We start from the raw sequence: 72,089 nt of genomic DNA, 5'->3' as shown, positions 1-72,089 counted from the left end.
CATGGGGGCCCAAATGCATGCCGCATGTCATGGGGCCCCATGTGCATGCTGCATGTCATGGGGGCCCCAAATGCATGCCACATGTCAAGGGGCCACAAATGCATGCTGCATGTCATGGGGTCCCCACGTGCTTTCCGCATGTCATGGGCCACCACGTGCATTCTGCATGTCATGGGGCCCCAAATGCATGCTGCATGTCATGGGGGCCCAAATGCATGCCGCATGTCATAGGGGCACCATGTGCATTCCGCATGTCATGAGGCCACAATGTGCATTCTGCATGTCATGGGGCCCCAAATGCATGCCGCATGTCATGGGGCCCCAAATGCATGCCGCATGTCATTGGGGCAGAAATATATGCCTCATGTCATGAGGGCCCCAAATGGATGCCGCATGTTACGGGGGCCCCATGTGCATTCCGCATGTCATGGGTCCCCCACGTGCATTCCGCTTGTCATGGGGCCCCAAATGCATGCAGCAAGTCATGAGGGCCATAAATACGTGTCGCATGTCATGTGGGCCTCACGTGCATGAAGCATGTCATGGGGTCCCCACATGCATGTCGGGTGTCATACGGGTCCCAAATGCATGCCGAATGTCATGGGGCCCCACGTGCATGCCGCATATCATGGGGGGACCAAATGCATGCCACATGTCATGGGGGCCCCAAATGCCTGCCGCATGTCATGGGGGCCCTACGTGCATTCTGCATGTCATGGGGCACCCACGTGCATTCTGCATGTCATGGGGCCCCAAATGCATGCCACATGTCATGGGGGCCAGAAATGCATGCCGCATGTCATGAGGGCCATAAATACTTGCCGCATGTCATGACATGGGCCCCCACATGCATGGCGCATGTCATGGGGCTCCACATGCATGCCACATGTCATGGGGGCCAGAAATGCATGCCCCATGTCATGAGGGCCATAAATACTTGCCGCATGTCATGACATGGGCCCCCACATGCATGACGCATGTCATGGGGGCCCCAAATGTATGTCGCTTGTCATAGGGGCCCCAAATGCATGCCGCATGTCATGGGGGCCCCACATGCATGCCGCATGTCATGGGGGCCCCAAATGCATGCTACATGTCATAGGGGGCCCCAAATGCATGCCGCATGTCATGGGGGCCCCACGTGCTTTCCGCATGTCATGGGCCACCACGTGCATTCCGCATGTCATGGGGCCCCCACGTGCATTCCGCATGTCATGGGGCCCCAAATGCATACCGCATGTCATGGGGGCCCCAAATACATGCCACATGTCATGGGGGCCCCACGTGCATGCCGCATGTCTTTGGGGCCCCAAACACGTGACGCATGACATGGGGCCCCACATGCATGGCGCATGTCATGTGGCTCCACATGCATGCTGCATTTCATGGGGGCCCCATATGCATGCCGCATGTCATGGGGGCCCAAAATGCATGACGCATATCATGGGGGCCCCAAATGTATGCCGCTTGTCATGTGGGCCCCAAATGCAAACCGCATGTAATGGGATCCCCAAATATGTGCCGCATGTCAAGGGGGCCCACATACATGCCATATGTCATGGGGCCCCGAATGCATGCCACATGTTATGCTGGCCCCAAATATGTGCCGCTTATCATGGGGGCCCCAAATACATGCCGCATGTCATAGGGGTTCCACATGCATGCCGCATGTCATGGGGGCCCCAAATGCATGCCTTATGTCACGGGGGCCCCAAATGTACGCCTCGTGTCTTGGGGCCCAAAATGCATGCTGCATGTCATGGGGGCCCCAAATACGTGCCGCATGTCATCGGGGCACCACATGCATGGCGCATATCATGGCGGCCCCAAATGTATGCTGCTTGTCATGGGGACCCCAAATGCATACCGCATGTAATGGGATCCCCAAATATGTGCCGCATGTCAAGTGGGCCAACGTACATGCCACATGTCATGGGGGCCCCAAATACGTGCGGCTTATCATGGGGGCCCCAAATGCATGCCGCATGTCATAGGGGTTCCACATGCATGCCGCATGTCATGGGGGGCCCAAATGCATGCCGTATGTCATTGGGCCCCACGTGCATGCTGCATGTCATGGGGGCCCCAAATGCATGCCACATGTCAAGGGGCCACAAATGCATGCCGCATGTCGTGGTTGCCCCACTTGCTTTCCGCATGTCATGGGCCACCACGTGCATTCTGCATGTCATGGGGCCCCAAATGCATGCTGCATGTCATGGGGGCCCAAATGCATGCCGCATGTCATAGGGGCACCATGTGCATTCCGCATGTCATGAGGCCACCATGTGCATTCTGCATGTCATGGGACCTCAAATGCATGCCGCATGTCATGGGGCCCCAAATGCATGCCGCATGTCATGGGGGCCCAAATATATGCCTCATGTCATGAGGGCCCCAAATGCATGCCGCATGTCATGGGGGCCCCATGTGCATTCCGCATGTCATGGGGCCCCCACGTGCATTCCGCATGTCATGGGGCCCCCACGTGCATTCCGCATGTCATGGGGCCCCAAATGCATGCAGCATGTCATGAGGGCCACACATATGTGTCGCATGTCATGGGGGCCCCACGTGCATGAAGCATGTCATGGGGTCCCCACATGCATGCCGGGTGTCATACGGGCCCCAAATGCATGACGAATGTCATGGGGGCCCAACGTGTATGCCGCATATTATGGGGGGACCAAATGCATGCCACATGTCATGGGGGCCCCAAATGCCTGCCGCATGTCATGGGGGCCCTACGTGCATTCCGCATGTCATGGGGCCCCCACGTGCATTCCGCATGTCATGGGGCCCCAAATGCATGCCACATGTCATGGGGGCCCGAAATGCATGCCGCATGTCATGAGGGCCATAAATACTTGCCGCATGTCATGGGGCTCAACATGCATGCCGCATGTCATGGGGACCACATATGCATGCCACATGTCATGGGGGCCCCAAATGCATGCCGCATTTCATGGGGGCCCCAAATATATGCCTCATGTCATGAGGGCCCCAAATGCATGCCGCATGTCATGGGGGCCCCGTGTGCATTCCGCATGTCATGGGGGCCCCAAATGCATGCTACATGTCATAGGGGGCCCCTCGTGCTTTCCGCATGTCATGGGCCACCACGTGCATTCTGCATGTCATGGGGCCCCCACGTGCATTCCGCATGTCATGGGGCCCCAAATGCATGCCGCATGTCATGGGGTCCCCACATGCATGCCGGGTGTCATACGGTCCCCAAATGCATGCCGAATGTCATGGGGGCACCACGTGCATGCCGCATATCATGGGGGGACCAAATGCATGCCACATGTCATGGGGGCCCCAAATGCATGCCGCATGTCATGGGGGCACCATGTGCATTCCGCATGTCATGGGGCCACCACATGCATTCTGCATGTCATGGGACCCCAAATGCATGCCACATGTCATGTGGTCCCCAAATGTATGCCGCATGTCATGAGGACCATAAATACGTGCCGCATGTCATGAGGGCCCCACGTGCATGCCGCATGTCATGGGGGCCCCAAATGCTTGTCGCATGTCATGGGGCCCCAAATGCATGCCGCATGTCATGCGGGCCCCAAATGCATGCCGCATGTCATGGGGGCCCCAAATGCATGCCGCATGTCAATGGGGCCCCACATGCATGCCGGATGTCATGGGGGCCACAAATGCATGCCGCATGTCATGGGTGCCCCACGTGCTTTCCTCATGTCATGGGCCACCACGTGCATTCTGCATGTCATGGGGCCCCAAATGTATGCCTCATGTCATGGGGGCCCCAAATGCATGCAGCTTGTCAAGGGGGCCCCACATGCATGCCGCATGTCATGGGGGCCCCAAATGCATGCCGAATGTCATGGGGGACCCATGTGCATTCCGCATGTCATGGGGCCCCCACGTGCATTCCGCATGTCATGGGGCCCCAAATGCATGTCGCATGTCATGAGGTCCCCACATGCATGCCGGGTGTCATACGTGCCCCAAATGCATGCCGAATGTTTTAGGGGCCCCACATGCATGCCGCATATCATGGGGGGGCCAAATGCATGCCGCATGTCATGGGGCAACATGTGCATTCCGCATGTCATGGGGCCACCACATGCATTCTGCATGTCATGGGGCCCCAAATGCATGCCACATGTCATGTGGTACCCAAATGTATGCCGCATGTCATGAGGGCCATAAATACGTGCCGCGTGTCATGAGGGCCCCACGTGCATGCCGCATGTCATGGGGGCCATAAATACTTGCCGCATGTCATCGGGCTCCACATGCATGCCGCATGTCATGGGGACCACATATGCATGCCACATGTCATGGGGGCCCCAAATGCATGCCGCATTTCATGGGGGCCCCAAATATATGCCTCATGTCAAGAGGGCCCCAAATGCATGCCGCATGTCATGGGGGCCCCATGTGCATTCCGCATGTCATGGGGGCCCCAAATGCATGCTACATGTCATAGGGGGCCCCTCGTGCATTCCGCATGTCATGGGGCCCCCACGTGCATACCGCATGTCATGGGGGCCCTAAATGCATGTCGCATGTCATGGGGCCCCAAATGCATGCTGCATGTCATGCGGGCCCCAAATGCATGACCCATGTCATGGGGGCCCCAAATGCATGCCACATGTCAATGGGGCCCCACATGCATGCCGGATGTCATGGGGGCCACAAATGCATGCCGCATGTCATGGGGGCCCCACGTGCTTTCCGCATGTCATGGGCCACCACGTGCATTCTGCATGTCATGGGGCCCCCACGTGCATTCCGCATGACATGGGGCCCCAAATGCATGCCGCATGTCATGGGGTCCCCACATGCATGCCGGGTGTCATACGGTCCACAAATGCATGCCGAATGTCATGGGGGCCCCACGTGCATGCCGCATATCATGGGGGGACCAAATGCATGCCACATGTCATGGGGGCCCCAAATGCATGCCGCATGTCATGGGGGCACCATGTGCATTCCGCATGTCATCGGGCCACCACATGCATTCTGCATGTCATGGGGCCCCAAATGCATGCCACATGTCATGTGGTCCCCAAATGTATGCCGCATGTCATGAGGACCATAAATACGTGCCGCATGTCATGAGGGCCCCACGTGCATGCCGCATGTCATGGGGGCCCCAAATGCTTGTCGCATGTCATGGGGCCCCAAATGCATGCCACATGTCATGCGGGCCCCAAATGCATGCCGCATGTCATGGTGGCCCCAAATGCATGCCGCATGTCAATGGGGCCCCACATGCATGCCGGATGTCATGGGGGCCACAAATGCATGCCGCATGTCATGGGTGCCCCACGTGCTTTCCTCATGTCATGGGCCACCACGTGCATTCTGCATGTCATGGGGCCCCAAATGCATGTCGCATGTCATGGAGCCCCAAATGCATGCCGCATGTCATGGGGGCCCCAAATGTATGCCTCATGTCATGGGGCCCCAAATGCATGCAGCTTGTCAAGGGGGCCCCACATGCATGCCGCATGTCATGGGGGCCCCAAATGCATGCCGAATGTCATGGGGGACCCATGTGCATTCCGCATGTCATGGGGCCCCCACGTGCATTCCGCATGTCATGGGGCCCCAAATGCATGTCGCATGTCATGAGGTCCCCACATGCATGCCGGGTGTCATATGTGCCCCAAATGCATGCCGAATGTTATAGGGGCCCCACATGCATGCCGCATATCATGGGGGGACCAAATGCATGCCGCATGTCATGGGGCAACATGTGCATTCCGCATGTCATGGGGCCACCACATGCATTCTGCATGTCATGGGGCCCCAAATGCATGCCACATGTCATGTGGTACCCAAATGTATGCCGCATGTCATGAGGGCCATAAATACGTGCCGCGTGTCATAAGGGCCCCACGTGCATGCCGCATGTCATGGGTCCCCACATGCATGCCGGGTGTCATACGGGCCCCAAATGCAGGCCGCATGTCATGGGGGCCCCACGTGCATGCCGCATATCATGGGGGGACCAAATGCATGCCGCATGTCATCGGGGCTCCACATGCATGCCGCGTGTCATCGGGGCTCCACATGCATGCCGCGTGTCATGGGGCTCCACATGCATGCCACATGTCATGGAGGCCCCAAATGCGTGCCGCATGTCTTTCGGTCCCCAAACACGTGCCGCATGACATGGTGCATGTAATGGGGCTCCACATGCATGCCGCATGTCATGGGGGCCCCAATTGCATGCCGCATGTCATGGGGGCCCCAAATGTATGCCGCTTGTCATGGGGGCCCCACGTGCATGCCGCATGTCAGTGGGGGCCCAAATCAATGCCGCATGTCATGGGGGCCCCCAATACGTGCCGCATGTCATCGGGGCTCCACATGCATGCCGCGTGTCATGGGGCCCCAAAAGCATGCTGCATGTCATGGGGGCCCCACGTGCATACCGCATGTCATGGGGACCCCAAATGCATACCGCATGTCATGGGGGCCCCAAATACGTGTTGCATATCATTGAGGCCCCATATGCATGGTGCAAGTCATGGGGGCACCAAATGCATGCCGCATGTCATGGGGCCCCAAATACATGGCGCATGTCATGGGGACCCCACATGCATGGCGCATGTCATGGGGGCCCCACATGCATGCCACATTTCGTCTGGGCCCTAAATACATGCCGCATGTCAATGGGGCCCCATATGCATGCCGCAAGTCATGGGGGGAACCAAATGCATGCCGCGTGTCATGGGTGCCCCAAATGCTTGCCGCATGTAATGGGGACCCCAAATGCATACCGCATGTAATGGGATCCCCAAATAAGTGCAGCATGTCATGGGGGCCCACGTACATGCCACATGTCATGGGGGCCCCAAATGCATGCCGCATGTCATGGGGCACCAAATACGTGCCGCTTATCATGGGGGACCCAAATGCATGCCGCATGTCATAGGGGCCCCACATGCATGCCGCATGTCATGGGGGCCCCAATCGTATGCCGCATGTCATGAGGGCCATAAATACGTGCTGCCTGTCATGGGTGCCCCACGTGCATGCCGCATGTCATGGGGTCCCCACATGCATGCTGGGTGTCATGCGGGCCCCAAAGGCATGACGCATTTCATGGCTGCCCCACGTGCATGCCGCATGTCATGGGGCGACAAAATGCATGCCGCATGTCATGGGGGCCCAAATACATGCCGCATGTCATGGGAGCCACATGTGCATGCCGCATGTCATTGGGGGCCCAAATGCATGCCACATGTCATGGGGGCCCAAAATAATTGCCGCATGTAATGCGGGCCCCACATGCATGGCGCATGTCATGGGGGCCCAAATGCATGCCTTATGTCATGAGGGCCCCAAATACTTGCCGCATGTCATGGGGGCCCCACATGCATGCCGCATACCAGGGGGGCCCACATGCATGCCGCATGTCACCGGGGCTTTTCATGCATGCCGCGTGTCATGGGGCCCCCAAAAGCATGCCGCATGTCATGGGGGGCCCATGTGCATGTCGCATGTTATTGGGACCCCAAATATGCGCCGCATGTCATGGGGGCCCCACTTGCATGCCGCATGTCATGGGAGCCCCAAATGCATGCCGCATGTCATGGGGGCCCCACGTGCATGCCGAATGTCATGGGGGGCGCAAACGCATGCCGCATTACATTGGGGCCCCACGTGTATGCCGCATGTCAAGAAGGCCACAACTGCATGCCGCATGTCATAGAGGGCCCAAATACGTGCCGCATGTCATGGCAGCCCCACATGCATGGTGCATGTCATGGGGACCCAAATGCATGCCTTATGTCATGGGGGCCCCAAACACGTGATGCATTTCATGGGGGCCACACGTGCATGCCGCATGTCAGGGGGGCCCCACATGCATGCCACATGTCAACGGGGCTCCACATGCATGACGAGTGTCATGGGGGTCACAAACGCATGCCGCATGTCATGGGGACCCCACGTGCATACCGCATGCCATTGGGTCCCCAAATGCATGCCGCATGTCAAGGGGGCCCCAAATACATGCCGCATGTCATTGTGGCCCCACAAGCATGGCGCATGCCATGGGGGCCCCAAATGCATGCCGCATGTCATGGGGGCCCCAAATACGTGCTGCATGTCATGGTGGCCCCAAATACGTGCTGCATGTCATGGTGGCCCCATATGCATGGCACATGTCATGGGGGCCCCAAATGCATGCCACATGTCATGGGGGCTCCAAATACGTGCCGCATGTCATGGGGTCCCACATGCATGGCACATGTCATGGGGGACGCATGTGCACGCCACATGTCATGGGGGCCCCAAATACATGACGCATGTCATGAGGGCCCCACGTGCATGCCGCATGTATTGAGGGCCCCAAATACGTGCTGAAAGACATGGGGCCCCACATGCATGGCGCATGTCATGGGGGCCCAAATGCATGCCTTATGTCATGAGGTTCCCAAATACTTGCCGCATGTCATGGGAGCCCCACGTGCATGCCGCATATCAGGGGGGCCCACATGCATGCCGCATGTCATCGGGGCTTAACATGCCTGCCGCGTGTCATGGGGCCCCCAAACGCATGCTGCATGTCATATGTCATGGGGACCCCAAATACCCGCCACATGTCATGGGGGCCCCACTTGCATGCCGCATGTCATGGGGGCCCCAATTGCATGCCGCATGTCATTGGGGACCCAAGTGCATGCCGAATGTCATGGGGGCGCAAACAAATGCCGCATTACATTGGGGCCCCACGTGCATGCCGCATGTCATGAAGGCCCCAAATGCATGCCGCATGTCATGGAGGGCCCAAATATGTGCCGCATGTCATGGCAGCCCCACATGCATGGTGCTTGTCATGGGGACCCAAATGCATGCCTTATGTCATGGGGGCCCCAAACACGTGACGCATTTCATGGAGGCCACACATGCATGCCGCATGTCATTGGGGCTCCACATGCATGACGAATGTCATGGGGGTCACAAACGCATGCTTCACGTCATGGGGGCCCCACGTGCATACCGCATGCCATTGGGTCCCCAAATGCATGACGCATGTCAAGGGGGCCCCAAATACGTGCCGCATGTCATTGTGGCCCCACATGCATGATGAGTTTCATGGGGGCCGCAAATACGTGCCTCATGTCATGGGGGCCCCACATGCATGGCACATGTCATGGGGGCCGCAAATGCACGCCACATGTCATGGGGGCCCCAAATACATGACGTATGTCATGAGGGCCCCACGTGCATGCCGCATGTATTGAGGGCCCCAAATACGTGCTGAAAGACATGGGGCCCCACATGCATGGCTCATGTCATGGGGGCCCAACATGCATGCCACATGTCATGGGGGCGCCACCTGCATGCCGCATGTCATGGGGGCCCCAAATTCATGCAGCACATCATGGGGCCCCAAATGCATGCCGCATGTCATGGGGTCCCCAAGTGCATTCTGCATGTCATGGGGCTCCACATGCATGCCGCATGTCATGGGGGCCCCATATGCATGCCGCATGTCATGGGGGCCCCAAATGCATGCAGCATGTCATAGGGGCCCCAAATATATGCCGCATGTCATGGGGGCCCCAAATGTATGCCGCATGTTATGGTGGCCCCAAATGTATGCTGCTTGCCATGCGTGACCCAAATACGTGCCGTATGTCATAGGGGCCCCACGTGCATGCCGCATGACATGGGTGCCCCACATGCATGCCACATGTCATGGAGGCCCCACATGCATGCAGCATGTCATGGGGGCCCCAAATTCATGCAGGACGTCATGGGGGCCCCAAATGCATGCCGCATGTCATGAGGTCCCCAAGTGCATTCAGCATTTCATGGGGCTCCACATGCATGCCGCATGTCATGGGGGCCCCATATGCATGACGCATGTCATGGGGGCCACAAATGCATGCCGCATGTCATGGGGGACCCAAATGCATGACGCATGTCATGGGTACCCCAAATGCATCCCGCATGTCATGGGGTCCCCAAATACGTGCCGAAAGTCATGTCATGGGGGCCCACATTCATGCAACATGTCATGGGTGCCCCAAATGCATGCCGCATGTCATGGAGGCCCCAGATGGATGCCGCTTGTCATGGGGGCCCCACATGCATACCGAATGTCATGGGGGCCCCACGTGCATAACGCATGTCATGGGGGACCCAAATGCATGACGCATGTCATAGGGTCCCCAAATACATGCCGAAAGTCATGTCATGGGGGCCCCAAATGCATGCCGCATGTCATGGGGCCCCAAATGCATGCCGCATGTCATGGGGTCCCCACATGCATGCCGAGTGTCATACGGGCCCCAAATGCATGCCGATTGGCATGGGGGCCACACGGGCATGCCGCATATCATGGGGGGACCAAATGCATGCCACATGTCATGGGGCCCCCAAATGCATGCCGCATGTCAAGGGGGCCACAAATGCATGCTGCATGTCATGGGGGCCCCACGTGCTTTCTGCATGTCATGGGCCCCCACATGCATTCTGCATGTCATGGGGCCCCAAATGCATGCTGCATGTCATGGGGCCCCAAATGCATGCTGCATGTCATGGGGCCCCAAATGCATGCTGCATGTCATGGGGCCCCAAATACATGCCGCATGTCATGGGGGCCCCAAATGCATGCCGCATGTTAAGGGGGCCCCACATGCATGCCGCATGTCATGGGGGCCCCACGTGCATGCCGCATGTCATAGGGGCCCCAAATAAGTGCCGCATGTCATAGGGGCTCCATATGCATTCCACGTGTCATGGGGCCCCAAACGCATGCTGCTTGTCATGGGGGCCCCAAATACGTGCTGCATGTCATCGGGGCTCCACATGCATGCCGCATGTCATGGGGGCCCCATATGCATGACGCATGTCATGGGGGCCACAAATGCATGCCGCATGTCATGGGGGACCCAAATGCATGACGCATGTCATGGGTACCCCAAATACATCCCGCATGTCATGGGGTCCCCAAATACGTGCCGAAAGTCATGTCATGGGGGCCCACATTCATGCAACATGTCATGGGTGCCCCAAATGCATGCCGCATGTCATGGAGGCCCCAGATGGATGCCGCTTGTCATGGGGGCCCCACATGCATACCGAATGTCATGGGGGCCCCACGTGCATAACGCATGTCATGGGGGACCCAAATGCATGACGCATGTCATCGGTACCCCAAATGCATCCCGCATGTCATGAGGTCCCCAAATACATGCCGAAAGTCATGTCATGGGGGCCCCAAATGCATGCCGCATGTCATGAGGGCCCCACGTGCATTCCGCATGTCATGGGGCCCCAAATGCATGCCGCATGTCATGGGGTCCCCACATGCATGCCGAGTGTCATACGGGCCCCAAATGCATGCCGATTGGCATGGGGGCCACACGGGCATGCCGCATATCATGGGGGGACCAAATGCATGCCACATGTCATGGGGCCCCCAAATGCATGCCGCATGTCAAGGGGGCCACAAATGCATGCCGCATGTCATGGGGGCCCCACGTGCTTTCTGCATGTCATGGGCCCCCACATGCATTCTGCATGTCATGGGGCCCCAAATGCATGCTGCATGTCATGGGGCCCCAAATGCATGCTGCATGTCATGGGGCCCCAAATGCATGCTGCATGTCATGGGGCCCCAAATACATGCCGCATGTCATGGGGGCCCCAAATGCATGCCGTATGTTAAGGGGGCCCCACATGCATGCCGCATGTCATGGGGGCCCCACGTGCATGCCGCATGTCATAGGGGCCCCAAATAAGTGCCGCATGTCATCGGGGCTCCATATGCATTCCACGTGTCATGGGGCCCCAAACGCATGCTGCTTGTCATGGGGGCCCCAAATACGTGCTGCATGTCATCGGGGCTCCACATGCATACCGCATGTCATGGGGACCCCAAATGCATGGCGCATGTCATGGCGGCCCCAAATGCATGCCGCATGTCATCGGGGCTCCATATGCATGCCGCGTGTCATGGGGACCCCAAATGCATGGCGCATGTCATGGCGGCCACAAATGCATGGCGCATGTCATGGGGCTCCACCTGCATGCCGCATGTCATGGGGGCCCCATATGCATGCCGCATGTCATGGGGGCCCCAAATGCATGACGCATATCATGGGGGCCCCAAATGTATGCCGCTTGTAATGGGGGTCCCAAATGCATACCGCATGTAATGGGATCCCCAAATACGTGCCACATGTCATGGGGGCCCACGTACATGCCATATGTCATGGGGGTCCCCGAATGCATGCCACATGTCATGGGGGGTCCAAATACGTGCCGTTTATCATGGGGGCCCCAAATGCATGCCACATGTCATAGGGGTTCCACATGCATGCCGCATGTCATGGGGGCCCCAAATGCATGGCGCATGTCATGGTGGCCCCAAGTACGTGTCGCATATCATGGGGGGCCCAAATGCATGCTGCATGTCATGGGGGCCCCAAATGTATGCCTCGTGTCATGGGGGCCCCACTTGCATACAGCATGTCATGGGGGAACCAAATGCATGCCGCATGTCATTGGGCCCCCAAATGCATGCCGCATGTCATGGGGGCCCCACGTGCATTCCGCTTGTCATGGGGCCCCAAATGCATGCCGCATGTCATGGGGTCCCCACATTCATGCCGGGTGTCATACGGGCCCCAAATGCATGTCGAATGTCATGGGGGCCCCACGTGCATGCCGCATATCATGGGGGGACCAAATGCATGCCACATGTCATGGGGGCCCCAAATGCATGCCGCATGTCATGGGGGCACCATGTGGATTCCGCATGTCATGGGGCCACCACAGGCATTCTGCATGTCATGGGGCCCCAAATGCATGCCGCATGTCATGGGGCCCCAAATGCATGCTTCATGTCATAGGGGGCCCCTCGTGCATTCCGCATGTCATGGGGGCCCCAAATGCATGCTACATGTCATAGGGGGCCCCTCGTACATTCCACATGTCATGGGGCCCCCACGTGCATACCGCATGTCATGGGGGCCCAAAATGCATGTCGCATGTCATGGGGCCCCAAATGCATGCCGCATGTCAATGGGGCCCCACAAGCATGCCGGATGTCATGGGGGCCACAAATGCATGCCGCATGTCATCGGGCCCCCACGTGCATTCCGCATGTCATGGGGCCCCAAATGCATGCCGCATGTCATGGGGTCCCCACATGCATGCCGGGTGTCATACGGTCCCCAAATGCATGCCGAATGTCATGGGGGCCTCACGTGCATGCCGCATATCATGGGGGGACCAAATGCATTCCGCATGTCATGGGGGCACCATGTGCATTCCGCATGTCATGGGGCCACCACATGCATTCTGCATGTCATGGGGCCCCAAATGCATGCCACATGTCATGTGGTCCCCAAATGTATGCCGCATGTCATGAGGACCATAAATACGTGCCGCATGTCATGAGGGCCCCACGTGCATGCCGCATGTCAGGGGGCCCCAAATGCATGTCGCATGTCATGGGGCCCCAAATGCATGCCGAATGTCATGGGGGGGCGCAAACGCATGCCGCATGTCATGGGGGCCCCACGTGCATGCCACATGTCATGAAGGCCCCAACTGCATGCCGGATGTCATGGGGGCCACAAATGCATGCCTCATGTCATGGGTGCCCCACGTGCTTTCCTCATGTCATGGGCCATCACGTGCATTCTGCATGTCATGGGGCCCCAAATGCATGTCGCATGTCATGGGGCCCCAAATGCATGCCGCATGTCATGGGGGACCCAAATGTATGCCTCATGTCATGAGGGCCCCAAATGCATGCAGCTGGTCAAGGGGGCCCCACATGCATGCCGCATGTCATGGGGGCCCCAAATGCATGCCGCATGTCATCGGGGCTCCATATGCATGCCGCGTGTCATGGGGACCCCAAATGCATGGCGCATGTCATGGCGGCCACAAATGCATGGCGCATGTCATGGGGCTCCACATGCATGCCGCATGTCATGGGGGCCCCATATGCATGCCGCATGTCATGGGGGCCCCAAATGCATGACGCATATCATGGGGGCCCCAAATGTATGCCGCTTGTAATGGGGGTCCCAAATGCATACCGCATGTAATGGGATCCCCAAATACGTGCCACATGTCATGGGGGACCACGTACATGCCATCTGTCATGGGGGTCCCCGAATGCATGCCACATGTCATGGGGGGCCCAAATACGTGCCGTTTATCATGGGGGCCCCAAATGCATGCCACATGTCATAGGGGTTCCACGTGCATGCCGCATGTCATGGGGGCCCCAAATGCATGGCGCATGTCATGGTGGCCCCAAGTACGTGTCGCATATCATGGGGGCCCAAATGCATGCTGCATGTCATGGGGGCCCCAAATGTATGCCTCGTGTCATGGGGGCCCCAAATGCATGCCGCATGTCATGGGGGAACCAAATGCATGCCGCATGTCATTGGGCCCCCAAATGCATGCCGCATGTCATGGACGCCCTACGTGCATTCCGCTTGTCATGGGGTCCCAAATGCATGCAGCATGTCATGGGGTCCCCACATTCATGCCGGGTGTCATACGGGCCCCAAATGCATGTCGAATGTCATGGGGGCCCCACGTGCATGCCGCATATCATGGGGGGACCAAATGCATGCCACATGTCATGGGGGCCCCAAATGCATGCCGCATGTCATGGGGGCACCATGTGGATTCCGCATGTCATGGGGCCACCACAGGCATTCTGCATGTCATGGGGCCCCAAATGCATGCCGCATGTCATGGGGCCCCAAATGCATGCTTCATGTCATAGGGGGCCCCTCGTGCATACCGCATGTCATGGGGGCCCAAAATGCATGTCGCATGTCATGGGGCCCCAAATGCATGCCGCATGTCAATGGGGCCCCACATGCATGCCGGATGTCATGGGGGCCACAAATGCATGCCGCATGTCATCGGGCCCCCACGTGCATTCCGCATGTCATGGGGCCCCAAATGCATGCCGCATGTCATGGGGTCCCCACATGCATGCCGGGTGTCATACGGTCCCCAAATGCATGCCGAATGTCATGGGGGCCTCACGTGCATGCCGCATATCATGGGGGGACCAAATGCATTCCGCATGTCATGGGGGCACCATGTGCATTCCGCATGTCATGGGGCCACCACATGCATTCTGCATGTCATGGGGCCCCAAATGCATGCCACATGTCATGTGGTCCCCAAATGTATGCCGCATGTCATGAGGACCATAAATACGTGCTGCATGTCATGAGGGCCCCACGTGCATGCCGCATGTCAGGGGGCCCCAAATGCATGCCGCATGTCATGGGTGCCTCACGTGCTTTCCTCATGTCATGGGCCACCACGTGCATTCTGCATGTCATGGGGCCCCAAATGCATGTCGCATGTCATGGGGCCCCAAATGCATGCCGCATATCATGGGGGCCCCAAATGTATGCCTCATGTCATGAGGGCCCCAAATGCATGCAGCTGGTCAAGGGGGCCCCACATGCATGCCGCATGTCATGGGGGCCCCAAATGCATGCCGCATGTCATGGGGGACCCATGTGCATTCCGCATGTCATGGGGCCCCCATGTGCATTCCGCATGTCATGGGGCCCCAAATGCATGCCGCATGTCATGAGGTCCCCACATGCATGCCGGGTGTCATACGTGCCCCAAATGCATACCGAATGTCATGGAGGCCCCAAATGCGTGCCGCATGTCTTTCGGTCCCCAAATTTGTGCCGCATGACATGGTGTCCCACATGCATGGTGCATGTCATGGGGCTCCACATGCATGAAACATGTCATGGGGCTCCACATGCATGCCACATGTCATGGAGGCCCCAAATGCATGCCGCATGTCTTTCAGTCCCCAAACACGTGCCGCATGACATGGTGCCCCACATGCATGGTGCATGTCATGGGGCTCCACATGCATGCCGCATGTCATGGGGGCCCCAATTGCATGCCGCATGTCATGGGGGCCCCAAATGTATGCCGCTTGTCATGGGGGCCCCATGTGCATGCCTCATGTCAGTGGGGGCCCAAATGCATGCCGCATGTCATGGGGGCCCCCAATACGTGCCGCATGTCATCGGGGCTCCACATGCATGTCGTGTGTCATGGAGGCCCCAAAAGCATGCTGCATATCATGGGGGCCCCACGTGCATAGCGCATGTCATGGGGACCCCAAATGCATACCGCATGTCATGGGGGCCCCAAATACGTGTTGCATATCATTGAGGCCCCATATGCATGGTGCAAGTCATGGGGGCACCAAATGCATGCCGCATGTCATGGGGCCCCAAATACATGGCACATGTCATGGGGGCCCCACATGCATGGCGCATGTCATGGGGGCCCCACATGCATGCCACATTTCGTCTGGGCCCTAAACACATGCCGCATGTCAAGGGGGCCCCATATGCATGCCGCATGTCATGGGGGCCCCAAATGCATGCCACATGTCATGGGGGCCCCACATGCATGCCGCATGTCATGGGTGCCCCAAATGCTTGCCGCATGTAATGGGGACCCCAAATGCATACCGCATGTCATGAGGGCCCCAAATGCATAGCGCATGTCATGGTGGCCCCAAGTACGTGTCGCATATCATGTGGGGCCCAAATGCATGCCGCATGTCAAGGGGGCCCCACATGCATGCCGCATGACATGGGGGCCACAAATGCATGCCGCATGTCATTGGGGCCCCACGTGCTTTCCGCATGTCATGGGCCACCACGTGCATTCTGCATGTCATGGGGCTCCAAATGCATGCCGCATGTCATGGGGCCCCAAATGCATGCCGCATGTCATGGGGGCCCCACATACAAGCCGCATGTCATGGGCCCCAAATGCATGCCGCATGTCATGGGGGCCCCATGTGCATTCCGCATGTCATGGGGCCCCCACGTGCATTCCGCATGTCATGGGGCCCCCACGTGCATTCCGCATGTCATGGGGCCCAAAATGCATGCCGCATGTCATGGGGGCCCCAAATATATGCCGCATGTCATGAGGGCCATAAATACTTGCCGCATATCATGGGGGCCCCACGTGCATGCCGCATGTCATGGGGTCCCCACATGCATGCCGGGTGTCATACGGGCCCCAAATGCTTTCCGCATGTCATGGGCCACCACGTGCATTCTGCATATCATGGGGCTCCAAATGCATGCCGCATGTCATGGGGCCCCAAATGCATGCCACATGTCATGTGGTCCCCAAATGTATGCCGCATGTCATGAGGACCATAAATACGTGCCGCATGTCATGAGGGCCCCACGTGCATGCCACATGTCATGGGGGCCCCAAATGCATGTCGCATGTCATGGGGCCCCAAATGCATGCCGAATGTCATGGGGGGTGCAAACGCATGCCGCATGTCATGGGGGCCCCACGTGCATGCCGCATGTCATGAAGGCCCCAACTGCATGCCGGATGTCATGGGGGCCACAAATGCATGCCGCATGTCATGGGTGCCCCACGTGCTTTCCTCATGTCATGGGCCACCACGTGCATTCTGCATGTCATGGGGCCCCAAATGCATGTCGCATGTCATGGAGCCCCAAATGCATGCCGCATGTCATGGGGGCCCCAAATGTATGCCTCATGTCATGAGGGCCCCAAATGCATGCAGCTTGTCAAGGGGGCCCCACATGCATGCCGCATGTCATGGGGGCCCCAAATGCATGCCGCATGTCATGGGGCCCCCATGTGCATTCCGCATGTCATGGGGCCCCAAATGCATGCCACATGTCATGAGGTCCCCACATGCATGCCGGGTGTCATACGTGCCCCAATTGCATGCCGAATGTCATGGGGCCCCACATGCATGCCGCATATCATGGGGGGACCAAATGCAAATGCATGTCACATGTCATGTGGTCCCCAAATGTATGCCGCATGTCATGAGGGCCATAAATACATGCCGCGTGTCATGAGGGCCCCACGTGCATGCCGCATGTCATGGGTCCCCACATGCATGCCGGGTGTTATACGGGCCCCAAATGCATGCCGCATGTCATGGGGTCCCCAAGTGCATGCCGCATATCATGGGGGGACCAAATGCATGACGCATGTTATGGGGGCCCCAAATGCATGCCGCAAGTCATCGGGGCTCCACATGCATGCCGCGTGTCATGGGGGCCCCAAACGCATGCTGCATGTCATGGGGGCCCCACCTGCATGCCACATGTCTTGGATGCCCCAAATGCGTGCCGCATGTCTTTCGGTCCCCAAACATGTGCCGCATGACATGGTGTCCCACATGCATGGTGCATGTCATGGGGCTCCACATGCATGCCACATGTCATGGGGCTCCACATGCATGCCACATGTCATGGAGGCCCCAAATGCGTGCCGCATGTCTTTCGGTCCCCAAACACGTGCCGCATGACATGGTGCCCCACATGCATGGTGCATGTCATGGGGGCCCCAATTGCATGCCGCATGTCATGGGGGCCCCAAATGTATGCCGCTTGTCATGGGGGGCCCACGTGCATGCCGCATGTCAGTGGGGGCCCAATTGCATGCCGCATGTCATGGGGGCCCCCAATACGTGCCGCATGTCATCGGGGCTCCACATGCATGCCGCGTGTCATGGGGGCCCCAAAAGCATGCTGCATGTCAAGGGGGCCCCACGTGCATAGGGCATGTCATGGGGACCCCAAATGCATACCGCATGTCATGGGGGCCACAAATACGTGTTGCATATCATTGAGGCCCCATATGCATGGTGCAAGTCATGGGGGCACCAAATGCATGCCGCATGTCATGGGGCCCCAAATACATGGCGCATGTCATGGGGGCCCCACATGCATGGCGCATGTCATGGGGGCCCCACATGCATGCCACATTTCATCTGGGCCCTAAACACATGCCGCATGTCAAGGGGGCCCCATATGCATGCCGCATGTCATGGGGGCCCCAAATGCATGCCACATGTCATGGGGGCCCCACATGCATGCCGCATGTCATGGGTGCCCCAAATGCTTGCCGCATGTAATGGGGACCCCAAATGCATACCGCATGTCATGAGGGCCCCAAATGCATGGCGCATGTCATGGTGGCCCCAAGTACGTGTCGCATATCATGTGGGGCCCAAATGCATGCCGCATGTCAAGGGGGCCCCACATGCATGCCGCATGACATGGGGGCCACAAATGCATGCCGCATGTCATTGGGGCCCCACGTGCTTTCCGCATGTCATAGGCCACCACGTGCATTCTGCATGTCATGGGGCTCCAAATGCATGTCGCATGTCATGAGGCCCCAAATGCATGCCGCATGTCATGGGGGCCCCACATGCAAGCCGCATGTCATGGGCCCCAAATGCATGCCGCATGTCATGGGGGCCCCATGTGCATTCCGCATGTCATGGGGCCCCCACGTGCATTCCGCATGTCATGGGGCCCAAAATGCATGCCGCATGTCATGGGGGCCCCAAATATATGCCGCATGTCATGAGGGCCATAAATACTTGCCGCATATCATGGGGGCCCCACGTGCATGCCGCATGTCATGGGGTCCCCACATGCATGCCGGGTGTCATACGGGCCCCAAATGCTTTCCGCATGTCATGGGCCACCACGTGCATTCTGCATATCATGGGGCTCCAAATGCATGCCGCATGTCATGGGGCTCCAAATGCATGCCGCATGTCATGGGACCCCAAATGCATGCCGCATGTCATGGGGGCCCCAAATGTATGCCTCATGTCATGGGGGCCCCAAATGCATGCCGCATGTCAAGGGGGCACCACATGCAAGCCGCATGTCATGGGGGCCCCAAATGCATGCCGCATGTCATGGGGGCCCCATATGCAAGCCGCATGTCATGGGGGCCCCAAATGCATACCGCATGTCATGGGGGCCCCATGTGCATTCCGCATGTCATGGGACCCCCACGTGCATTCTGCTTGTCATGGGGCCCCAAATGCATGCCGCATGTCATGGGGGCCCCAAATATATGCCGCATGTCATGAAGGCCATAAATACTTGCCGCATGTCATGGGGGCTCCACGTGCATGACGCATGTCATGGGGTCCCCACATGCATGCCGGGTGTCATACGGGCCCCAAATACATGCCGCATGTCATGGGGGCCCCACAACAATGCCGCATTTCATTGGGGGCCCAAAATGCATGCCGCATGACATGGGGGCCCCACATGCATGGCGCATGTCATGGGGGCCTCAAATTCATGCTGCATGTCATGGGGGCCCCACATGCATGAAGCATGTCATGGGGGGACCAAATGCATGCCGCATGTCATGGGGGTCCCATGTGCATGCCGCATGTCATGAGGGCCCCAAATGCATGCCTCATGTCATGGGGGCCCCAAATGCATGCCGCATGTCATGGGGGCCCCACATGCATGCCGCATGTCAATGGGGCCCCACATGCATGCCGCATGTAATCAGGGCTCCACATGCATGCCGCGAGTCATGGGGGCCCCAAACGCATGCCGCATGTCATGGGGGCCCCACGTGCATACCGCATTTCAAAGGGGCCCCACATGAATGCCGCATGTCATGGGGGGCCCAAATGCATGCCACATGTCACAGGGGCCCCATGTGCATTCCGCATGTCATGGGGCCCCCACGTGCATTCCACGTGTCATGGGGCCCCAAATGCATGCCGCATGTCATGGGGGTCCCAAATGTATTCTGCATGTCATGAGGGCCATAAATACGTGCCGCATGTCATGGGGCCCCACGTGCATGCCGCATGTCATGGGGTCCCCACATGCATGCCGTGTGTCATACGGGCCCCAAATGCATGCCGAATGTCATGGGGGTCCCACGTGCATACCGCATATCATGCGGGGACCAAATGCATACCGCATGTCATGGGGGCCCCAAATGCATGCCGCATGTCATGGTGGCCCCACGTGCATTCCGCATGTCATGGGGCCCCCACATGCATGCCGTAAGTCATTGGGTCCCCACATGCATGCCGCGTGTCATACGGGCCCCAAATGCATGCCGCATATCATGGGAGGACCGAATGCATGCCGCATGTCATGGGGGCCCCAAAAGCATGCCGCATGTCATGGGGGCCCCATGTGCATGCCGCATGTCAGTGGGGGCCCAAATGCATGCCGCATGTCATGGGGGCCCCCAATACGTGCCGCATGTCATCGGGGCTCCACATGCATGTCGCGTGTCATGGGGGCCCCACGTGCTTTCCTCATGTCATGGGCCACCACGTGCATTCTGCATGTCATGGGGCCCCAAATGCATGTCGCATGTCATGGGGCCCCAAATGCATGCCGCATGTCATGGGGGCCCCAAATGTATGCCTCATGTCATGAGGGCCCCAAATGCATGCAGCTGGTCAAGGGGGCCCCACATGCATGCCGCATGTCATGGGGGCCCCAAATGCATGCCGCATGTCATTGGGGACCCATGTGCATTCCGCATGTCATGGGGCCCCCATGTGCATTCCGCATGTCATGGGGCCCCAAATGCATGCCGCATGTCATGAGGTCCCCAAATGTATGCCTCGTGTCATGGGGGCCCCAAATGCATGCCGCATGTCATGGGGGAACCAAATGCATGCCGCATGTCATTGGGCCCCCAAATGCATGCCGCATGTCATGGACGCCCTACGTGCATTCCGCTTGTCATGGGGTCCCAAATGCATGCTGCATGTCATGGGGGCCCCAAATGTATGCCTCGTGTCATGGGGGCCCCAAATGCATGCCGCATGTCATGGGGGAACCAAATGCATGCCGCATGTCATTGGGCCCCCAAATGCATGCCGCATGTCATGGACGCCCTACGTGCATTCCGCTTGTCATGGGGTCCCAAATGCATGCAGCATGTCATGGGGTCCCCACATTCATGCCGGGTGTCATACGGGCCCCAAATGCATGTCGAATGTCATGGGGGCCCCACGTGCATGCCGCATATCATGGGGGGACCAAATGCATGCCACATGTCATGGGGGCCCCAAATGCATGCCGCATGTCATGGGGGCACCATGTGGATTCCGCATGTCATGGGGCCACCACAGGCATTCTGCATGTCATGGGGCCCCAAATGCATGCCGCATGTCATGGGGCCCCAAATGCATGCTTCATGTCATAGGGGGCCCCTCGTGCATACCGCATGTCATGGGGGCCCAAAATGCATGTCGCATGTCATGGGGCCCCAAATGCATGCCGCATGTCAATGGGGCCCCACATGCATGCCGGATGTCATGGGGGCCACAAATGCATGCCGCATGTCATCGGGCCCCCACGTGCATTCCGCATGTCATGGGGCCCCAAATGCATGCCGCATGTCATGGGGTCCCCACATGCATGCCGGGTGTCATACGGTCCCCAAATGCATGCCGAATGTCATGGGGGCCTCACGTGCATGCCGCATATCATGGGGGGACCAAATGCATTCCGCATGTCATGGGGGCACCATGTGCATTCCGCATGTCATGGGGCCACCACATGCATTCTGCATGTCATGGGGCCCCAAATGCATGCCACATGTCATGTGGTCCCCAAATGTATGCCGCATGTCATGAGGACCATAAATACGTGCTGCATGTCATGAGGGCCCCACGTGCATGCCGCATGTCAGGGGGCCCCAAATGCATGCCGCATGTCATGGGTGCCCCACGTGCTTTCCTCATGTCATGGGCCACCACGTGCATTCTGCATGTCATGGGGCCCCAAATGCATGTCGCATGTCATGGGGCCCCAAATGCATGCCGCATATCATGGGGGCCCCAAATGTATGCCTCATGTCATGAGGGCCCCAAATGCATGCAGCTGGTCAAGGGGGCCCCACATGCATGCCGCATGTCATGGGGGCCCCAAATGCATGCCGCATGTCATGGGGGACCCATGTGCATTCCGCATGTCATGGGGCCCCCATGTGCATTCCGCATGTCATGGGGCCCCAAATGCATGCCGCATGTCATGAGGTCCCCACATGCATGCCGGGTGTCATACGTGCCCCAAATGCATACCGAATGTCATGGAGGCCCCAAATGCGTGCCGCATGTCTTTCGGTCCCCAAATATGTGCCGCATGACATGGTGTCCCACATGCATGGTGCATGTCATGGGGCTCCACATGCATGAAACATGTCATGGGGCTCCACATGCATGCCACATGTCATGGAGGCCCCAAATGCATGCCGCATGTCTTTCAGTCCCCAAACACGTGCCGCATGACATGGTGCCCCACATGCATGGTGCATGTCATGGGGCTCCACATGCATGCCGCATGTCATGGGGGCCCCAATTGCATGCCGCATGTCATGGGGGCCCCAAATGTATGCCGCTTGTCATGGGGGCCCCATGTGCATGCCTCATGTCAGTGGGGGCCCAAATGCATGCCGCATGTCATGGGGGCCCCCAATACGTGCCGCATGTCATCGGGGCTCCACATGCATGTCGTGTGTCATGGGGGCCCCAAAAGCATGCTGCATATCATGGGGGCCTCACGTGCATAGCGCATGTCATGGGGACCCCAAATGCATACCGCATGTCATGGGGGCCCCAAATACGTGTTGCATATCATTGAGGCCCCATATGCATGGTGCAAGTCATGGGGGCACCAAATGCATGCCGCATGTCATGGGGCCCCAAATACATGGCACATGTCATGGGGGCCCCACATGCATGGCGCATGTCATGGGGGCCCCACATGCATGCCACATTTCGTCTGGGCCCTAAACACATGCCGCATGTCAAGGGGGCCCCATATGCATGCCGCATGTCATGGGGGCCCCAAATGCATGCCACATGTCATGGGGGCCCCACATGCATGCCGCATGTCATGGGTGCCCCAAATGCTTGCCGCATGTAATGGGGACCCCAAATGCATACCGCATGTCATGAGGGCCCCAAATGCATAGCGCATGTCATGGTGGCCCCAAGTACGTGTCGCATATCATGTGGGGCCCAAATGCATGCCGCATGTCAAGGGGGCCCCACATGCATGCCGCATGACATGGGGGCCACAAATGCATGCCGCATGTCATTGGGGCCCCACGTGCTTTCCGCATGTCATGGGCCACCACGTGCATTCTGCATGTCATGGGGCTCCAAATGCATGCCGCATGTCATGGGGCCCCAAATGCATGCCGCATGTCATGGGGGCCCCACATACAAGCCGCATGTCATGGGCCCCAAATGCATGCCGCATGTCATGGGGGCCCCATGTGCATTCCGCATGTCATGGGGCCCCCACGTGCATTCCGCATGTCATGGGGCCCCCACGTGCATTCCGCATGTCATGGGGCCCAAAATGCATGCCGCATGTCATGGGGGCCCCAAATATATGCCGCATGTCATGAGGGCCATAAATACTTGCCGCATATCATGGGGGCCCCACGTGCATGCCGCATGTCATGGGGTCCCCACATGCATGCCGGGTGTCATACGGGCCCCAAATGCTTTCCGCATGTCATGGGCCACCACGTGCATTCTGCATATCATGGGGCTCCAAATGCATGCCGCATGTCATGGGGCCCCAAATGCATGCCACATGTCATGTGGTCCCCAAATGTATGCCGCATGTCATGAGGACCATAAATACGTGCCGCATGTCATGAGGGCCCCACGTGCATGCCGCATGTCATGGGGGCCCCAAATGCATGTCGCATGTCATGGGGCCCCAAATGCATGCCGAATGTCATGGGGGGTGCAAACGCATGCCGCATGTCATGGGGGCCCCACGTGCATGCCGCATGTCATGAAGGCCCCAACTGCATGCCGGATGTCATGGGGGCCACAAATGCATGCCGCATGTCATGGGTGCCCCACGTGCTTTCCTCATGTCATGGGCCACCACGTGCATTCTGCATGTCATGGGGCCCCAAATGCATGTCGCATGTCATGGAGCCCCAAATGCATGCCGCATGTCATGGGGGCCCCAAATGTATGCCTCATGTCATGAGGGCCCCAAATGCATGCAGCTTGTCAAGGGGGCCCCACATGCATGCCGCATGTCATGGGGGCCCCAAATGCATGCCGCATGTCATGGGGCCCCCATGTGCATTCCGCATGTCATGGGGCCCCAAATGCATGCCACATGTCATGAGGTCCCCACATGCATGCCGGGTGTCATACGTGCCCCAATTGCATGCCGAATGTCATGGGGCCCCACATGCATGCCGCATATCATGGGGGGACCAAATGCAAATGCATGTCACATGTCATGTGGTCCCCAAATGTATGCCGCATGTCATGAGGGCCATAAATACATGCCGCGTGTCATGAGGGCCCCACGTGCATGCCGCATGTCATGGGTCCCCACATGCATGCCGGGTGTTATACGGGCCCCAAATGCATGCCGCATGTCATGGGGTCCCCAAGTGCATGCCGCATATCATGGGGGGACCAAATGCATGACGCATGTTATGGGGGCCCCAAATGCATGCCGCAAGTCATCGGGGCTCCACATGCATGCCGCGTGTCATGGGGGCCCCAAACGCATGCTGCATGTCATGGGGGCCCCACCTGCATGCCACATGTCTTGGAGGCCCCAAATGCGTGCCGCATGTCTTTCGGTCCCCAAACATGTGCCGCATGACATGGTGTCCCACATGCATGGTGCATGTCATGGGGCTCCACATGCATGCCACATGTCATGGGGCTCCACATGCATGCCACATGTCATGGAGGCCCCAAATGCGTGCCGCATGTCTTTCGGTCCCCAAACACGTGCCGCATGACATGGTGCCCCACATGCATGGTGCATGTCATGGGGGCCCCAATTGCATGCCGCATGTCATGGGGGCCCCAAATGTATGCCGCTTGTCATGGGGGGCCCACGTGCATGCCGCATGTCAGTGGGGGCCCAATTGCATGCCGCATGTCATGGGGGCCCCCAATACGTGCCGCATGTCATCGGGGCTCCACATGCATGCCGCGTGTCATGGGGGCCCCAAAAGCATGCTGCATGTCAAGGGGGCCCCACGTGCATAGGGCATGTCATGGGGACCCCAAATGCATACCGCATGTCATGGGGGCCACAAATACGTGTTGCATATCATTGAGGCCCCATATGCATGGTGCAAGTCATGGGGGCACCAAATGCATGCCGCATGTCATGGGGCCCCAAATACATGGCGCATGTCATGGGGGCCCCACATGCATGGCGCATGTCATGGGGGCCCCACATGCATGCCACATTTCATCTGGGCCCTAAACACATGCCGCATGTCAAGGGGGCCCCATATGCATGCCGCATGTCATGGGGGCCCCAAATGCATGCCACATGTCATGGGGGCCCCACATGCATGCCGCATGTCATGGGTGCCCCAAATGCTTGCCGCATGTAATGGGGACCCCAAATGCATACCGCATGTCATGAGGGCCCCAAATGCATGGCGCATGTCATGGTGGCCCCAAGTACGTGTCGCATATCATGTGGGGCCCAAATGCATGCCGCATGTCAAGGGGGCCCCACATGCATGCCGCATGACATGGGGGCCACAAATGCATGCCGCATGTCATTGGGGCCCCACGTGCTTTCCGCATGTCATAGGCCACCACGTGCATTCTGCATGTCATGGGGCTCCAAATGCATGTCGCATGTCATGAGGCCCCAAATGCATGCCGCATGTCATGGGGGCCCCACATGCAAGCCGCATGTCATGGGCCCCAAATGCATGCCGCATGTCATGGGGGCCCCATGTGCATTCCGCATGTCATGGGGCCCCCACGTGCATTCCGCATGTCATGGGGCCCAAAATGCATGCCGCATGTCATGGGGGCCCCAAATATATGCCGCATGTCATGAGGGCCATAAATACTTGCCGCATATCATGGGGGCCCCACGTGCATGCCGCATGTCATGGGGTCCCCACATGCATGCCGGGTGTCATACGGGCCCCAAATGCTTTCCGCATGTCATGGGCCACCACGTGCATTCTGCATATCATGGGGCTCCAAATGCATGCCGCATGTCATGGGGCTCCAAATGCATGCCGCATGTCATGGGACCCCAAATGCATGCCGCATGTCATGGGGGCCCCAAATGTATGCCTCATGTCATGGGGGCCCCAAATGCATGCCACATGTCAAGGGGGCACCACATGCAAGCCGCATGTCATGGGGGCCCCAAATGCATGCCGCATGTCATGGGGGCCCCATATGCAAGCCGCATGTCATGGGGGCCCCAAATGCATACCGCATGTCATGGGGGCCCCATGTGCATTCCGCATGTCATGGGACCCCCACGTGCATTCTGCTTGTCATGGGGCCCCAAATGCATGCCGCATGTCATGGGGGCCCCAAATATATGCCGCATGTCATGAAGGCCATAAATACTTGCCGCATGTCATGGGGGCTCCACGTGCATGACGCATGTCATGGGGTCCCCACATGCATGCCGGGTGTCATACGGGCCCCAAATACATGCCGCATGTCATGGGGGCCCCACAACAATGCCGCATTTCATTGGGGGCCCAAAATGCATGCCGCATGACATGGGGGCCCCACATGCATGGCGCATGTCATGGGGGCCTCAAATTCATGCTGCATGTCATGGGGGCCCCACATGCATGAAGCATGTCATGGGGGGACCAAATGCATGCCGCATGTCATGGGGGTCCCATGTGCATGCCGCATGTCATGAGGGCCCCAAATGCATGCCTCATGTCATGGGGGCCCCAAATGCATGCCGCATGTCATGGGGGCCCCACGTGCATGCCGCATGTCAATGGGGCCCCACATGCATGCCGCATGTAATCAGGGCTCCACATGCATGCCGCGAGTCATGGGGGCCCCAAACGCATGCCGCATGTCATGGGGGCCCCACGTGCATACCGCATTTCAAAGGGGCCCCACATGAATGCCGCATGTCATGGGGGGCCCAAATGCATGCCACATGTCACAGGGGCCCCATGTGCATTCCGCATGTCATGGGGCCCCCACGTGCATTCCACGTGTCATGGGGCCCCAAATGCATGCCGCATGTCATGGGGGTCCCAAATGTATTCTGCATGTCATGAGGGCCATAAATACGTGCCGCATGTCATGGGGCCCCACGTGCATGCCGCATGTCATGGGGTCCCCACATGCATGCCGTGTGTCATACGGGCCCCAAATGCATGCCGAATGTCATGGGGGTCCCACGTGCATACCGCATATCATGCGGGGACCAAATGCATACCGCATGTCATGGGGGCCCCAAATGCATGCCGCATGTCATGGTGGCCCCACGTGCATTCCGCATGTCATGGGGCCCCCACATGCATGCCGTAAGTCATTGGGTCCCCACATGCATGCCGCGTGTCATACGGGCCCCAAATGCATGCCGCATATCATGGGAGGACCGAATGCATGCCGCATGTCATGGGGGCCCCAAAAGCATGCCGCATGTCATGGGGGCCCCATGTGCATGCCGCATGTCAGTGGGGGCCCAAATGCATGCCGCATGTCATGGGGGCCCCCAATACGTGCCGCATGTCATCGGGGCTCCACATGCATGTCGCGTGTCATGGGGGCCCCACGTGCTTTCCTCATGTCATGGGCCACCACGTGCATTCTGCATGTCATGGGGCCCCAAATGCATGTCGCATGTCATGGGGCCCCAAATGCATGCCGCATGTCATGGGGGCCCCAAATGTATGCCTCATGTCATGAGGGCCCCAAATGCATGCAGCTGGTCAAGGGGGCCCCACATGCATGCCGCATGTCATGGGGGCCCCAAATGCATGCCGCATGTCATGGGGGACCCATGTGCATTCCGCATGTCATGGGGCCCCCATGTGCATTCCGCATGTCATGGGGCCCCAAATGCATGCCGCATGTCATGAGGTCCCCACATGCATGCCGGGTGTCATACGTGCCCCAAATGCATGCCGAATGTCATGGGGCCCCACATGCATGCCGCATATCATGGGGGGACCAAATGCAAATGCATGTCACATGTCATGTGGTCCCCAAATGTATGCCGCATGTCATGAGGGCCATAAATACATGCCGCGTGTCATGAGGGCCCCACGTGCATGCCGCATGTCATGGGTCCCCACATGCATGCCGGGTGTTATACGGGCCCCAAATGCATGCCGCATGTCATGGGGGCCCCAAGTGCATGCCGCATATCATGGGGGGACCAAATGCATGACGCATGTTATGGGGGCCCCAAATGCATGCCGCAAGTCATCGGGGCTCCACATGCATGCCGCGTGTCATGGGGGCCCCAAACGCATGCTGCATGTCATGGAGGCCCCAAATGCGTGCCGCATGTCTTTCGGTCCCCAAACATGTGCCGCATTACATGGTGTCCCACATGCATGGTGCATGTCATGGGGCTCCACATGCATGCCACATGTCATGGGGCTCCACATGCATGCCACATGTCATGGAGGCCCCAAATGCGTGCCTGTCTTTCGGTCCCCAAAAACGTGCCGCATGACATGGTGCCCCACATGCATGGTGCATGTCATGGGGCTCCACATGCATGACGCATGTCATGGGGGCCCCAATTGCATGCCGCATGTCATGGGGGCCCCAAATGTATGCCGCTTGTCATGGGGGCCCCATGTGCATGCCGCATGTCAGTGGGGGCCCAAATGCATGCCGCATGTCATGGGGGCCCCCAATACGTGCCGCATGTCATCGGGGCTCCACATGCATGTCGCGTGTCATGGGGGCCCCAAAAGCATGCTGCATGTCATGGGGGCCCCACGTGCATAGCGCATGTCATGGGGACCCCAAATGCATTCCGCATGTCATGGGGGCCCCAAATACGTGTTGCATATCATTGAGGCCCCATATGCATGGTGCAAGTCATGGGGGCACCAAATGCATGCCGCATGTCATGGGGCCCCAAATACATGGCACATGTCATGGGGGCCCCACATGCATGGCGCATGTCATGGGGGCCCCACATGCATGCCACATTTCGTCTGGGCCCTAAACACATGCCGCATGTCAAGGGGGCCCCACATGCATGCCGCATGACATGGGGGCCACAAATGCATGCCGCATGTCATTGGGGCCCCACGTGCTTTCCGCATGTCATGGGCCACCACGTGCATTCTGCATGTCATGGGGCTCCAAATGCATGCCGCATGTCATGGGGCCCCAAATGCATGCCGCATGTCATGGGGGCCCCACATGCAAGCCGCATGTCATGGGCCCCAAATGCATGCCGCATGTCATGGGGGCCCCATGTGCATTCCGCATGTCATGGGGCCCCCACGTGCATTCCGCATGTCATGGGGCCCAAAATGCATGCCGCATGTCATGGGGGCCCCAAATATATGCCGCATGTCATGAGGGCCATAAATACTTGCCGCATATCATGGGGGCCCCACGTGCATGCCGCATGTCATGGGGTCCCCACATGCATGCCGGGTGTCATACGGGCCCCAAATGCTTTCCGCATGTCATGGGCCACCACGTGCATTCTGCATATCATGGGGCTCCAAATGCATGCCGCATGTCATGGGGCCCCAAATGCATGCCACATGTCATGTGGTCCCCAAATGTATGCCGCATGTCATGAGGATCATAAATACGTGTCGCATGTCATGAGGGCCCCATGTGCATGCCGCATGTCATGGGGGCCCCAAATGCATGTCGCATGTCATGGGGCCCCAAATGCATGCCGAATGTCATGGGGGGCGCAAACGCATGCCGCATGTCATGGGGGCCCCACGTGCATGCCGCATGTCATGAAGGCCCCAACTGCATGCCGGATGTCATGGGGGCCACAAATGCATGCCGCATGTCATGGGTGCCCCACGTGCTTTCCTCATGTCATGGGCCACCACGTGCATTCTGCATGTCATGGGGCCCCAAATGCATGTCGCATGTCATGGAGCCCCAAATGCATGCCGCATGTCATGGGGGCCCCAAATGTATGCCTCGTGTCATGAGGGCCCCAAATGCATGCAGCTTGTCAAGGGGGCCCCACATGCATGCCGCATGTCATGGGGGCCCCAAATGCATGCCGCATGTCATGGGGGACCCATGTGCATTCCGCATGTCATGGGGCCCCCATGTGCATTCCGCATGTCATGGGGCCCCAAATGCATGCCACATGTCATGAGGTCCCCACATGCATGCCGGGTGTCATACGTGCCCCAAATGCATGCCGAATGTCATGGGGCCCCACATGCATGCCGCATATCATGGGGGGACCAAATGCAAATGCATGTCACATGTCATGTGGTCCCCAAATGTATGCCGCATGTCATGAGGGCCATAAATACATGCCGCGTGTCATGAGGGCCCCACGTGCATGCCGCATGTCATGGGTCCCCACATGCATGCCGGGTGTTATACGGGCCCCAAATGCATGCCGCATGTCATGGGGGCCCCAAGTGCATGCCGCATATCATGGGGGGACCAAATTGCATGACGCATGTTATGGGGGCCCCAAATGCATGCCGCAAGTCATCGGGGCTCCACATGCATGCCGCGTGTCATGGGGGCCCCAAACGCATGCTGCATGTCATGGGGGCCCCACCTGCATGCCACATGTCATGGAGGCCCCAAATGCGTGCCGCATGTCTTTCGGTCCCCAAACATGTGCCGCATGACATGGTGTCCCACATGCATGGTGCATGTCATGGGGCTCCACATGCATGCCACATGTCATGGGGCTCCACATGCATGCCACATGTCATGGAGGCCCCAAATGCGTGCCGCATGTCTTTCGGTCCCCAAACACGTGCCGCATGACATGGTGCCCCACATGCATGGTGCATGTCATGGGGGCCCCAATTGCATGCCGCATGTCATGGGGGCCCCAAATGTATGCCGCTTGTCATGGGGGCCCCACGTGCATGCCGCATGTCAGTGGGGGCCCAAATGCATGCCGCATGTCATGGGGGCCCCCAATACGTGCCGCATGTCATCGGGGCTCCACATGCATGCCACGTGTCATGGGGACCCCAAAAGCATGCTGCATGTCATGGGGGCCCCACGTGCATAGGGCATGTCATGGGGACCCCAAATGCATACCGCATGTCATGGGGGCCACAAATACGTGTTGCATATCATTGAGGCCCCATATGCATGGTGCAAGTCATGGGGGCACCAAATGCATGCCGCATGTCATGGGGCCCCAAATACATGGCCCATGTCATGGGGGCCCCACATGCATGCCACATTTCGTCTGGGCCCTAAACACATGCCGCATGTCAAGGGGGCCCCATATGCATGCCGCATGTCATGGGGGCCCCAAATGCATGCCACATGTCATGGGGGCCCCACATGCATGCCGCATGTCATGGGTGCCCCAAATGCATGCCGCATGTAATGGGGACCCCAAATGCATACCGCATGTCATGAGGGCCCCAAATGCATGGCGCATGTCAAGGGGGCCCCACATGCATGCCGCATGACATGGGGGCCACAAATGCATGCCGCATGTCATTGGGGCCCCACGTGCTTTCCGCATGTCATGGGCCACCACGTGCATTCTGCATGTCATGGGGCTCCAAATGCATGTCGCAAGTCATGGGGCCCCAAATGCATGCCGCATGTCATGGGGGCCCCACATGCAAGCCGCATGTCATGGGCCCCAAATGCATGCCGCATGTCATGGGGGCCCCATGTGCATTCCGCATGTCATGGGGCCCCCACGTGCATTCCGCATGTCATGGGGCCCAAAATGCATGCCGCATGTCATGGGGGCCCCAAATATATGCCGCATGTCATGAGGGCCATAAATACTTGCCGCATATCATGGGGGCCCCACGTGCATGCCGCATGTCATGGGGTCCCCACATGCATGCCGGGTGTCATACGGGCCCCAAATGCTTTCCGCATGTCATGGGCCACCACGTGCATTCTGCATATCATGGGGCTCCAAATGCATGCCACATGTCATGGGGCCCCAAATGCATGCCGCATGTCATGGGGGCCCCAAATGTATGCCTCATGTCATGGGGGCCCCAAATGCATGCCGCATGTCAAGGGGGCACCACATGCAAGCCGCATGTCATGGGGGCCCCAAATGCATGCCGCATGTCATGGGGGCCCCATGTGCATTCCGCATGTCATGGGGCCCCCACGTGCATTCTGCTTGTCATGGGGCCCCAAATGCATGCCGCATGTCATGGGGACCCCAAATATATGCCGCATGTCATGAAGGCCATAAATACTTGCCGCATGTCATGGGGGCTCCACGTGCATGACGCATGTCATGGGGTCCCCACATGCATGCCGGGTGTCATACGGGCCCCAAATACATGCCGCATGTCGTGGGGGCCCCACAACAATGCCGCATTTCATTGGGGGCCCAAATGCATGCCGCATGACATGGGGGCCCCACATGCATGGCGCATGTCATGGGGGCCTCAAATTCATGCTGCATGTCATGGGGGCCCCACATGCATGAAGCATGTCATGGGGGGACCAAATGCATGCCGCATGTCATGGGGGTCCCATGTGCATGCCGCATGTCATGAGGGCCCCAAATGCATGCCTCATGTCATGGGGGCCCCAAATGCATGCCGCATGTCATGGGGGCCCCACGTGCATGCCGCATGTCAATGGGGCCCCACATGCATGCCGCATGTAATCAGGGCTCCACATGCATGCCGCGAGTCATGGGGGCCCCAAACGCATGCCGCATGTCATGGGGGCCCCACGTGCATACCGCATTTCAAAGGGGCCCCACATGAATGCCGCATGTCATGGGGAGCCCAAATGCATGCCACATGTCACAGGGGCCCCATGTGCATTCCGCATGTCATGGGGCCCCCACGTGCATTTCACGTGTCATGGGGCCCCAAATGCATGCCGCATGTCATGGGGGTCCCAAATGTATTCTGCATGTCATGAGGGCCATAAATACGTGCTGCATGTCATGGGGGCCCCACGTGAATGCCGCATGTCATGGGGTCCGCACATGCATGCCGGGTGTCATACGGGCCCCAAATGCATGCCGAATGTCATGGGGGTCCCACGTGCATACCGCATATCATGCGGGGACCAAATGCATACCGCATGTCATGGGGGCCCCAAATGCATGCCGCATGTCATGGTGGCCCCACGTGCATTCCGCATGTCATGGGGCCCCCACATGCATGCCGCAAGTCATTGGGTCCCCACATGCATGCCGCGTGTCATACGGGCCCCAAATGCATGCCGCATATCATGGGAGGACCGAATGCATGCCGCATGTCATGGGGGCCCCAAAAGCATGCCGCATGTCATGGGGGCCCCACGTGCATGCCGCATGTCATTGGGGGCCCAAATGCTTGCCGCATGTCATTGGGGGCCCAAATGCTTGCCGCATGTCATGTGCGCCCACAATACGTGTCGCATGTCATGGGGGCCCCACGTGCATGACGCATGTCACGGGGGCCAAAATGCATGCCTAATGTCATGGGGGCCCCAAATATGTGCCGTATGTCATCGGGGCTCCACATGCATGTCGCGTGTCACGGGGGCCCCAAACGCATGCTGCATGTCATGGGGGCTCCACATGCATACATCATGTCAAGGGGACCCCAAATGCATACCGCATGTCATGGGGGCCCCAAATACATGCCGCATGTCATTGGGGCCCCATATGCATGGCGCATGTCATGGGGGCCCCAAATGCGTGCCGCATGTCATGGGGGCCCCACGTGCATGCCGCATGTCTTTGAGGCCCCAAACACGTGCCGCATGACGTGCGGCCCCACATGCGTGGCGCATGTCATGGGGCTCCACATGCATGCCGCATGTCATGGGGGCCCCATATGCATGCCGCATGTCATGGGGGCCCCAAATGCATGACGCATATCATGGGGGCCCCAAATGTATGCCTTTTGTCATGGGGGCCCCAAATGCATACCGCATGTAATGGGATCCCCAAATATGTGCCGCATGTCAAGGGGGCCCACATACATGGCATATGTCATGCATGCCACATGTTATGCTGGCCCCAAATATGTGCCGCTTATCATAGGGGTTCCACATGCATGCCGCATGTCATGGGGGCCCCAAATGCATGCCTTATGTCATGGGGGCCCCAAATGTACGCCTCATGTCTTGGGGCCCCAAATGCATGCTGCGTGTCATGGGGGCCCCAAATACGTGCCGCATGTCATCGGGGCACCACATGCATGACGCATATCATGGCGGCCCCAAATGTATGCTGCATGTAATGGGATCCCCAAATACGTGCCGCATGTCATGGGGGCCAATGTACATGCCACATGTCATGGGGGCCCCAAATACGTGCCGCTTATCATGGGGGCCCCAAATGCATGCCGCATGTCATAGGGGTTCCACATGCATGCCGCATGTCATGGGGGGCCCAAATGCATGCCGTATGTCATTGGGCCCCACGTGCATGCTGCATGTCATGGGGGCCCCAAATGCATGCCACATGTCAAGGGGCCACAAATGCATGCCGCATGTCATGGGGGCCCCACGTGCTTTCCGCATGTCATGGGCCACCACGTGCATTCTGCATGTCATAGGGCCCCAAATGCATGTCACTTGTCATGGGGGCCCCAAATGCATGCCACATGTCATGGGGGCCCCACATGCATGCCGCGTGTCATGGGTGCCCCAAATGCTTGCCGCATGTAATGGGGACCCCAAATGCATACCGCATGTAATGGGATCCCCAAATAAGTGCAGCATGTCATGGGGGCCCACGTACATGCCACATGTCATGGGGGCCCCAAATGCATGCCGCATGTCATGGGGCACCAAATACGTGCCGCTTATCATGGGGGACCCAAATGCATGCCGCATGTCATAGGGGCCCCACATGCATGCGGCATGTCATGGGGGCCCCAATTGTATGCCGCATGTCATGAGGGCCATAAATACGTGCTGCCTGTCATGGGTGCCCCAAAAGCATGACACATGTCATGGGGGCCCAAAATAATTGCCGCATGTCGTCATGCGGGCCCCACATGCATGGCGCATGTCATGGGGGCCCAAATGCATGCCTTATGTCATGAGGGCCCCAAATACTTGCCGCATATCATGGGGGCCCCACGTGCATGCCGCATATCAGGGGTCCCACATGCATGCCGCATGTCACCGGGGCTTTACATGCATGCCGCGTGTCATGGGGCCCCCAAACGCATGCCGCATGTCATGGGGGGCCCATGTGCATGTCGCATGTCATGGGGACCCCAAATACGCGCCGCATGTCATGGGGGCCCCACTTGCATGCCGCAAGTCATGGGGGCCCCAAATGCATGTTGCATGTCATGGGGGCCCCACATGCATGGCGCATGTAATGGGGGCCCAAATGCATGCCTTATGTCATGAGGGCCCCAAATACTTGCCGCATGTCATGGTAGCCCCACGTGCATGCCGCATATCAGGGGGGCCCACATGCATGCCGCATGTCATCGGGGCTTCACATGCCTGCCGCGTGTCATGGGGTCCCCAAACGCATGCTGCATGTCATATGTCATGGGGACCCCAAATACCCGCCGCATGTCATGGGGGCCCCACTTGCATGCCGCATGTCATGGGGGCCCCACGTGCATGCCGCATGTCATGGGGGCCCCACTTGCATGCCGCATGTCATGGGGGCCCCACGTGCATGAAGAATGTCATGGGGGGTGCAAACGCATTCCGCATTACATTGGGGCCCCACGTGCATGCCGCGTGTCATGAAGGCCCCAAATGCATGCCGCATATCATGGAGGGCCCAAATAGGTGCCGCATGTCATGGCAGCCCCACATGCATGGTGCTTGTCATGGGGACCCAAATGCATGCGTTATGTCATGGGGGCCCCAAACACGTGACGCATTTCATGGGGGCCACACGTGCATGCCGCATGTCAGGGGGGCCCCACATGCATGCCGCATGTCATTGGGGCTCCACATGCATGACGAGTGTCATGGGGGTCACAAACGCATGCCTCATGTCATGGGGGCCCCACGTGCATACCGCATGCCATTGGGTCCCCAAATGCATGATGCATGTCAAGGGGGCCCCAAATACGTGCCGTATGTCATTGTGGCCCCACATGCATGCCGCATGTCATTGGGGCTCCACATGTATGACGAGTGTCATGGGGGCCGCAAATACGTGCTTCATGTCATGGGGGCCCCACATGCATGGCACATGTCATGGGGGCCCCAAATGCATGCCGCATGTCATGGGGGATCCAAATACGCGCCACAAGTCATGGGGGCCCCAAATACATGACACGTGTCATGAGGGCCCCACGTGCATGCCGCATGTATTGAGGGCCAAAAATACGTGCTGAAAGACATGGGGCCCCAAATGCATGGCGCATGTCATGGGGGCCCCACATGCATGCCACATGTCATGGGGCCCCAAATGCATGCCGCATGTCATGGGGTCCCCAAGTGCATTCTGCATGTCATGGGGCTCCACATGCATGCCGCATGTCATGGGGGCCCCATATGCATGCCGCATGTCATGGGGGCCCCAAATGCATGCAGCATGTCATAGGGGCCCCAAATATATGCCGCATGTCATGGGGGCCCCAAATGTATGCCGCATGTTATGGTGGCCCCAAATGTATGCTGCTTGTCATGCGGGACCCAAATACGTGCCGTATGTCATAGGGGCCCCACGTGCATGCCGCATGTCATGGGGGCCCCATATGCATGACGCATGTCATGGGGGCCACAAATGCATGCCGCATGTCATGGGGGACCCAAATGCATGACGCATGTCATGGGTACCCCAAATGCATCCCGCATGTCATGGGGTCCCCAAATACGTGCCGAAAGTCATGTCATGGGGGCCCACATTCATGCCACATGTCATGGGTGCCCCAAATGCATGCCGCATGTCACGGAGGCCCCAGATGGATGCCGCTTGTCATGGGGGCCCCACATGCATACCGAATGTCATGGGGGCCCCACGTGCATAACGCATGTCTTGGGGGACCCAAATGCATGACGCATGTCATGGGTACCCCAAATGCATCCCGCATATCATGGGGTCCCCAAATACATGCCGAAAGTCATGTCATGGGGGCCCCAAATGCATGCCGCATGTCATGGGGTCCCCACATGCATGCCGCATGTCATGGGGTCCCCACATGCATGCCGGGTGTCATACGGGCCCCAAATGCATGCCGATTGTCATGGGGGCTACACGGGCATGCCGCATATCATGGGGGGACCAAATGCATGGCACATGTCATGGGGGCCCCAAATGCATGCCGCATGTCAAGGGGGCCACAAATGCATGCCGCATGTCATGGGGGCCCCACGTGCTTTCTGCATGTCATGGGCCCACACGTGCATTCTGCATCTCATGGGGCCCCAAATGCATGCTGCATGTCATGGGGCCCCAAATGCATGCTGCATGTCATGGGGCCCCAAATGCATGCTGCATGTCATGGGGCCCCAAATGCAAGCCGCATGTCATGGGGGCCCCAAATGTATGCATCGTGTCATGGGGGCCCCAAATGCATGACGCATGTCAAGGGGGCCCCACATGCATGCCGCATGTCATGGGGGCCCCACGTGCATGCCGCATGTCATAGGGGCCCCAAATACGTGCCGCATGTCATCGGGGCTCCATATGCATGCCGCGTGTCATGGGGCCCGAAACGCATGCTGCTTGTCATGGGGGCCCCAAATACGTGCTGCATGTCATCGGGGCTCCACATGCATACCGCATGTCATGGGGACCCCAAATGCATGGCGCATGTCATGGCGGACCCAAATGCATGCCGCATGTCATCGGGGCTCCATATGCATGCCGCGTGTCATGGGGACCCCAAACGCATGGCGCATGTGATGGCGGCCCCAAATGCATGCCGCATGTCATGGGGGCCCCAAATGCATGACGCATATCATGGGGGCCCCAAATGTATGCCGCTTGTCATGGGGGCCCCAAATGCATACCGCATGTAATGGGATCCCCAAATACGTGCCACATGTCATGGGGGCCCACGTACATGCCACATGTCATGGGAGTCCCCAAATGCATGCCACATGTCATGGGGGGCCCAAATACGTGACGCTTATCATGGGGGCCCCAAATGCATGCCGCATGTCATAGGGGTTCCACATGCATGCCGCATGTCATGGGGGCCCCAAATGCATGGCGCATGTCATGGTGGCCCCAAGTACGTGTCGCATATCATGGGGGGCCCAAATGCATGCCGCATGTCATTGGGCCCCCAAATGCATGCCGCATGTCATGGGGGCCCCACGTGCATTCCGCTTGTCATGGGGCCCCAAATGCATGCCGCTTGTCATGGGGTCCCCACATTCATGCCGCATGTCATACGGGCCCCAAATGCATGCCGAATGTCATACGGGCCCCACGTGCATGCCGCATATCATGGGGGGACCAAATGCATGCCACATGTCATGGGGGCCCCAAATGCATGCCGCATGTCATGGGGACACCATGTGGATTCCGCATGTCATGGGGCCACCACAGGCATTCTGCATGTCATGGGGCCCCAAATGCATGCCGCATGTCATGGGGCCCAAATGCATGCAGCATGTCATGAGGGCCATAAATATGTGTCGCATGTCATGGGGGCCCCACGTGCATGAAGCATGTCATGGGGTCCCCACATGCATGCCGGGTGTCATACGGGCCCCAAATGCATGCCGAATGTCATGGTGGCCCCACGTGCATGCCGCATATCAAGAGGTGACCAAATGCATGCCGCATGTCATGGGGGCACAAAATGCATGCCGCATGTCATGGAAGCCCCACGTGCATTCCGCATGTCATGGGGCCCCCACGTGCATTCCGCATGTCATGGGGCCCCAAATGCATGCCACATGTCATGTGGGCCCCAAATGCATGCCGCATGTCAAGAGGGCCCCAGTGCATTCCGCATGTCATGGGGCCCCCACATGCATTCCGCAAGTCATGGGGCCCCGAATGCATGCCGCATGTCATGGGGGCCCCAAATACGTGCCGCAAATCATGGGGTCCCGAAATGCATGCCGCATGTCATAGGGGCTCCACATGCATGCCACATGTCATGGGGGCCCCAAATACGTGCAGCTTGCTACATGTCATGGGGCCCCAAATGCATGACGCATATCATGGGGGCCCCAAATGTATGCCTCGTGTCATGGGGGCCCCAAATGCATGCCACATATCAAGAGGGGACCGAATGCATGCCGCATGTCATGGGGGCACAAAATGCATGCCGCATGTCATGGAGGCCCCAAGTGCATTCCGCATGTCATGGGGACCCCACGTGCATTCCGCATGTCATGGGGCCCCAAATGAATGCCACATGTCATGGGGGCCCCAAATGTATGCCGCATGTCATGAGGGCCATAAATACTTGCCTCATGTCATGACATGGGGCCCCAGATGCATGGCGCATGTCATGGAGCTCCACATGCATGCCGCATGTCATAGGGGCTCCACATGCATGCCGCATGTCATGGGGGCCCCAAATACGTGCAGCTTGCTGCATGTCATGGGGCCCCAAATGCATGACGCATATCATGGGGGCCCCAAATGTATGCCTCGTGTCATGGGGGCCCCAAATGCATGCCGCATGTCAAGAGGGCCCCACATGCATTAAGCATGTCATGGGGTCCACAAGTGCATTCTGCATGTCATGGGGCTCCACGTGCATGCCGCATGTCATGGGGGCCCCATATGCATGCAGCATGTCATAGGGGCCCCAAATATATGCCGCATGTCATGGGGGCCCCAAATGTATGCCGCATGTTATGGTGGCCCCAAATGTATGCTGCTTGTCATGCGGGACCCAAATACGTGCCGTATGTCTTAGGGGCCCCACGTGCATGCCGCATGACACGGGTGACTCACATGCATGCCACATGTCATGGAGGCCCCACATGCATGCAGCATGTCATGGGGGCCCCAAATTCATGCAGGACGTCATGGGGGCCCCAAATGCATGCCGCATGTCATGGGGTCCCCAAGTGCATTCAGCATTTCATGGGGCTCCACATGCATGCCGCATGTCATGGGGGCCCCATATGCATGATGCATGTCATGGGGGCCACAAATGCATGCCGCATGTCATGGGGGACCCAAATGCATGACGTATGTCATGGGTACCCCAAATGCATCCCGCATGTCATGGGGTCCCCAAATACGTGACGAAAGTCATGTCATGGGGGCCCACATTCATGCCACATGTCATGGGTGCCCCAAATGCATGCCGCATGTCATGGAGGCCCCAGATGGATGCCGCTTGTCATGGGGGCCCCACATGCATACCGAATGTCATGGGGGCCCCACGTGTATAACGCATGTCATGGGGGACCCAAATGCATGACGCATGTCATCGGTACCCCAAATTCATCCCGCATGTCATGGGGTCCCCAAATACATGCCGAAAGTCATGTCGTGGGGGCCCCAAATGCATGCCGCATGTCATGAGGGCCCGACGTGCATTCCGCATGTCATGGGGCCCCAAATGCATGCCGCATGTCATGAGGGCCGACGTGCATTCCGCATGTCATGGGGCCCCAAATGCATGCCGCATGTCATGGGGGCCCCAAATGTATGCATCGTGTCATTGGGGCCCCAAATGCATGCCGCATGTCATTGGGCCCCCAAATGCATGCCGCATGTCATGGGGGCCCCACGTGCATTCCGCATGTCATGGGGCCCCAAATGCATGCCGCATGTCATGGGGGCCCCAAATGCATGCCGCATGTCATGGGGGCACCATGTGGATTCCGCATGTCATGGGGCCACCACAGGCATTCTGCATGTCATTGGGCCCCCAAATGCATGCCGCATGTCATGGGGGCCCCACGTGCATTCCGCATGTCATGGGGCCCCAAATGCATGCCGCATATCATGGGGCCCCAAATGCATGCCGCATGTCATGGGGGCCCCAATTATATGCCTCATGTCATGAGGGCCCCAAATGCATGCCGCATGTCATGGGGGCCCCATGTGCATTCCGCATGTCATGGGGCCCCCACGTGCATTCCGCATGTCATGGGGCCCCAAATGCATGTAGCATGTCATGAGGGCCATAAATACGTGTCGCATGTCATGGGGGCCCCACGTGCATGTAGCATGTCATGGGGTCCCCACATGCATGCCGGGTGTCATACGGGCCCCAAATGCATGCCGAATGTCATGGTGGCCCCACGTGCATGCCGCATATCAAGAGGGGACCAAATGCATGCCGCATGTCATGGGGGCACAAAATGCATGCCGCATGTCATCGGGGCTCCATATGCATGCCGCGTGTCATGGGGACCCCAAATGCATGGCGCATGTCATGGCGGCCACAAATGCATGGCGCATGTCATGGGGCTCCACATGCATGCCGCATGTCATGGGGGCCCCATATGCATGCCGCATGTCATGGGGGCCCCAAATGCATGACGCATATCATGGGGGCCCCAAATGTATGCCGCTTGTAATGGGGGTCCCAAATGCATACCGCATGTAATGGGATCCCCAAATACGTGCCACATGTCATGGGGGCCCACGTACATGCCATCTGTCATGGGGGTCCCCGAATGCATGCCACATGTCATGGGGGGCCCAAATACGTGCCGTTTATCATGGGGGCCCCAAATGCATGCCACATGTCATAGGGGTTCCACATGCATGCCGCATGTCATGGGGGCCCCAAATGCATGGCGCATGTCATGGTGGCCCCAAGTACGTGTCGCATATCATGGGGGCCCAAATGCATGCTGCATGTCATGGGGGCCCCAAATGTATGCCTCGTGTCATGGGGGCCCCAAATGCATGCCGCATGTCATGGGGGCCAAACTTGAATACAGCATGTCATGGGGGAACCAAATGCATGCCGCATGTCATTGGGCCCCCAAATGCATGCCGCATGTCATTGACGCCCTACATGCATTCCGCTTGTCATGGGGTCCCAAATGCATGCCGCATGTCATGGGGTCCCCACATTCATGCCGGGTGTCATACGGGCCCCAAATGCATGTCGAATGTCATGGGGGCCCCACGTGCATGCCGCATATCATGGGGGGACCAAATGCATGCCACATGTCATGGGGGCCCCAAATGCATGCCGCATGTCATGGGGGCACCATGTGGATTCCGCATGTCATGGGGCCACCACAGGCATTCTGCATGTCATGGGGCCCCAAATGCATGCCGCATGTCATGGGGCCCCAAATGCATGCTTCATGTCATAGGGGGCCCCTCGTGCATTCCGCATGTCATGGGGGCCCCAAATGCATGCTACATGTCATAGGGGCCCCTCGTGCATTCCACATGTCATGTGGCCCCCACGTGCATACCGCATGTCATGGGGGCCCAAAATGCATGCCGCATGTCAATGGGGCCCCACATGCATGCCGGATGTCATGGGGGCCACAAATGCATGCCGCATGTCATCGGGCCCCCACGTGCATTCCGCATGTCATGGGGCCCCAAATACATGCCGCATGTCATGGGGTCCCCACATGCATGCCGGGTGTCATACGGTCCCCAAATGCATGCCGAATGTCATGGGGGCCTCACGTGCATGCCGCATATCATGGGGGGACCAAATGCATTCCGCATGTCATGGGGGCACCATGTGCATTCCGCATGTCATGGGGCCACCACATGCATTCTGCATGTCATGGGGCCCCAAATGCATGCCACATGTCATGTGGTCCCCAAATGTATGCCACATGTCATGAGGACCATAAATACGTGCTGCATGTCATGAGGGCCCCACGTGCATGCCGCATGTCAGGGGGCCCCAAATGCATGCCGCATGTCATGGGTGCCCCACGTGCTTTCCTCATGTCATGGGCCACCACGTGCATTCTGCATGTCATGGGGCCCCAAATGCATGTCGCATGTCATGGGGCCCCAAATGCATGCCGCATGTCATGGGGGCCCCAAATGTATGCCTCATGTCATGAGGGCCCCAAATGCATGCAGCTGGTCAAGGGGGCCCCACATGCATGCCGCATGTCATGGGGGCCCCAAATGTATGCCGCATGTCATGGGGGACCCATGTGCATTCCGCATGTCATGGGGCCCCCATGTGCATTCCGCATGTCATGGGGCCCCAAATGCATGCCGCATGTCATGAGGTCCCCACATGCATGCCGGGTGTCATACGTGCCCCAAATGCATGCCGAATGTCATGGGGGCCCACATGCATGCCGCATATCATGGGGGGACCAAATGCAAATGCATGTCACATGTCATGTGGTCCCCAAATGTATGCCGCATGTCATGAGGGCCATAAATACATGCCGCGTGTCATGAGGGCACCACGTGCATGCCGCATGTCATGGGTCCCCACATGCATGCCGGGTGTTATACGGGCCCCAAATGCATGCCGCATGTCATGGGGGCCCCAAGTGCATGCCGCATATCATGGGGGGACCAAATGCATGACGCATGTTATGGGGGCCCCAAATGCATGCCGCAAGTCATCGGGGCTCCACATGCATGCCGCGTGTCATGGGGGCCCCAAACGCATGCTGCATGTCATGGAGGCCCCAAATGCGTGCCGCATGTCTTTCGGTCCCCAAACATGTGCCGCATGACATGGTGTCCCACATGCATGGTGCATGTCATGGGGCTCCACATGCATGAAACATGTCATGGGGCTCCACATGCATGCCACATGTCATGGAGGCCCCAAATGCGTGCCGCATGTCTTTCAGTCCCCAAACACGTGCCGCATGACATGGTGCCCCACATGCATGGTGCATGTCATGGGGCTCCACATGCATGCCGCATGTCATGGGGGCCCCAATTGCATGCCGCATGTCATGGGGGCCCCAAATGTATGCCGCTTGTCATGGGGGCCCCATGTGCATGCCGCATGTCAGTGGGGGCCCAAATGCATGCCGCATGTCATGGGGGCCCCCAATACGTGCCGCATGTCATCGGGGCTCCACATGCATGTCGTGTGTCATGGGGGCCCCAAAAGCATGCTGCATGTCATGGGGGCCCCACGTGCATAGCGCATGTCATGAGGACCCCAAATGCATACCGCATGTCATGGGGGCCCCAAATACGTGTTGCATATCATTGAGGCCCCATATGCATGGTGCAAGTCATTTGGGCACCAAATGCATGCCGCATGTCATGGGGCCCCAAATACATGGCACATGTCATGGGGGCCCCACATGCATGGCGCATGTCATGGGGGCCCCACATGCATGCCACATTTCGTCTGGGCCCTAAACACGTGCCGCATGTCAAGGGGGCCCCATATGCATGCCGCATGTCATGGGGGCCCCAAATGCATGCCACATGTCATGGGGGCCCCACATGCATGCCGCATGTCATGGGTGCCCCAAATGCTTGCCGCATGTAATGGGGACCCCAAATGCATACCGCATGTCATGAGGGCCCCAAATGCATAGCGCATGTCATGGTGGCCCCAAGTACGTGTCGCATATCATGTGGGGCCCAAATGCATGCCGCATGTCAAGGGGGCACCACATGCATGCCGCATGACATGGGGGCCACAAATGCATGCCGCATGTCATTGGGGCCCCACGTGCTTTCCGCATGTCATGGGCCACCACGTGCATTCTGCATGTCATGGGGCTCCAAATGCATGCCGCATGTCATGGGGCCCCAAATGCATGCCGCATGTCATGGGGGCCCCACATACAAGCCGCATGTCATGGGCCCCAAATGCATGCCGCATGTCATGGGGGCCCCATGTGCATTCCGCATGTCATGGGGCCCCCACGTGCATTCCGCATGTCATGGGGCCCAAAATGCATGCCGCATGTCATGGGGGCCCCAAATATATGCCGCATGTCATGAGGGCCATAAATACTTGCCGCATATCATGGGGGCCCCACGTGCATGCCGCATGTCATGGGGTCCCCACATGCATGCCGGGTGTCATACGGGCCCCAAATGCTTTCCGCATGTCATGGGCCACCACGTGCATTCTGCATATCATGGGGCTCCAAATGCATGCCGCATGTCATGGGGCCCCAAATGCATGCCACATGTCATGTGGTCCCCAAATGTATGCCGCATGTCATGAGGACCATAAATACGTGCCGCATGTCATGAGGGCCCCACGTGCATGCCGCATGTCATGGGGGCCCCAAATGCATGTCGCATGTCATGGGGCCCCAAATGCATGCCGAATGTCATGGGGGGCGCAAACGCATGCCGCATGTCATGGGGGCCCCACGTGCATGCCGCATGTCATGAAGGCCCCAACTGCATGCCGGATGTCATGGGGGCCACAAATGCATGCCGCATGTCATGGGTGCCCCACGTGCTTTCCTCATGTCATGGGCCACCACGTGCATTCTGCATGTCATGGGGCCCCAAATGCATGTCGCATGTCATGGAGCCCCAAATGCATGCCGCATGTCATGGGGGCCCCAAATGTATGCCTCATGTCATGGGGGCCCCAAATGCATGCAGCTTGTCAAGGGGGCCCCACATGCATGCCGCATGTCATGGGGGCCCCAAATGCATGCCGCATGTCATGGGGGACCCATGTGCATTCCGCATGTCATGGGGCCCCCATGTGCATTCCGCATGTCATGGGGCCCCAAATGCATGCCACATGTCATGAGGTCCCCACATGCATGCCGGGTGTCATACGTGCCCCAAATGCATGCCGAATGTCATGGGGCCCCACATGCATGCCGCATATCATGAGGGGACCAAATGCAAATGCATGTCACATGTCATGTGGTCCCCAAATGTATGCCGCATGTCATGAGGGCCATAAATACATGCCGCGTGTCATGAGGGCCCCACGTGCATGCCGCATGTCATGGGTCCCCACATGCATGCCGGGTGTTATACGGGCCCCAAATGCATGCCGCATGTCATGGGGGCCCCAAGTGCATGCCGCATATCATGGGGGGACCAAATGCATGACGCATGTTATGGGGGCCCCAAATGCATGCCGCAAGTCATCGGGGCTCCACATGCATGCCGCGTGTCATGGGGGCCCCAAACGCATGCTGCATGTCATGGGGGCCCCACCTGCATGCCACATGTCATGGAGGCCCCAAATGCGTGCCGCATGTCTTTCGGTCCCCAAACATGTGCCGCATGACATGGTGTCCCACATGCATGGTGCATGTCATGGGGCTCCACATGCATGCCACATGTCATGGGGCTCCACATGCATGCCACATGTCATGGAGGCCCCAAATGCGTGCCGCATGTCTTTCGGTCCCCAAACACGTGCCGCATGACATGGTGCCCCACATGCATGGTGCATGTCATGGGGGCCCCAATTGCATGCCGCATGTCATGGGGGCCCCAAATGTATGCCGCTTGTCATGGGGGGCCCACGTGCATGCCGCATGTCAGTGGGGGCCCAATTGCATGCCGCATGTCATGGGGGCCCCCAATACGTGCCGCATGTCATCGGGGCTCCACATGCATGCCGCGTGTCATGGGGGCCCCAAAAGCATGCTGCATGTCAAGGGGGCCCCACGTGCATAGGGCATGTCATGGGGACCCCAAATGCATACCGCATGTCATGGGGGTCACAAATACGTGTTGCATATCATTGAGGCCCCATATGCATGGTGCAAGTCATGGGGGCACGAAATGCATGCCGCATGTCATGGGGCCCCAAATACATGGCGCATGTCATGGGGGCCCCACATGCATGGCGCATGTCATGGGGGCCCCACATGCATGCCACATTTCATCTGGGCCCTAAACACATGCCGCATGTCAAGGGGGCCCCATATGCATGCCGCATGTCATGGGGGCCCCAAATGCATGCCACATGTCATGGGGGCCCCACATGCATGCCGCATGTCATGGGTGCCCCAAATGCATGCCGCATGTAATGGGGACCCCAAATGCATACCGCATGTCATGAGGGCCCCAAATGCATGGCGCATGTCATGGTGGCCCCAAGTACGTGTCGCATATCATGTGGGGCCCAAATGCATGCCGCATGTCAAGGGGGCCCCACATGCATGCCGCATGACATGGGGGCCACAAATGCATGCCGCATGTCATTGGGGCCCCACGTGCTTTCCTCATGTCATGGGCCACCACGTGCATTCTGCATGTCATGGGGCTCCAAATGCATGTCGCATGTCATGAGGCCCCAAATGCATGCCTCATGTCATGGGGGCCCCACATGCAAGCCGCATGTCATGGGCCCCAAATGCATGCCGCATGTCATGGGGGCCCCATGTGCATTCCGCATGTCATGGGGCCCCCACGTGCATTCCGCATGTCATGGGGCCCAAAATGCATGCCGCATGTCATGGGGGCCCCAAATATATGCCGCATGTCATGAGGGCCATAAATACTTGCCGCATATCATGGGGGCCCCACGTGCATGCCGCATGTCATGGGGTCCCCACATGCATGCCGGGTGTCATACGGGCCCCAAATGCTTTCCGCATGTCATGGGCCACCACGTGCATTCTGCATATCATGGGGCTCCAAATGCATGCCGCATGTCATGGGTCTCCAAATGCATGCCGCATGTCATGGGACCCCAAATGCATGCCGCATGTCATGGGGGCCCCAAATGTATGCCTCATGTCATGGGGGCCCCAAATGCATGCCGCATGTCAAGGGGGCACCACATGCAAGCCGCATGTCATGGGGGCCCCAAATGCATGCCGCATGTCATGGGGGCCCCATATGCAAGCCGCATGTCATGGGGGCCCCAAATGCATGCCGCATGTCATGGGGGCCCCATGTGCATTCCGCATGTCATGGGACCCCCACGTGCATTCTGCTTGTCATGGGGCCCCAAATGCATGCCGCATGTCATGGGGGCCCCAAATATATGCCGCATGTCATGAAGGCCATAAATACTTGCCGCATGTCATGGGGGCTCCACGTGCATGACGCATGTCATGGGGTCCCCACATGCATGCCGGGTGTCATACGGGCCCCAAATACATGCCGCATGTCATGGGGGCCCCACAACAATGCCGCATTTCATTGGGGGCCCAAATGCATGCCGCATGACATGGGGGCCCCACATGCATGAAGCATGTCATGGGGGGACCAAATGCATGCCGCATGTCATGGGGGTCCCATGTGCATGCCGCATGTCATGAGGGCCCCAAATGCATGCCTCATGTCATGGGGGCCCCAAATGCATGCCGCATGTCATGGGGGCCCCACGTGCATGCCGCATGTCAATGGGGCCCCACATGCATGCCGCATGTAATCAGGGCTCCACATGCATGCCGCGAGTCATGGGGGCCCCAAACGCATGCCGCATGTCATGGGGGCCCCACGTGCATACCGCATTTCAAAGGGGCCCCACATGAATGCCGCATGTCATGGGGGGCCCAAATGCATGCCACATGTCACAGGGGCCCCATGTGCATTCCGCATGTCATGGGGCCCCCACGTGCATTCCACGTGTCATGGGGGCCCAAATGCATGCCGCATGTCATGGGGGTCCCAAATGTATTCTGCATGTCATGAGGGCCATAAATACGTGCCGCATGTCATGGGGCCCCACGTGCATGCCGCATGTCATGGGATCCCCACATGCATGCCGTGTGTCATACGGGCCCCAAATGCATGCCGAATGTCATGGGGGTCCCACGTGCATACCGCATATCATGCGGGGACCAAATGCATACCGCATGTCATGGGGGCCCCAAATGCATGCCGCATGTCATGGTGGCCCCACGTGCATTCCGCATGTCATGGGGCCCCCACATGCATGCCGCAAGTCATTGGGTCCCCACATGCATGCCGCGTGTCATACGGGCCCCAAATGCATGCCGCATATCATGGGAGGACCGAATGCATGCCGCATGTCATGGGGGCCCCAAAAGGATGCCGCATGTCATGGGGGCCCCATGTGCATGCCGCATGTCAGTGGGGGCCCAAATGCATGCCGCATGTCATGGGGGCCCCCAATATGTGCCGCATGTCATCGGGGCTCCACATGCATGTCGCGTGTCATGGGGGCCCCGCGTGCTTTCCTCATGTCATGGGCCACCACGTGCATTCTGCATGTCATGGGGCCCCAAATGCATGTCGCATGTCATGGGGCCCCAAATGCATGCCGCATGTCATGGGGGCCCCAAATGTATGCCTCATGTCATGAGGGCCCCAAATGCATGCAGCTGGTCAAGGGGGCCCCACATGCATGCCGCATGTCATGGGGGCCCCAAATGCATGCCGCATGTCATGGGGGACCCATGTGCATTCCGCATGTCATGGGGCCCCCATGTGCATTCCGCATGTCATGGGGCCCCAAATGCATGCCGCATGTCATGAGGTCCCCACATGCATGCCGGGTGTCATACGTGCCCCAAATGCATGCCGAATGTCATGGGGCCCCACATGCATGCCGCATATCATGGGGGGACCAAATGCAAATGCATGTCACATGTCATGTGGTCCCCAAATGTATGCCGCATGTCATGAGGGCCATAAATACATGCCGCGTGTCATGAGGGCCCCACGTGCATGCGGCATGTCATGGGTCACCACATGCATGCCGGGTGTTATACGGGCCCCAAATGCATGCCGCATGTCATGGGGGCCCCAAGTGCATGCCGCATATCATGGGGGGACCAAATGCATGACGCATGTTATGGGGGCCCCAAATGCATGCCGCAAGTCATCGGGGCTCCACATGCATGCCGCGTGTCATGGGGGCCCCAAACGCATGCTGCATGTCATGGAGGCCCCAAATGCGTGCCGCATGTCTTTCGGTCCCCAAACATGTGCCGCATGACATGGTGTCCCACATGCATGGTGCATGTCATGGGGCTCCACATGCATGCCACATGTCATGGGGCTCCACATGCATGCCACATGTCATGGAGGCCCCAAATGCGTGCCGCATGTCTTTCGGTCCCCAAACACGTGCCGCATGACATGGTGCCCCACATGCATGGTGCATGTCATGGGGCTCCACATGCATGCCGCATGTCATGGGGGCCCCAATTGCATGCCGCATGTCATGGGGGCCCCAAATGTATGCCGCTTGTCATGGGGGCCCCATGTGCATGCCGCATGTCAGTGGGGGCCCAAATGCATGCCGCATGTCATGGGGGCCCCCAACACGTGCCGCATGTCATCGGGGCTCCACATGCATGTCGCGTGTCATGGGGGCCCCAAAAGCATGCTGCATGTCATGGGGGCCCCACGTGCATAGCGCATGTCATGGGGACCCCAAATGCATTCCGCATGTCTTGGGGGCCCCAAATACGTGTTGCATATCATTGAGGCCCCATATGCATGGTGCAAGTCATGGGGGCACCAAATGCATGCCGCATGTCATGGGGCCCCAAATACATGGCACATGTCATGGGGGCCCCACATGCATGGTGCATGTCATGGGGGCCCCACATGCATGCCACATTTCGTCTGGGCCCTAAACACATGCCGCATGTCAAGGGGGCCCCACATGCATGCCGCATGACATGGGGGCCACAAATGCATGCCGCATGTCATTGGGGCCCCACGTGCTTTCCGCATGTCATGGGCCACCACGTGCATTCTGCATGTCATGGGGCTCCAAATGCATGCCGCATGTCATGGGGCCCCAAATGCATGCCGCATGTCATGGGGGCCCCACATACAAGCCGCATGTCATGGGCCCCAAATGCATGCCGCATGTCATGGGGGCCCCATGTGCATTCCGCATGTCATGGGGCCCCCACGTGCATTCCGCATGTCATGGGGCCCAAAATGCATGCCGCATGTCATGGGGGCCCCAAATATATGCCGCATGTCATGAGGGCCATAAATACTTGCCGCATATCATGGGGGCCCCACGTGCATGCCGCATGTCATGGGGCCCCACATGCATGCCGGGTGTCATACGGGCCCCAAATGCTTTCCGCATGTCATGGGCCACCACGTGCATTCTGCATATCATGGGGCTCCAAATGCATGCCGCATGTCATGGGGCCCCAAATGCATGCCACATGTCATGTGGTCCCCAAATGTATGCCGCATGTCATGAGGACCATAAATACGTGTCGCATGTCATGAGGGCCCCATGTGCATGCCGCATGTCATGGGGGCCCCAAATGCATGTCGCATGTCATGGGGCCCCAAATACATGCCGAATGTCATGGGGGGCGCAAACGCATGCCGCATGTCATGGGGGCCCCACGTGCATGCCGCATGTCATGAAGGCCCCAACTGCATGCCGGATGTCATGGGGGCCACAAATGCATGCCGCATGTCACGGGTGCCCCACGTGCTTTCCTCATGTCATGGGCCACCACGTGCATTCTGCATGTCATGGGGCCCCAAATGCATGTCGCATGTCATGGAGCCCCAAATGCATGCCGCATGTCATGGGGGCCCCAAATGTATGCCTCATGTCATGAGGGTCCCAAATGCATGCAGCTTGTCAAGGGGGCCCCACATGCATGCCGCATGTCATGGGGGCCCCAAATGCATGCCGCATGTCATGGGGGACCCATGTGCATTCCGCATGTCATGGGGCCCCCATGTGCATTCCGCATGTCATGGGGCCCCAAATGCATGCCACATGTCATGAGGTCCCCACATGCATGCCGGGTGTCATACGTGCCCCAAATGCATGCCGAATGTCATGGGGCCCCACATGCATGCCGCATATCATGGGGGGACCAAATGCAAATGCATGTCACATGTCATGTGGTCCCCAAATGTATGCCGCATGTCATGAGGGCCATAAATACATGCCGCGTGTCATGAGGGCCCCACGTGCATGCCGCATGTCATGGGTCCCCACATGCATGCCGGGTGTTATACGGGCCCCAAATGCATGCCGCATGTCATGGGGGCCCCAAGTGCATGCCGCATATCATGGGGGGACCAAATTGCATGACGCATGTTATGGGGGCCCCAAATGCATGCCGCAAGTCATCGGGGCTCCACATGCATGCCGCGTGTCATGGGGGCCCCAAACGCATGCTGCATGTCATGGGGGCCCCACCTGCATGCCACATGTCATGGAGGCCCCAAATGCGTGCCGCATGTCTTTCGGTCCCCAAACATGTGCCGCATGACATGGTGTCCCACATGCATGGTGCATGTCATGGGGCTCCACATGCATGCCACATGTCATGGGGCTCCACATGCATGCCACATGTCATGGAGGCCCCAAATGCGTGCCGCATGTCTTTCGGTCCCCAAACACGTGCCGCATGACATGGTGCCCCACATGCATGGTGCATGTCATGGGGGCCCCAATTGCATGCCGCATGTCATGGGGGCCCAAAATGTATGCCGCTTGTCATGGGGGCCCCACGTGCATGCCGCATGTCAGTGGGGGCCCAAATGCATGCCGCATGTCATGGGGGCCCCCAATACGTGCCGCATGTCATCGGGGCTCCACATGCATGCCACGTGTCATGGGGACCCCAAAAGCATGCTGCATGTCATGGGGGCCCCACGTGCATAGGGCATGTCTTGGGGACCCCAAATGCATACCGCATGTCATGGGGGCCACAAATACGTGTTGCATATCATTGAGGCCCCATATGCATGGTGCAAGTCATGGGGGCACCAAATGCATGCCGCATGTCATGGGGCCCCAAATACATGGCCCATGTCATGGGGGCCCCACATGCATGGCGCATGTCATGGGGGCCCCACATGCATGCCACATTTCGTCTGGGCCCTAAACACATGCCGCATGTCAAGGGGGCCCCATATGCATGCCGCATGTCATGGGGGCCCCAAATGCATGCCACATGTCATGGGGGCCCCACATGCATGCCGCATGTCATGGGTGCCCCAAATGCATGCCGCATGTAATGGGGACCCCAAATGCATACCGCATGTCATGAGGGCCCCAAATGCATGGCGCATGTCATGGTGGCCCCAAGTACGTGTCGCATATCATGTGGGGCCCAAATGCATGCCGCATGTCAAGGGGGCCCCACATGCATGCCGCATGACATGGGGGCCACAAATGCATGCCGCATGTCATTGGGGCCCCACGTGCTTTCCGCATGTCATGGGCCACCACGTGCATTCTGCATGTCATGGGGCTCCAAATGCATGTCGCAAGTCATGGGGCCCCAAATGCATGCCGCATGTCATGGGGGCCCCACATGCAAGCCGCATGTCATGGGCCCCAAATGCATGCCGCATGTCATGGGGGCCCCATGTGCATTCCGCATGTCATGGGGCCCCCACGTGCATTCCGCATGTCATGGGGCCCAAAATGCATGCCGCATGTCATGGGGGCCCCAAATATATGCCGCATGTCATGAGGGCCATAAATACTTGCCGCATATCATGGGAGCCCCACGTGCATGCCGCATGTCATGGGGTCCCCACATGCATGCCGGGTGTCATACGGGCCCCAAATGCTTTCCGCATGTCATGGGCCACCACGTGCATTCTGCATATCATGGGGCTCCAAATGCATGCCACATGTCATGGGGCCCCAAATGCATGCCGCATGTCATGGGGGCCCCAAATGTATGCCTCATGTCATGGGGGCCCCAAATGCATGCCGCATGTCAAGGGGGCACCACATGCAAGCCGCATGTCATGGGGGCCCCAAATGCATGCCGCATGTCATGGGGGCCCCATGTGCATTCCGCATGTCATGGGGCCCCCACGTGCATTCTGCTTGTCATGGGGCCCCAAATGCATGCCGCATGTCATGGGGACCCCAAATATATGCCGCATGTCATGAAGGCCATAAATACTTGCCGCATGTCATGGGGGCTCCACGTGCATGACGCATGTCATGGGGTCCCCACATGCATGCCGGGTGTCATACGGGCCCCAAATACATGCCGCATGTCGTGGGGGCCCCACAACAATGCCGCATTTCCTTTGGGGCCCAAATTCATGCCGCATGACATGGGGGCCCCACATGCATGGCGCATGTCATGGGGGCCTCAAATTCATGCTGCATGTCATGGGGGCCCCACATGCATGAAGCATGTCATGGGGGGACCAAATGCATGCCGCATGTCATGGGGGTCCCATGTGCATGCCGCATGTCATGAGGGCCCCAAATGCATGCCTCATGTCATGGGGGCCCCAAATGCATGCCTCATGTCATGGGGGCCCCACGTGCATGCCGCATGTCAATGGGGCCCCACATGCATGCCGCATGTAATCAGGGCTCCACATGCATGCCGCGAGTCATGGGGGCCCCAAACGCATGCCGCATGTCATGGGGGCCCCACGTGCATACCGCATTTCAAAGGGGCCCCACATGAATGCCGCATGTCATGGGGGGCCCAAATGCATGCCACATGTCACAGGGGCCCCATGTGCATTCCGCATGTCATGGGGCCCCCACGTGCATTCCACGTGTCATGGGGCCCCAAATGCATGCCGTATGTCATGGGGGTCCCAAATGTATTCTGCATGTCATGAGGGCCATAAATACGTGCTGCATGTCATGGGGGCCCCACGTGAATGCCGCATGTCATGGGGTCCGCACATGCATGCCGGGTGTCATACGGGCCCCAAATGCATGCCGAATGTCATGGGGGTCCCACGTGCATACCGCATATCATGCGGGGACCAAATGCATACCGCATGTCATGGGGGCCCCAAATGCATGCCGCATGTCATGGTGGCCCTACGTGCATTCCGCATGTCATGGGGCCCCCACATGCATGCCGCAAGTCATTGGGTCCCCACATGCATGCCGCGTGTCATACGGGCCCCAAATGCATGCCGCATATCATGGGAGGACCGAATGCATGCCGCATGTCATGGGGGCCCCAAAAGCATGCCGCATGTCATGGGGGCCACACGTGCATGCCGCATGTCATTGGGGGCCCAAATGCTTGCCGCATGTCATTGGGGGCCCAAATGCTTGCCGCATGTCATGTGCGCCCACAATACGTGTCGCATGTCATGGGGGCCCCACGTGCATGACGCATGTCACGGGGGCCAAAATGCATGCCTAATGTCATGGGGGCCCCAAATATGTGCCGTATGTCATCGGGGCTCCACATGCATGTCGCGTGTCACGGGGGCCCCAAACGCATGCTGCATGTCATGGGGGCTCCACATGCATACATCATGTCAAGGGGACCCCAAATGCATACCGCATGTCATGGGGGCCCCAAATACATGCCGCATGTCATTGGGGCCCCATATGCATGGCGCATGTCATGGGGGCCCCAAATGCGTGCCGCATGTCATGGGGGCCCCACGTGCATGCCGCATGTCTTTGAGGCCCCAAACACGTGCCGCATGACGTGCGGCCCCACATGCGTGGCGCATGTCATGGGGCTCCACATGCATGCCGCATGTCATGGGGGCCCCATATGCATGCCGCATGTCATGGGGGCCCCAAATGCATGACGCATATCATGGGGGCCCCAAATGTATGCCTTTTGTCATGGGGGCCCCAAATGCATACCGCATGTAATGGGATCCCCAAATATGTGCCGCATGTCAAGGGGGCCCACATACATGGCATATGTCATGGGGCCCCGAATGCATGCCACATGTTATGCTGGCCCCAAATATGTGCCGCTTATCATGGGGGCCCCAAATGCATGCCGCATGTCATAGGGGTTCCACATGCATGCCGCATGTCATGGGGGCCCCAAATGCATGCCTTATGTCATGGGGGCCCCAAATGTACGCCTCATGTCTTGGGGCCCCAAATGCATGCTGCGTGTCATGGGGGCCCCAAATACGTGCCGCATGTCATCGGGGCACCACATGCATGACGCATATCATGGCGGCCCCAAATGTATGCTGCATGTAATGGGATCCCCAAATACGTGCCGCATGTCATGGGGGCCAATGTACATGCCACATGTCATGGGGGCCCCAAATACGTGCCGCTTATCATGGGGGCCCCAAATGCATGCCGCATGTCATAGGGGTTCCACATGCATGCCGCATGTCATGGGGGGCCCAAATGCATGCCGTATGTCATTGGGCCCCACGTGCATGCTGCATGTCATGGGGGCCCCAAATGCATGCCACATGTCAAGGGGCCACAAATGCATGCCGCATGTCATGGGGGCCCCACGTGCTTTCCGCATGTCATGGGCCACCACGTGCATTCTGCATGTCATAGGGCCCCAAATGCATGTCACTTGTCATGGGGGCCCCAAATGCATGCCACATGTCATGGGGGCCCCACATGCATGCCGCGTGTCATGGGTGCCCCAAATGCTTGCCGCATGTAATGGGGACCCCAAATGCATACCGCATGTAATGGGATCCCCAAATAAGTGCAGCATGTCATGGGGGCCCACGTACATGCCACATGTCATGGGGGCCCCAAATGCATGCCGCATGTCATGGGGCACCAAATACGTGCCGCTTATCATGGGGGACCCAAATGCATGCCGCATGTCATAGGGGCCCCACATGCAAGCGGCATGTCATGGGGGCCCCAATTGTATGCCGCATGTCATGAGGGCCATAAATACGTGCTGCCTGTCATGGGTGCCCCAAAAGCATGACACATGTCATGGGGGCCCAAAATAATTGCCGCATGTCGTCATGCGGGCCCCACATGCATGGCGCATGTCATGGGGGCCCAAATGCATGCCTTATATCATGAGGGCCCCAAATACTTGCCGCATATCATGGGGGCCCCACGTGCATGCCGCATATCAGGGGTCCCACATGCATGCCGCATGTCACCGGGGCTTTACATGCATGCCGCGTGTCATGGGGCCCCCAAACGCATGCCGTATGTCATGGGGGGCCCATGTGCATGTCGCATGTCATGGGGACCCCAAATACGCGCCGCATGTCATGGGGGCCCCACTTGCATGCCGCAAGTCATGGGGGCCCCAAATGCATGTCGCATGTCATGGGGGCCCCACATGCATGGCGCATGTCATGGGGGCCCAAATGCATGCCTTATGTCATGAGGGCCCCAAATACTTGCCGCATGTCATGGTAGCCCCACGTGCATGCCGCATATCAGGGGGGCCCACATGCATGCCGCATGTCATCGGGGCTTCACATGCCTGCCGCGTGTCATGGGGTCCCCAAACGCATGCTGCATGTCATATGTCATGGGGACCCCAAATACCAGCCGCATGTCATGGGGGCCCCACTTGCATGCCGCATGTCATGGGGGCCCCACTTGCATGCTGCATGTCATGGGGGCCCCACATGCATGCCGCATGTCATGGGGGCCCCACTTGCATGCCGCATGTCATGGGGGCCCCACGTGCATGAAGAATGTCATGGGGGGCGCAAACGCATTCCGCATTACATTGGGGCCCCACGTGCATGCCGCGTGTCATGAAGGCCCCAAATGCATGCCGCATATCATGGAGGGCCCAAATAGGTGCCGCATGTCATGGCAGCCCCACATGCATGGTGCTTGTCATGGGGACCCAAATGCATGCGTTATGTCATGGGGGCCCCAAACACGTGACGCATTTCATGGGGGCCACACGTGCATGCCGCATGTCAGGGGGGCCCCACATGCATGCCGCATGTCATTGGGGCTCCACATGCATGACGAGTGTCATGGGGGTCACAAACGCATGCCTCATGTCATGGGGGCCCCACGTGCATACCGCATGCCATTGGGTCCCCAAATGCATGATGCATGTCAAGGGGGCCCCAAATACGTGCCGTATGTCATTGTGGCCCCACATGCATGCCGCATGTCATTGGGGCTCCACATGTATGACGAGTGTCATGGGGGCCGCAAATACGTGCTTCATGTCATGGGGGCCCCACATGCATGGCACATGTCATGGGGGCCCCAAATGCATGCCGCATGTCATGGGGGATCCAAATACGCGACAAAAGTCATGGGGGCCCCAAATACATGACACATGTCATGAGGGCCCCACGTGCATGCCGCATGTATTGAGGGCCAAAAATACGTGCTGAAAGACATGGGGCCCCAAATGCATGGCGCATGTCATGGGGGCCCCACATGCATGCCACATGTCATGGGGCCCCAAATGCATGCCGCATGTCATGGGGTCCCCAAGTGCATTCTGCATGTCATGGGGCTCCACATGCATGCCGCATGTCATGGGGGCCCCATATGCATGCCGCATGTCATGGGGGCCCCAAATGCATGCAGCATGTCATAGGGGCCCCAAATATATGCCGCATGTCATGGGGGCCCCAAATGTATGCCGCATGTTATGGTGGCCCCAAATGTATGCTGCTTGTCATGCGGGACCCAAATACGTGCCGTATGTCATAGGGGCCCCACGTGCATGCCGCATGTCATGGGGGCCCCATATGCATGACGCATGTCATGGGGGCCACAAATGCATGCCGCATGTCATGGGGGACCCAAATGCATGACGCATGTCATGGGTACCCCAAATGCATCCCGCATGTCATGGGGTCCCCAAATACGTGCCGAAAGTCATGTCATGGGGGCCCACATTCATGCCACATGTCATGGGTGCCCCAAATGCATGCCGCATGTCACGGAGGCCCCAGATGGATGCCGCTTGTCATGGGGGCCCCACATGCATACCGAATGTCATGGGGGCCCCACGTGCATAACGCATGTCTTGGGGGACCCAAATGCATGACGCATGTCATGGGTACCCCAAATGCATCCCGCATGTCATGGGGTCCCCAAATACATGCCGAAAGTCATGTCATGGGGGCCCCAAATGCATGCCGCATGTCATGGGGTCCCCACATGCATGCCGCATGTCATGGGGTCCCCACATGCATGCCGGGTGTCATACGGGCCCCAAATGCATGCCGATTGTCATGGGGGCTACACGGGCATGCCGCATATCATGGGGGGACCAAATGCATGGCACATGTCATGGGGGCCCCAAATGCATGCCGCATGTCAAGGGGGCCACAAATGCATGCCGCATGTCATGGGGGCCCCACGTGCTTTCTGCATGTCATGGGCCCACACGTGCATTCTGCATCTCATGGGGCCCCAAATGCATGCTGCATGTCATGGGGCCCCAAATGCATGTTGCATGTCATGGGGCCCCAAATGCATGCTGCATGTCATGGGGCCCCAAATGCAAGCCGCATGTCATGGGGGCCCCAAATGTATGCATCGTGTCATGGGGGCCCCAAATGCATGACGCATGTCAAGGGGGCCCCACATGCATGCCGCATGTCATGGGGGCCCCACGTGCATGCCGCATGTCATAGGGGCCCCAAATACGTGCCGCATGTCATCGGGGCTCCATATGCATGCCGCGTGTCATGGGGCCCGAAACGCATGCTGCTTGTCATGGGGGCCCCAAATACGTGCTGCATGTCATCGGGGCTCCACATGCATACCGCATGTCATGGGGACCCCAAATGCATGGCGCATGTCATGGCGGACCCAAATGCATGCCGCATGTCATCGGGGCTCCATATGCATGCCGCGTGTCATGGGGACCCCAAACGCATGGCGCATGTGATGGCGGCCCCAAATGCATGCCGCATGTCATGGGGGCCCCAAATGCATGACGCATATCATGGGGGCCCCAAATGTATGCCGCTTGTCATGGGGGCCCCAAATGCATACCGCATGTAATGGGATCCCCAAATACGTGCCACATGTCATGGGGGCCCACGTACATGCCACATGTCATGGGAGTCCCCAAATGCATGCCACATGTCATGGGGGGCCCAAATACGTGACGCTTATCATGGGGGCCCCAAATGCATGCCGCATGTCATAGGGGTTCCACATGCATGCCGCATGTCATGGGGGCCCACGTACATGCCACATGTCATGGGAGTCCCCAAATGCATGCCACATGTCATGGTGGCCCCAAGTACGTGTCGCATATCATGGGGGGCCCAAATGCATGCCGCATGTCATTGGGCCCCCAAATGCATGCCGCATGTCATGGGGGCCCCACGTGCATTCCGCTTGTCATGGGGCCCCAAATGCATGCCGCTTGTCATGGGGTCCCCACATTCATGCCGCATGTCATACGGGCCCCAAATGCATGCCGAATGTCATACGGGCCCCACGTGCATGCCGCATATCATGGGGGGACCAAATGCATGCCACATGTCATGGGGGCCCCAAATGCATGCCGCATGTCATGGGGACACCATGTGGATTCCGCATGTCATGGGGCCACCACAGGCATTCTGCATGTCATGGGGCCCCAAATGCATGCCGCATGTCATGGGGCCCAAATGCATGCAGCATGTCATGAGGGCCATAAATATGTGTCGCATGTCATGGGGGCCCCACGTGCATGAAGCATGTCATGGGGTCCCCACATGCATGCCGGGTGTCATACGGGCCCCAAATGCATGCCGAATGTCATGGTGGCCCCACGTGCATGCCGCATATCAAGAGGTGACCAAATGCATGCCGCATGTCATGGGGGCACAAAATGCATGCCGCATGTCATGGAAGCCCCACGTGCATTCCGCATGTCATGGGGCCCCCACGTGCATTCCGCATGTCATGGGGCCCCAAATGCATGCCACATGTCATGTGGGCCCCAAATGCATGCCGCATGTCAAGAGGGCCCCAGTGCATTCCGCATGTCATGGGGCCCCCACATGCATTCCGCAAGTCATGGGGCCCCGAATGCATGCCGCATGTCATGGGGGCCCCAAATACGTGCCGCAAATCATGGGGTCCCGAAATGCATGCCGCATGTCATAGGGGCTCCACATGCATGCCACATGTCATGGGGGCCCCAAATACGTGCAGCTTGCTGCATGTCATGGGGCCCCAAATGCATGACGCATATCATGGGGGCCCCAAATGTATGCCTCATGTCATGGGGGCCCCAAATGCATGCCGCATGTCAAGAGGGCCCCACATGCATTAAGCATGTCATGGGGTCCCCAAGTGCATTCTGCATGTCATGGGGCTCCACGTGCATGCCGCATGTCATGGGGGCCCCATATGCATGCAGCATGTCATAGGGGCCCCAAATATATGCCGCATGTTATGGTGGCCCCAAATGTATGCTGCTTGTCATGCGGGACCCAAATACGTGCCGTATGTCTTAGGGGCCCCACGTGCATGCCGCATGACACGGGTGACCCACATGCATGCCACATGTCATGGAGGCCCCACATGCATGCAGCATGTCATGGGGGCCCCAAATTCATGCAGGACGTCATGGGGGCCCCAAATGCATGCCGCATGTCATGGGGTCCCCAAGTGCATTCAGCATTTCATGGGGCTCCACATGCATGCCGCATGTCATGGGGGCCCCATATGCATGACGCATGTCATGGGGGCCACAAATGCATGCCGCATGTCATGGGGGACCCAAATGCATGACGTATGTCATGGGTACCCCAAATGCATCCCGCATGTCATGGGGTCCCCAAATACGTGACGAAAGTCATGTCATGGGGGCCCACATTCATGCCACATGTCATGGGTGCCCCAAATGCATGCCGCATGTCATGGAGGCCCCAGATGGATGCCGCTTGTCATGGGGGCCCCACATGCATACCGAATGTCATGGGGGCCCCACGTGTATAACGCATGTCATGGGGGACCCAAATGCATGACGCATGTCATCGGTACCCCAAATTCATCCCGCATGTCATGGGGTCCCCAAATACATGCCGAAAGTCATGTCATGGGGGCCCCAAATGCATGCCGCATGTCATGAGGGCCCGACGTGCATTCCGCATGTCATGGGGCCCCAAATGCATGCCGCATGTCATGAGGGCCGACGTGCATTCCGCATGTCATGGGGCCCCAAATGCATGCCGCATGTCATGGGGGCCCCAAATGTATGCATCGTGTCATTGGGGGCCCAAATGCATGCCGCATGTCAAGGGGGCCCCACATGCATGCCGCATGTCATGGGGGCCCCACGTGCATGCCGCATGTCATAGGGGCCCCAAATACGTGCCGCATGTCATCGGGGCTCCATATGCATGCCACGTGTCATGGGGCCCCAAACGTATGCTGCTTGTCATGGGGGCCCCAAATACGTGCTGCATGTCATCGGGGCTCCACATGCATACCGCTTGTCATGGGGACCCCAAATGCATACCGCATGTCATGGGGGCCCCAAATACGTGCCGCATGTCATTTTGGCCCCACATGCATGCTGCATGTCATGGGGGCCCCAAATGTATGACTCTTGTCATGGGGACCCCAAATGCATACCGCATGTCATGGGGGAACCAAATGCATGCCGCATGTCATTGGGCCCCCAAATGCATGCCGCATGTCATGGGGGCCCCACGTGCATTCCGCATGTCATGGGGCCCCAAATGCATGCCGCATGTCATGGGGGCCCCAAATGCATGCCGCATGTCATGGGGGCACCATGTGGATTCCGCATGTCATGGGGCCACCACAGGCATTCTGCATGTCATTGGGCCCCCAAATGCATGCCGCATGTCATGGGGGCCCCACGTGCATTCCGCATGTCATGGGGCCCCAAATGCATGCCGCATATCATGGGGCCCCAAATGCATGCCGCATGTCATGGGGGCCCCAATTATATGCCTCATGTCATGAGGGCCCCAAATGCATGCCGCATGTCATGGGGGCCCCATGTGCATTCTGCATGTCATGGGGCCCCCACGTGCATTCCGCATGTCATGGGGCCCCAAATTCATGTAGCATGTCATGAGGGCCATAAATACGTGTCGCATGTCATGGGGGCCCCACGTGCATGTAGCATGTCATGGGGTCCCCACATGCATGCCGGGTGTCATACGGGCCCCAAATGCATGCCGAATGTCATGGTGGCCCCACGTGCATGCCGCATATCAAGAGGGGACCAAATGCATGCCGCATGTCATGGGGGCACAAAATGCATGCCGCATGTCATGGAGGCCCCAAGTGCATTCCGCATGTCATGGGGCCCCCACGTGCATTCCGCATGTCATGGGGCCCAAAATGCATGCCGCATGTCATGGGGGCCCCAAATATATGCCGCATGTCATGAGGGCCCTAAATGCATGCCGCATGTCATGGTGGCCCCACGTGCATTCCGCATGTCATGGGGCCCCCACGTGCATGCCGCAAGTCATTGGGTCCCAACATGCATGCCGCGTGTCATACGGGCCCCAAAAGCATGCCGCATGTCATGGGGGCCCCACGTGCATTCCGCATGTCATGGGGCCCCAAATGCATGCCACATGTCATGGGGGCCCCAAATGTATGCCGCATGTCATGAGGGCCATAAATACTTGCCTCATGTCATGACATGGGGCCCCAAATGCATGGCGCATGTCATGGAGCTGCACATGCATGCCGCTTGTCATTGGGGCCCCAAATGCATGCCGCATGTCAAGAGGGCCCCACGTGCATTCTGCATGTCATGGGGCCCCCACGTGCATTCCGCATGTCATGGGGCCCCGAATGCATGCCGCATGTTATGGGGGCCCCATGTGCATTCCGCATGTCATGGGGCCCAAAATGCATGCCACATGTCATGGGGGCCCCAAATATATGCTGCATGTCATGAGGGCCCTAAATGTGTGCCTCATGTCATGGGGGCCCCAAATGCATGCCGCATGTCAAGGGGGCACCACATGCATGCCGCATGTCATGGGGGCCGCATGTGCATTCCGCATGTCATGGGGGCCCCAAATATATGCCGCATTTCATGAGGGTCATAAATACTTGCCGCATGTCATGGGGGCCCCACGTGCATGCCGCATGTCATGGGATCCCCACATGCATGCCGGGTGTCATACGGGCCCCAAATGCTTTCCGCATGTCATGGGCCACCACGTGCATTCTGCATGTCATGGGGCTCCAAATGCATGCCGTATGTCATGGGGCCCCAAATGCATGCCGCATGTCATGTGGGCCCCAAATGTATGCCTCATGTCATGGGGGCCCCAAATGCATGCCGCATGTCATGGGGTCCCCACATGCATGCCGGGTGTCATACGGGCCCCAAATGCATGCCGCATGTCATGGGGGCCCCACAACAATGCCGCATTTCATTGGGGGCCCAAATGCATGCCGCATGACATGGGGGCCCACATGCATGGCGCATGTCATGGGGGCCTCAAATTCATGCTGCATGTCATGGGGGCCCCACATGCATGAAGCATGTCATGGGGGGACCAAATGCATGCCGCATGTCATGGGGGCCCCATGTGCATGCCGCATGTCATGAGGGCCCCAAATGCATGCCTCATGTCATGGGGGCCCAAAATGCATGCCACATGTCATGGGGGCCCCACGTGCATGCCGTATGTCAATGGGGCCCCACATGCATGTCGCATGTAATCAGGGCTCCACATGCATGCCGCGAGTCATGGGGGCCCCAAACGCATGCCGCATGTCATGGGGGCCCCACGTGCATACCGCATTTCAAAGGGGCCCCACATGAATGCTGCATGTCATGGGGGGCCCAAATGCATGCCACATGTCACAGGGGCCCCTTGTGCATTCCGCATGTCATGGGGCCCCCACGTGCATTCCACGTGTCATGGGGCCCCAAATGCATGCCGCATGTCATGGGGGTCCCAAATGTATGCTGCATATCATGAGGGCCATAAATACGTGCCGCATGTCTTGGGGGCCCCACGTGCATGCCGCATGTCATGGGGTCCCCACATGCATGCCGGGTGTCATACGGACCCCAAATGCATACCGCATGTCATGGGGGCCCCAAATACGTGCCGCACGTCATTTTGGCCCCACATGCATGCTGCATGTCATGGGGGCCCCAAATGTATGCCTCGTGTCATGGGGGCCCCAAATGCATGCCGCATGTCATGGGGGCCCCACTTGCATACAGCATGTCATGGGGGAACCAAATGCATGCCGCATGTCATTGGGCCCCCAAATGCATGCCGCATGTCATGGGGGCCCCACGTGCATTCCGCATGTCATGGGGCCCCAAATGCATGCCACATGTCATGGGGGCCCCAAATGCATGACGCATGTCATGGGGGCACCATGTGGATTCCGCATGTCATGGGGCCACCACAGGCATTCTGCATGTCATTGGGCCCCCAAATGCATGCTGCATGTCATGGGGGCCCCACGTGCATTCCACGTGTCATGGGGCCCCAAATGCATACCGCATGTCATGGGGCCCCAAATGCATGCCGCATGTCATGGGGGCCCCAATTATATGCCTCATGTCATGAGGGCCCCAAATGCATGCCGCATGTCATGGGGGCCCCATGTGCATTCCGCATGTCAAGGGGCCCCCACGTGCATTCCGTATGTCATGGGGCCCCAAATGCATGCCGGGTGTCATACGGGCCCCAAATGCATGCCGAATGTCATGGGGGTCCCACGTGCATGCCGCATATCATGCGGGGACGAAATGCATGCCGCATGTCATGGTGGCCCCACGTGCATTCCGCATGTCATGGGGCCCCCACGTGCATGCCGCAAGTCATTGGGTCCCAACATGCATGCCGCGTGTCATACGAGCCCCAAAAGCATGCCGCATGTCATGGGGGCCCCACGTGCATGCCACATGTCATGGGGTCCCCACATGCATGCCGGGTGTCATACGGACCCCAAATGCATGCCGAATGTCATGGGGGTCCCACGTGCATTCCGCATGTCATGGGGCCCCCACGTACATGCCGCAAGTCATTGGGTCCCCACATGCATGTCGCGTGTCATGGGGGTCCCACGTGCATGCCGCATGTCATGGAGGCCCCAGATGGATGCCGCTTGTCATGGGGGCCCCACATGCATACCGAATGTCATGGGGGCCCCACGTGCATAACGCATGTCATGGGGGACCCAAATGCATGACGCATGTCATGGGTACCCCAAATGCATCCTGCATGTCATGGGGTCCCCAAATACATGCCGCAAGTCATGTCATGGGGGCCCCAAATGCATGCCGCATGTCATGAGGGCCCCACGTGCATGCCGCATGTCATGGTGGCCCCACGTGCATTCCGCATGTCATGGGGCCCCCACGTGCATGCCGCAAGTCATTGGGTCCCCACATGCATGTCGCGTGTCATGGGGGTCCCACGTGCATGCCGCATGTCATGGAGGCCCCAGATGGATGCCGCTTGTCATGGGGGCCCCACATGCATACCGAATGTCATGGGGGCCCCACGTGCATAACGCATGTCATGGGGGACCCAAATGCATGACGCATGTCATGGGTACCCCAAATGCATCCCGCATGTCATGGGGTCCCCAAATACATGCCGCAAGTAATGTCATGGGGGCCCCAAATGCATGCCGCATGTCATGAGGGCCCCACGTGCATTCCGCATGTCATGGGGCCCCAAATGCATGCCGCATGTCATGGGGTCCCCACATGCATGCCGGGTGTCATACGGGCCCCAAATGCATGCCGATTGGCATGGGGGCCAAACGGGCATGCCACTTGTCATGGGGGCCCCAAATGCATGCCGCATGTCAAGGGGGCCACAAATGCATGCCGCATGTCATGGGGGCCCCAAATATATGCCGCATTTCATGAGGGCCATAAATACTTGCCGCATGTCATGGGGGCCCCACGTGCATGCCGCATGTCATGGGATCCCCACATGCATGCCGGGTGTCATACGGGCCCCAAATGCTTTCCGCATGTCATGGGCCACCACGTGCATTCTGCATGTCATGGGGCTCCAAATGCATGCCGCATGTCATGGGGCCCCAAATGCATGCCGCATGTCATGTGGGCCCCAAATGTATGCCTCATGTCATGGGGGCCCCAAATGCATGCCGCATGTCATGGGGTCCCCACATGCATGCCGGGTGTCATACGGGCCCCAAATGCATGCCGCATGTCATGGGGGCCCCACAACAATGCCGCATTTCATTGGGGGCCCAAATGCATGCCGCATGACATGGGGGCCCACATGCATGGCGCATGTCATAGGGGCCTCAAATTCATGCTGCATGTCATGGGGGCCCCACATGCATGAAGCATGTCATGGGGGGACCAAATGCATGCCGCATGTCATGGGGGCCCCATGTGCATGCCGCATGTCATGAGGGCCCCAAATGCATGCCTCATGTCATGGGGGCCCAAAATGCATGCCACATGTCATGGGGGCCCCACGTGCATGCCGCATGTCAATGGGGCCCCACATGCATGTCGCATGTAATCAGGGCTCCACATGCATGCCACGAGTCATGGGGGCCCCAAACGCATGCCGCATGTCATGGGGGCCCCACGTGCATACCGCATTTCAAAGGGGCCCCACATGAATGCCGCATGTCATGGGGGGCCCAAATGCATGCCACATGTCACAGGGGCCCCTTGTGCATTCCGCATGTCATGGGGCCCCCACGTGCATTCCACGTGTCATGGGGCCCCAAATGCATGCCGCATGTCATGGGGGTCCCAAATGTATGCTGCATATCATGAGGGCCATAAATACGTGCCGCATGTCATGGGGGCCCCACGTGCATGCCGCATGTCATGGGGTCCCCACATGCATGCCGGGTGTCATACGGACCCCAAATGCATACCGCATGTCATGGGGGCCCCAAATACGTGCCGCATGTCATATTGGCCCCACATGCATGCTGCATGTCATGGGGGCCCCAAATGTATGCCTCGTGTCATGGGGGCCCCAAATGCATGCCGCATGTCATGGAGGCCCAACTTGCATACAGCATGTCATGGGGGAACCAAATGCATGCCGCATGTCATTGGGCCCCCAAATGCATGCCGCATGTCATGGGGGCCCCACGTGCATTCCGCATGTCATGGGGCCCCAAATGCATGCCACATGTCATGGGGGCCCCAAATGCATGCCGCATGTCATGGGGGCACCATGTGGATTCCGCATGTCATGGGGCCACCACAGGCATTCTGCATGTCATTGGGCCCCCAAATGCATGCTGCATGTCATGGGGGCCCCACGTGCATTCCGCGTGTCATGGGGCCCCAAATGCATGCCGCATGTCATGGGGCCCCAAATGCATGCCGCATGTCATGGGGGCCCCAATTATATGCCTCATGTCATGAGGGCCCCAAATGCATGCCGCATGTCATGGGGGCCCCATGTGCATTCCGCATGTCAAGGGGCCCCCACGTGCATTCCGTATGTCATGGGGCCCCAAATGCATGCCGGGTGTCATACGGGCCCCAAATGCATGCCGAATGTCATGGGGGTCCCACATGCATGCCGCATATCATGCGGGGACTAAATGCATACCGCATGTCATGGGGGCCCCAAATTCATGCCGCATGTCATGGTGGCCCCACGTGCATTCCGCATGTCATGGGGCCCCCACGTGCATGCCGCAAGTCATTGGGTCCCAACATGCATGCCGCGTGTCATACGAGCCCCAAAAGCATGCCGCATGTCATGGGGGCCCCACGTGCATGCCACATGTCATGGGGTCCCCACATGCATGCCGGGTGTCATACGGACCCCAAATGCATGCCGAATGTCATGGGGGTCCCACGTGCATGCCGCATATCATGCGGGGACCAAATGCATACCGCATGTCATGGGGGCCCCAAATGCATGCCGCATGTCATGGTGGCCCCACGTGTATTCCGCATGTCATGGGGCCCCCACGTGCATGCCGCAAGTCATTGGGTCCCCACATGCATGTCGCATGTCATGGGGGCCCCACGTGCATGCCGCATGTCAATGGGGCCCCACATGCATGTCGCATGTAATCAGGGCTCCACATGCATGCCACGAGTCATGGGGGCCCCAAACGCATGCCGCATGTCATGGGGGCCCCACGTGCATACCGCATTTCAAAGGGGCCCCACATGAATGCCGCATGTCATGGGGGGCCCAAATGCATGCCACATGTCACAGGGGCCCCTTGTGCATTCCGCATGTCATGGGGCCCCCACGTGCATTCCACGTGTCATGGGGCCCCAAATGCATGCCGCATGTCATGGGGGTCCCAAATGTATGCTGCATATCATGAGGGCCATAAATACGTGCCGCATGTCATGGGGGCCCCACGTGCATGCCGCATGTCATGGGGTCCCCACATGCATGCCGGGTGTCATACGGACCCCAAATGCATACCGCATGTCATGGGGGCCCCAAATACGTGCCGCATGTCATTTTGGCCCCACATGCATGCTGCATGTCATGGGGGCCCCAAATGTATGCCTCGTGTCATGGGGGCCCCAAATGCATGCCGCATGTCATGGGGGCCCCACTTGCATACAGCATGTCATGGGGGAACCAAATGCATGCCGCATGTCATGGGGGCCCCATGTGCATTCCGCATGTCATGGGGCCCCAAATGCATGCCACATGTCATGGGGGCCCCAAATGCATGCCGCATGTCATGGGAGCACCATGTGGATTCCGCATGTCATGGGGCCACCACAGGCATTCTGCATGTCATTGGGCCCCCAAATGCATGCTGCATGTCATGGGGGCCCCACGTGCATTCCGCGTGTCATGGGGCCCCAAATGCATGCCGCATGTCATGGGGCCCCAAATGCATGCCGCATGTCATGGGGGCCCCAATTATATGCCTCATGTCATGAGGGCCCCAAATGCATGCCGCATGTCATGGGGGCCCCATGTGCATTCCGCATGTCAAGGCGCCCCCACGTGCATTCCGTATGTCATGGGGCCCCAAATGCATGCCGGGTGTCATACGGGCCCCAAATGCATGCCGAATGTCATGGGGGTCCCACGTGCATGCCGCATATCATGCGGGGACGAAATGCATACCGCATGTCATGGGGGCCCCAAATGCATGCCGCATGTCATGGTGGCCCCACGTGCATTCCGCATGTCATGGGGCCCCCACGTGCATGCCGCAAGTCATTGGGTCCCAACATGCATGCCGCGTGTCATACGAGCCCCAAAAGCATGCCGCATGTCATGGGGGCCCCACGTGAATGCCACATGTCATGGGGTCCACACATGCATGCCGGGTGTCATACGGACCCCAAATGCATGCCGAATGTCATGGGGGTCCCACGTGCATGCCGCATATCATGCGGGGACCAAATGCATACCGCATGTCATGGGGGCCCCAAATGCATGCCGCATGTCATGGTGGCCCCACGTGCACTCCGCATGTCATGGGGCCCCCACGTGCATGCCGCAAGTCATTGGGTCCCCACATGCATGTCGCGTGTCATGGGGTTCCCACGTGCATGCCGCATGTCATGTAGGCCCCAGATGGATGCCGCTTGTCATGGGGGCCCCACATGCATACCGAATGTCATGGGGGCCCCACGTGCATAACGCATGTCATGGGGGACCCAAATGCATGACGCATGTCATGGGTACCCCAAATGCATCCCGCATGTCATGGGGTCCCCAAATACATGCCGCAAGTCATGTCATGGGGGCCCCAAATGCATGCCGCATGTCATGAGGGCCCCACGTGCATTCCGCATGTCATGGGGCCCCAAATGCATGCCGCATGTCATGGGGTCCCCACATGCATGCCGGGTGTCATACGGGCCCCAAATGCATGCCGATTGGCATGGGGGCCAAACGGGCATGCCACTTGTCATGGGGGCCCCAAATGCATGCCGCATGTCAAGGGGGCCACAAATGCATGCCGCATGTCATGGGGGCCCCACGTGCTTTCTGCATGTCATGGGCCCCCACGTGCATTCTGCATGTCATGGGGCCCCAAATGCATGCTGCATGTCATGGGGCCCCAAATGCATGCTGCATGTCATGGGGCCCCAAACCCATGCTGCTTGTCATGGGGGCCCCAAATGCATGGCGCATGTGATGGCGGCCCCAAATGCATCGCTCATGTCATGGGGCTCTACCTGCATGTCGCATGTCATGGGGGCCCCATATGCATGCCGCATGTCATGGGGGCCCCAAATGCATGACGCATATCATGGGGGCCCCAAATGTATGCCGCTTGTCATGGGGGCCCCAAATGCATACCGCATGTAATGGGATCCCCAAATACGTGCCACATGTCATGGGGGCCCACGTACATGCCACATGTCATGGGGGTCCCCGAATGCATGCCACATGTCATGGGGGGCCCAAATACGTGCCGCTTATCATGGGGGCCCCAAATGCATGCCGCATGTCATAGGGGTTCCACATGCATGACGCATATCATGGGGGGCCCAAATGCATGCTGCATGTCATGGGGGCCCCAAATGTGTGTCTCGTGTCATATGGGCCCCAATTGCATGCCGCATGTCATGGGGGCCCCACTTGCATACAGCATGTCATGGGGGAACCAAATGCATGCCGCATGTCATTGGGCCCTCAAATGCATGCCGCATGTCATGGGGGCCCCACGTGCATTCCGCTTGTCATGGGCCCCGAAATGCATGCCGCATGTCATGGGGTCCCCACATTCATGCCGGGTGTCATACGGGCCCCAAATGCATGCCGAATGTCATGGGGTCCCACGTGCATGCCGCATATCATGGGGGGACCAAATGCATGCCACATGTCATGGGGGCCCCAAATGCATGCCGCATGTCATGGGGGCACCATGTGGATTCCGCATGTCATGGGGCCACCACAGGCATTCTGCATGTCATGGGGCCCCAAATGCATGCCGCATGTCATGGGGCCCCAAATGCATGCTGCATG

Source organism: Phyllobates terribilis, unplaced genomic scaffold (genome assembly GCF_046119375.1).
Source record: "Phyllobates terribilis strain yellow unplaced genomic scaffold, ASM4611937v1 Scaffold_67__1_contigs__length_7525285, whole genome shotgun sequence".
Lineage (NCBI taxonomy): Eukaryota > Metazoa > Chordata > Amphibia > Anura > Dendrobatidae > Phyllobates > Phyllobates terribilis.
This window is presented reverse-complemented; position numbering follows the sequence as displayed.